The sequence below is a fragment of the Lactuca sativa genome, chromosome 4, assembly GCF_002870075.4.
Source record: "Lactuca sativa cultivar Salinas chromosome 4, Lsat_Salinas_v11, whole genome shotgun sequence".
Lineage (NCBI taxonomy): Eukaryota > Viridiplantae > Streptophyta > Magnoliopsida > Asterales > Asteraceae > Lactuca > Lactuca sativa.
This window is the reverse complement of record NC_056626.2, coordinates 352,749,242-352,821,330: the sequence shown is the minus strand read 5'-3', so window position 1 is coordinate 352,821,330 and position 72,089 is coordinate 352,749,242.

Genomic DNA, 72,089 nt, shown 5'->3' with positions numbered 1-72,089 from the left:
TTGGGTACTTAAAGGGTCGATGTGCTATTCTGTTATCATTCGAGTCATTTTTCCTTCACATACAACTCAGTTGCTCTCTTGTTCACTCATTTTCTCATTCTTAGGGTTTCATTGTTGCTCTTTGTTGTTTATGTGTAAATTGCTATAGATTAGGGTTAAGTGCTTTGTTATGGAGTAAATTAGGTTCTTGTGTAATGAGGGTTGCATTGTAAGTATATGAAAACCTTCTGTTTCTTAATCCTCAAATGATATAAGAAGCATTGATGTTGGGAATGATTGTTTTTCACTTTTTCACATTGTATCAGAGTGATAGGGCTCCAATCGTGTTCTCCGACTATCATTACTATTCTAATTCCTTGTCTGACTCGCAAAGTATTTTCTCTCTCTTTCTCTCTTGTTAAAGTCCTTGTAGATCCTCATAGATCGGTTAACCAAGATGTTTCTATTAAAATCTCTAGTTTATTAATATAATCTGTGGAAATCGTGGTTCTTGTTTTCGGTCTAGGGTTTCCTGTGGAATTCCTTCTTAAATCAAAAACAATACTTTTGTTTTGTTATCCGTTAAGATCCTGGTACTGTGTATTTCTTGTTTGATCTTGCAAATCTGCCATCTCGTCTTGTTTTTTGGTTAATGAACTGCATCACAGTTAAGTCATCGATCGGCTAATTCCTAAACTCTAAAATAACTCGCTTGATAATGGGTTTCATCACTGTTAACTCTTGTAGGGAACATAGCAATGGGAGTCAATCTGTGTTTTTCTTCAGCTATATTGATCTGTGAGAACTTTCTTGTTCCTTTCTACTTCTTTTCTAGTTGTAGTTATGAGAGATCTAGGTTGTTTTTAGTACAACAGTTATTGTTAATAATTTTTTGTGATGTCTTTGTCAAATCTATGGTTCACGTCTTGGGCCCCGACTTACCATGCTGAACACCTTTGCAACGCCCGTGTTTCTGGGCTAGGCATTAATGACGATGTAATAGTCTAGGTTAACCTTTGTAACTCATTTTGAAATAATAAGAATGTATTATTTAAGTGTTATGTGTTTTATGCTTAATAGTGTGGCCTAATTGAATTAAGAATAAAAATATGCGTAAAAATAAAATTTTAGAAAAAACTGATATCGATACATGAAGACGTAGTGGTCATGACAAGGATTTTGTATATATAAAGAATGCCGAAATTCGAGTTATAATGAAGAAGTTATGACATGTCGATGTTTCGCGACAGAACCGACGTGACACTACATTACGTAAATAGTGAAGTTACGATAGAGCGATATTTAGCCATAGTGATCTAAACGGAAGTGGTAGAATATGTTAAACCGAGAGCGTGCATAAGAAGAACGTCTAAATCTGACTTAGTATGAGGAAGCTATAGTTTTTCAAAGTTTCGACTTAGCAGTATACCACCCAAATCTCGAAATAGAGATCGAGTGATATTTAGCCGAAACAATCTAAACGAGAATCGAAGATCTCATCAATAGTAGTCCAACGGGAAAAAGTCAGACGAAAAAGGACGTTGGATGAAGAAGTTATGAATCTCTAACGGAGTTTTCCTGTGTCGGCCTACTAAAAATAATATAATAAAAATAAATATCAAAATTAGCCGATAGAGTCTAAATGAAAGTTGTAGAGCATAATCTCACCTACGTGTGGATATAAAGAACCTCAAAAACGGAGATCCTATGCGAAAGTTATGTATTTCTAAAGTTCGAGGCATGCATCCCAAAGTGGGAACGCCCTGCGTTCCTTTGGGGAACACCCTGCGTCCAGTGCTTGGCTCCGGATTGGCCACGTCGATGTATACTCGACAGATAAGGGATAGGATCGGAACTCTACTCCTACGCACCACGTTCGAAGGGAACGCCCTGTGTTCGCGGCAGGCTTCACCCTATAAATAGATCACAAAGGGCACCTATTTGTGGTTGCCAAATCTCTTCTCTCTCACCCTTATTTCATCGATCTACGTGCAAATTATACCCCCGAAGCCCCGGTATCATTCCAGAGACCCAAAGCAAGTCCTGAAGCCCCAAAGATCCCTAGAAGTAAAGTTTCTGAGTCGAACCTCTGCCCGCGAGAAGCCCGATTTTTTTTGAAGATCTCCCACTTTCACCGAAGAATACTACTCTTAGATCCGTAGTGATGTCCGATCATCTTCTGATCAAGTGAGCGTATATTCCCTTTCTTCTAACACATAGATATGAAGTATCTACTTTAGAATATGTGTTAAGTGTGTATAAATATATATGTATATATATGTTATCTGTTTATTTGGAATGAGTATCTTATCAGTTTTTAAGTTGCATATGAATGCATATCTATGTTGTTATCTACAAAATGTTGGGGAGAACTTGGGTAGATAGTTGATGTGTGATAAAATGATAAGAGGCCTCGATGTGATTGTAATCTAGTCATTCAGTAGAATATGGGTGACGACCACGGACTCTTTCTGGACTGTCATGTGGAATGCTGGCAGGCTCATAACCTGTAGGTGTTGGTGAACTTGGGTGTTCATTTGCTATATTTTATCCCCCTTATGGTCGCCTTAGGACATTTATTGCTGAGGAAACCCCTTTGTAGTATTGTCCGTCACGATGAAAATCCTAGATTAGGTCCCTTGTGATAGTTGTTGTTTTAAGGACGTAAAGTGAGGATAACAGGAATGTTTAATCGGGTTATTGTTGGTTGGTGAAATTAAATATAATTATTTATTGTGGGTTGAAAACCCTATATGCTCACCAGACTCCCAAGTCTGACCCACTCAATTTCTTTGTATTACAGGTAGTGGCGCGAGAGTATAAGTTCGAGAACTTGTGAAGATGTTTTTGTTTATAGACCAGTATTTATATATAAGTGTGTAAGGTCTATGTTTTATTGTTTATGCTTTTGTGTCTATATCAGAACATGACATCCCGAGTTTTGATATATAATGAAAATACATTTCGTTAAGAAATGTTTTGATAAACTTTATTTTATCATGTATTGTTTTGGGGACAAATTCCGCAACTCTTTTAAATCAATGGATTTACTCTAAAATTATTTTAAAAGCATAAATGAAACCGGTCTTTTCTGGCCATGATTTTGGGGATGTCACAGTTGGTATCAAAGCATTAGTTTAAGCGAACTAGGAGTTTACATGATTTCTAAACTTAAACTTAGAATGCTAAGTGAAATTGTGAGATGTGTGTTTGTTATATTTTAGACACGAGCACTAGTTTATTGTAGGAAAGTTGCCTAAAATGCTTTTATGTGCTAAATGTTATATGTTTTCCATATATGATATTATTTGTTCACATATATGGTCTGTTGCCGACCAGATTTGGAGACCATATGTATGTAGGATTCTAAGCGTATGACTACAGTATTAGAACTAGTATGTAAACGTTTCGGAGTGTTAAGGATGATTTGTTTATCTATCGTGAATGAGGATTTAAATTCACCTTATTTGGTGTGTAGATCAAAAATGGTAAGAACCAGAAGTGGCGTTGGAAACATAGATGAAAACAGGAATCAACAACCTGTGGTTGAGTGAGTACCTGTTGTAGCAGCATCACCTAAGCCAATAACGATGGATGGGGTACAATTGATGATTTAAACAATGTTGGATCTTCAAATGGATGAAACTAGACGTCTGCTTCGATAGAATCGTGAAGAACTTTCAATACCGATTGAACAACCCGAGTTGAATGTAGGGCATTTGGAAGGATGTAACTTTAGTGGGACTGTTGGTTAAGCCAACCCACCGTTAGTTAGACAAAATGACTAGGAGGGAGGAATTGATGGACTTGGATGCAAGTACAGAGACTTTTTGACTTACAAACCATCGACCTTCACTGGGAAGGAGGATCCAATTGGAGTCATTGATTGGATCTCAGAAATGGAGCTAGCCTTCATGACGTGTGGCTGCAGAGGCAAGTTGCAGACCACTTTCGCAGTATGTCAGTTCTCTTGGATTAGTGTCTAAGTCCATAACTATTTTGGTATGTACTTGACCCGATTATGAGCATGGTCCTTTTGGGTTGCCTTCACCATAGCAATATGTAGGATGATTTAAGGAGAGAAAAGTTTAAATATGATTTATTAATATATTATGAGAATAATATATTAAAGGAGAAATCATATTGTTTAATTAATATTGGTCAAGAATTAATTAAGAATTAATTTTGTGGCTAAAAGAGATTAATTAAACTTAGGGGACTGAAGTTGTAATTATAAGATAATTATAATTGGGCTATGGATCACCTAATAATATATAGGTTGGACAAATTCTATGGGAAGCCCATTAGAAATCGTCCAAGGGATATGTTTAAGGAGTCCATGGGCTGCTTAGGGCCTAAACAGTCAAATTAGGGTTTCCTAGTTGTAAACCCTAATAGCCTACATGTATATAAAGGACCCTTAAGCTCCAAAAACGTCGACAACTGATTCTCTAGGGTTTCCAGCCGTTTTTGGTGCCTCCCCTCTCTTCTCCTCTTCATCCAAGTTGCATAAGGTGTTTGTGACTCCATTAGAGGTGCAGCACTTGAGGCACTAAGCTTTCTAAGGCCAATCCAAGCAAGGAATTGATTGTTATTGCTATATAACAATCAAAGGTAATTCTATAAACCCTAATTCAGTTTATAATATGTTAGATCTAAGTTTATTAGTCTTGGATTCAAAGCATGTACAATAGAGAAACCTAGATCCAAGCATTAGGGTTTGTATGAGCACATAGGATTGTTCTTATGCCTAAAACCCATCAGTGGTATCAGAGCCTTGATTGGCTTCAGTTGTATGTGATGCTTAACTGTTTTATTTACTGAAAAATCAATTTTTGGCCTCTGCCCGACCTGACTCGGCGAGTTAGTGGATGAACTCGGCGAGTCTGTCCCTGACTCGGCGAGTCCAGTCCCTGACTCGGCGAGTCCAGGGGTCAGACAGAGGGAATTCCGGGTTTTTGCTGCTGTTTTGACTTGGATTTGATACCTAATTCATTTTTGAAGTAAAAATCCGATTTTTATCATAAATTAGTGATTATCCTTGCCATAACAATAGATAATTTCAAATCTTTTAAATATTGGTTGTTTATATGATAAATATGGATTATTTCAAATTATTTGGTAATTATCTAATGACTATAATAAGATTAGGTCAAATATAGATAATTATAAAATTAATTGTTTAATTTGAATTATTTGTTGTTTGATCCCTAATGTTTTGAAATGTTTCAAAAACTTGCCCTCAAGTTTTTTGGAATTTAAAAGTTAATTAAAAGTTTAATTTTGAAATGTTAAATTCTAAAACCCTAGTATTTTGAAAAGTTCAAATCACACCCTTATGGTTTTATTAATTAATTAAAGTGTATAATTAAAAGTGATTTAATAAACCCATAAAGTTTTGGTTTATATTTAATTAAATTAAAAGCATAATTTTACTAAATTAAACCACCTAGTATTTTAAAAGTGTAAAATACACCCTATACTATATATAACATTAAAAGTCTAATATTATATATATATATGTATGAGTAAACAGTCAGTCTTATCGTTAGTAGGCCTCATTCACGAAGCTGGTCTATAAGGGGTGTTTAAGGAAATTGCCTATAAAATGGTGATTGAATGGGTATCCACTCTTACCCACCGCACTCTTGACTAGTGGAGGGTCGTTAGCCGAACGGGTAGGATAGGACAAAAACCTTCCATTATAAGTATAATGAAGTACAAAGTAACTAAATGCTTTTTCAAATTCCCAAATCATAGTTACTTTAGGCAAAATGTGAAATTGTATGCTAACCCATGGAATTACACTTCGTACCCTTGTCAAACGTTAGTGGAGCGTGTGTGGTTAACCGGCACACTAATTTGGGGATGACATTGGTAGGGAAGGGTGACTCGATGTTTGTCATAGATCAATGGAGCGTGTGTGGCTAACCGGCACATTGATTAGGTGATTGTAGCATTGGGTGCACCACATGATTCGTATGGTTATTCACACCTTGTTTGTGATCCTCGGCATCCCAGTCACAAATAGTAGGACATAATCGAGATTAAACATGCCATTGAAAAGTTCAATGAATCTCAAAAGATCTAGGAGTTTCAATTCATTTAAAACTTAAACTTTCTTTTCGCTTTTTATGGTGGAAATTGGTAAATCATCATTTACCTACCTTCAAATATTTTGCAACTAGATTACGGCATCCCTTTTCTAGGTTGTAGAATATTGTGTTGGATCCTAGCCTTAATAACTCATTTGGGTGTTTTATTAAGGACTCAATCAACTTAACTTGAATTTCTCCCGTTTTGTAGATGTCTAACCGTGGTATTCCCGAATCCCAAGGAAAAAGTGTTCCTAATGAAAGTGAAAGCTTGATTTTAAGTGAGAGATCAATGTGGACTAGCTTAATTTCACTTCCTCCTCTTCCTCCCGTTGTTCTCCCTAGCCCTAATGATCGAAGACTTGAAAGGTTCAAGATCACCGAATCCCTATTGGAAATGGAACATCAAGATGGCAAACCCGTGTGTGCTCACATCCTAGGGATGAAATCACACATTGATAGGATGATCATGTTGGGTGCGTCTATCTCAGATAAGTTGGTTGTGGACTGGGTTCTTCAGTCACTCCCTGAATCATATGATAAGGTCATTAGAGAGTATCATATGATGAAACTTGACGCAACCCTCATTGACTTGACTTATATGCTTATTGCTGCTGAATCAGAAATGATTTGGCAAAGTAATGGAGCATATTTGTCCAATAAGTTAACCAACCATGCCTCCGTGGACAATCTAGGAGAATCCACCTGTTCCTGCTGCCAAAGAAAGGGGAAATGGATATGAAGCTGCCCGAAGGACCTGAAGAATCTAAGAGATGGGAGAGTCGATAAGTATGGCTCTACTTCAGGTATAAAATCCACTATCTAACTCCATTTAAATTCCTATTCTTTATTCGTAATGTGATAAGATTACATTTGCATGTTTTGCAGGATTAGAGAAAAGAGAGGAAGTTTGATGGAAGAGCAAGATGAGTCTGATCACGAACAAATGGATTTCGATCGCATGAATTCGAAGATCAGATTTTGAGCTTAGGAAGTTATGATAGATTTGTTAGGAGTATATGATTACATAGTTTTTCATTTGAATTTTGCATTGTAAGGACATGTTTTCCGCTGTTTTATGAATAAAATAAATTTTGGTTTTTGTCTTATTTGTTTATCCTTGCAATGAAATATATGAAAAATTGATGTTTGTGTACTTCTATTATTAGCAAAATGGATTTGATTCTTAATTATGTTATTTGTGGAAATGTCAAAAGTTTACCAAATAGGGAGAGTCTCTCATTGCCCAAGTTTCAAGTGGACAGAAACTTGGAATCATGCAATGTGTATTGCATGATGAATGAAAAACTTTCACATTTGGGAAACTTAGACTAATTCTTTGGGAAAGTGTCAATTGAAGGACTAGGAGATCGATTACACTAGGTCGTACGTTGATCAAGTCTACCACAAGAGTGACAAAGATATTCGTCATGATTTACTAAAGTTTAGTAAATATGGTTATACTTATAAGATTAAGTATAATTCTGAGTTAACTGAAATAGTTTCAATCAATAGCAGAACGAATAAGAAGAATCAAGAAGGCAGAAAGATAAAAGTTCCTCCATTCTAAGAAGAAGGGAGAGTACCTTTTATTGTGTTTTATGATGAAGTCTTAATGATTAAGAACCATATCTCAATTGATCCTCTAAGTGAGTCTTAGTGCATTTGCATGTCTAAGAAGAAGAATCAAGAATTATAGAAATGGTTAAATCAATAAGTCAATCATACTTCGTTCCAATATCAAGTCTTAAAGTCAAGATTGTGACATTGAGTGAAAAGTCTTAAGTAGGTTTATAACACTCATCAAATGTGGAACTTGGAAAAGTTTTCTTATTCTTGCACATTTGAAACTGGTAAGTTGTGTTGGATAAGACAAAGGCCAACTAGGACCAATTATGTGAAGTGATTTGTCTTGATAAGAACTACACTAACTCTTGAATATTTGCTTTGTCAAGAAATGTCTCTTGACAAGAGAATCTTATATGTCAAGGAGTCAGTGGGAGTCTTAATGGTCTTGAAAGGTTTCAAGAACAAATCAAGAATAAACCTTATTGATCATCACTAGCACACGACTTGAGGTTTACAACCTATCGTGCTGACATTATTTTGTTTCTATGCCATTCCAATTGAGTTAATTGTGTATGTGAGTTCTATGAGTTCTCATTTGAATGCATACTAGAGCCTTAGTCGATGGAAAGTACATTGATATGTAAGGACAAATTACTAAACTACTTGGAAGACATGGTGGGCACTCGTGTTACCATAAGGCAAGAAATCAAGATTAAAAAAAAAGTTCAGTCCATATGAGCTTGGATTTGTCACAAACTTTGGTTTTGACAAATTCACATGGATAGGAACTCATACACCATAAAATCTAAGTGTCATAAGATTCCCTCCTTCATGAAAATGACTGTGAGGAAATACTTCCACTAAGAGAGGTTTTAAGAAGATAGCGATTGTGAAAATTGTATTCTCACATTCGATTATGGTTACGGCATCCCTTTCCATAGTTCGAAGTGTGAGATCTGGCAATTAGTTTGAACATTTGGAACTTAGTAACATAAGTTCTAGATTGTTTAAACACACATATGAGCTATCTAAGGCAAAGGTGTATAAGTTTAAGAAGCTTAGATAAAGGCTTATCGAAGCATCTGGTATTAGAAATATGAATTTCAGAAATTCAATACGCATTGTTTTCTGGAAGTTCATTTGTTTTCTGAATACATGTCAAGGCTAGTGGGAGCATAAGTGTTATGTTTATATGATAATAATCATCATGATAGTGGGAGCATAAGTGTTATGATTGTATGATTATTACGGCAAGTATTGCAAGTTAGCAATATTAATTATAGAAAAAACAAAGGTTCCATTTGCAGAGATGCATGGGTTGAAAAGTTGGTTTGCTATAATTAAGGGAGAGAATATTATACTTCGTTTCAAAATCTAAAGCTTAGATTGAGAAATTTTAATAGTTTCAGTCAAAGGATACATTGTGAGTTCTTAAAATTCGATTATGATTACGGCATCCCTCTTCATAGTTCGAATTATGAGAACATGACACATAAAATATTATGGCAAAAGATTGGTAAAGTATCATATCTTTATGTGAGACATTATGCATCGTGTCCCATACACTTCGGGTATAGGATCGATTGCAAATGCTATAATGATTTACCATTCTAAAATTTTCCAAATGCCTAGCGCACTAAGAGGGAAAAAGGACTAGAATTGGTTTTAACTAAAATAATTAAACAACTATCAAAGGACGATCCAAAGTTCGCTGAGGATTGGTTGCTTGTGAGTAGTTGGAAGTATGGTATTGGATGGACCATATCAACATTATTATGAATAGATAAGATTCTATTAAGAATGAGCTGTCATATGGCAAATGTGGAAATGTTTCCATATTGGGAATTGGATATTGAGAGTCTATGCCTAGATAGAAACTTTTATGCAAGAAGGATGTTCAAATGAATGTACTTTGAATGTGAGACTTCACGTCTATGGAATTGTCTTGTAACAATTTCCAATAGAGTACCTTGTAATTTCATTAGCCAAGTCTTGGTGACTTTTGTGCTGTGACTTTACGAAAGGATCGTTGCGTAAAATGTTAGAATCTAGCATGTTCTAATAGTAGCAAAGAACCTTGTGTTCTTACACTAACCATGGGGATTGAGGAATTGTGAAATAAGAATCATTGGAAAAGTTTACAATTGTTCTATTTCACAAAGCATGGACCATAGGAAACAAAGTGTGCATGCTTAGAGTATGGGACAATTGTTGTTGTAATTCAAGTAATGAGTTGATTATCCGAAACATTAAATAATAAATAATGAGTAATCAATATGGTGGATAAATAGAAGTGTTTTATTTACTCTCACAAGTATGGGGCCATATAGGATTAAGTTTTATTGTTATGTTTAAATTTGCATGTTTTGACTTCCAGAATAACTAGGTTATTCAAACATCCACAGTCGGTCATACGTTGGGAGTAGGTATGAATAAAGACTGTCATGAATCTGTCTGTAGATTGTCTGAAGTGTTTAGACATGGCACAAGTTTGCTGCAGAATTCATGAGTGCTTTGATAAGATTAGAGTATTGGATTAAACCCACGCTCACTTGGATCACTTCATGGTTTTATCACGAGTGATTAGTGAGACGATAATATTGTATATTCTTGAAACCGAGACGTGTGAGTTGTTATTTGTTGGTCGGTTACACATTGATAATAAGTAAACGCACCAGTAACTTGGTGTTATAAAACTTATTGTTGTGTGTGATTCGATTAGTAAATGCAAGCGAGCATATGAGTCGAAGTTTATCCATTCCTTTTACCCAAAGTAGGATAAAAGCGATATATGTGGGCCTCTCGATGATTTAGTGATGACACCTAAGCGCTTGGCCAAGCCGGGACAAAGTTGATGCGTTCAATTGTAGTCTGTTATCAGTCGTCATAAATCGGAAATCGGGAAACAATATAGAGAGAATGATTGAAATTCATGTCTTTTGTCTATATGATATCTTGAGAATGGATGAATATATAATCCCTTATCTAGAGGACATGCTATATGATAAGATCAGAGTTGACAGCGGCTTTTGAAAGCTACGATTGCTGATCAGGTTCTGAAGTCATACGGAAAATAGTTATTAGACTTATCCAACTGGGAGACTGTTGGATTAGTGTCTAAGTCCATAACTATTTTGGTATGTACTTGACCCGATTATGAGCATGGTCCTTTTGGGTTGCCTTCACCATAGCAATATGTAGGATGATTTAAGGAGAGAAAGGTTTAAATATGATTTATTAATATATTATGAGAATAATATATTAAAGGAGAAATCATATTGTTTAATTAATATTGGTCAAGAATTAATTAAGAATTAATTTTGTGGCTAAAAGAGATTAATTAAACTTAGGGGACTGAAGTTGTAATTATAAGATAATTATAATTGGGCTATGGATCACCTAATAATATATAGGTTGGACAAATTCTATGGGAAGCCCATTAGAAATCGTCCAAGGGATATGTTTAAGGAGTCCATGGGCTGCTTAGGGCCTAAGCAGTCAAATTAGGGTTTCCTAGTTGTAAACCCTAAGCCTACATATATATAAAGGACCCTTAAGCTCCAAAAACGTCGACAACTGATTCTCTAGGGTTTCCAGCCATTTTTGGTGCCTCCCCTCTCTTCTCCTGTTCATCCAAGTTGCATAAGGTGTTTGTGACTCCATTAGAGGTGCAACACTTGAGGCACTAAGCTTTCTAAGGCCAATCCAAGCAAGGAATTGATTGTTATTGCTATATAACAATCAAAGGTAATTCTATAAACCCTAATTCAGTTTATAATATGTTAGATCTAAGTTTATTAGTCTTGGATTCAAAGCATGTACAATAGAGAAACCTAGATCCAAGCATTAGGGTTTGTATGAGCACATAGGATTGTTCTTATGCCTAAAACCCATCAAGTTCAGGGGTGGAGCAGTTCGATGGTGGAACACTCTAGGGAAGAACCTAAGCCCATTGCAACTGACATGGGCAGAGTTCTTGGTGCAGTTCAAGCACAAGTTCTGCTCGGCCCAAAATCAAATGGAGTTGGAGAACCAGTTTCTGACATTGACAAAAGGGAGCGTGTCAGTCGAGGATCACACTAATGCCTTCACCGATAAAATGGAGTTTGCTTTGTGCATCGTTCCAAACAAGTTGACGAAAGTTGATCGATATGCAAAGGGACTCCCATGGGAGTATGCGGTGCCAATACGTCAGGCACATACTCTAGAGGCAGCTATCTGGGCTGCCAAGTCTGTTGAAGATATGATAAAGGGAAGAACTGCCATCAAAGTTGAAGTTTGTGAAAAGAGAAAGTTTGAAGGAACTTCAGGTTCCAGAAAGAAAAGCAAATTTTCGAAGTCTGATTTGAAAAATTCTGGAGGAGTAAAAGGAGGCGAATCGAAATGGTGTGAAAAGTGCAAGAAAAAGCACTCTGGGAAATGTAGTGAGGAAGTGACTTGCTATAAGTGTGGAAAGATGGGGCATTATGCCAACGAGTGTCTGTCCAATAAGAGAGTGTGTTTTGGATGTAACGAAGAGGGTCACATTCTGAAAGACTGTCCGAAGAAGAAGGAGGCAGCTAGACCCAATATTCCCCCAAAGCCGAAAGCAAGAGCCTTCCAGATGACATTGGAAGCTGCTTAAGAAGAAGCTAATGCCGCTTCAGGTACCTTTCTCATAAACGAATTGCCTGCCAAAATATTATTTGATTATGGAGCCAACTACTCCTTTATTTCGCATGAATTTGGTAGGAAACTAGCTTTGCATGTTGATAGACTAGAAAATCCTTTATTAGTCGAGGTTGCTAGTGGCAAGTTTGTACCTGTTAGCCGTCTTATGAAAAACATCTTCATCGATCTGAATGGGTATAAGTTCCACGAGGAATTATTGTCTATCGAACTAGACGGTTTCGACATTGTGCTGGGAATGGATTGGCTTAGCGCCCACAGAGATATTATGCAAGAAGAAGATAGTAAAAGTAAACCTACCAGGGAAATAGTCATTTATGGTGTACGGGGACAAAAATAGAGTAAATTCTAGAATCATTACGCTAATGAAAGCCAGAAAGTGTTTGGCCAAAGGATGTACATCATATTTGGCATTCGTGATCGATGCTAAGAAGGAGAAAAAGCAGATGCAGAACATTTCGGTCATGTGTGATTATCCGGAAGTAGTTCCCGAAGATCTTCCTGGATTACCGCCTGATAGTGTCACACCCCAAAACCGAGAATGGCGGAATACATTCTGGGGTGGAGGACATCATGTACAGTATCATAACAACGCATAATAGTAAAGACAAGCAACAACATCCATTGCATTAATATAATAATTGTAAAACAAGCGTGTTTTGTACAGTTTATTAGACACCAAAAGTTTAATCAAAATAAAAGATGAGTCTTGTATGTGCTCCATCTTCTCAAAATCTACATCTGTACCTATCTACTGATGACTTGAGAATACAAGTTATTTTGAAAACGAGTATCAACATGAAGCTGGTGAGTTCATAAGTATTTAGTGTCATTTCTTGTATAAAAGTATTTACAATCATGTAATATAATAGCTGTTATCAAGGTTTTAAAATAGTATGCTCCCTAGAAAATCCCATGTTTTCCAGCAAAAGTAGTCTTTTACCAAGACTTCGTTATTTGTATGTTTAATTCTTTTAAAGTGTAAAAGTCTTCCCAGTGAGACTATCAGTGTGAAAATATAGTTTTAAATTTTGTTCATATAAAGTAATTGGGAAAATAATGTTTTACCCCAGCAATGTAATTGCCGACTTAATGTAATAAAGATGCAAACTCCAGGTAGTATTAAATGTAAAATACACCTCGGGGAGCCTGTTTTGCCTTTAATTCTTAATATGTTAATTAGAAGTCTGAATGTGAACTCGTATATAACCATGTTGATTGACGATCGATTAACAGATGACCCTCCAGGTCACACGTAGTATGGTGAGATTTTGTCACCCATGGACCTAATCGGCCCGGGCTGTAGCTAGCAGTTGGGATGTGGGAGTGTCTGTCCCGTATAGATCTATACACATAATGCTAGCTCTCCCTCCAGGAGACTCTAGTTACACGGTGATCGCATAGTGAAGTGTCGTATCGTGAAGAAGTATATCACATTCCATTTTAGTATATTCTCTTGTATTAGAGTAAAATGCATTTCTTAGTATAATGTATTGAGTGTTCTCTTGTATAGTTTATAGTATTCTCTTCGTATAGTATTTAGCATGTATAGACTCATAATTGTACTAACTATAGTAAGTGTCATGGTAATAATAGTAATGAGTGGTAATCCTTAACTATACCCATTATAGTTAAATAGAGATGTTAGCTGCATGCAATTGATACACAAAGGTATTGAACTGAAGTAAAGACTCTTATATCTAACACGAATATATATAATATATAACTAAGAATTCAACGACAGTCAGATAGATAACAGAATACCCTAAGTCCACAATCAAACAAGAACAGGAAGTAGGGTGAGCTATCAGTTCTAAGTCCTTCAAGTCTTACTTATATAAATATATTAGTGTAGATATGATTTGGAAACAAAAGATGTTTAAAAGCATTGGAAATAGTTTTATAACAAATTAACATGAAAATGAGTTTGATAAACATTTAAAACAGTTTTTTTTGTAAAGTAGTAAAAGTATAGAAAATCCTTTTAGTTGCAAGTTATAAATTATATGTGATTGATACTATAACTTGTTTGATTTAACTAGTATTCCCCCGCCCCCCCATAAAAGCATTTAAAAACATTTAAAAGGTTAATTAAGGGGTATGAAATCACCTGTAGTGAGTGGATTGGATGGAAGTGCCGGGTGTCAAGTGATTAGGATGCTAGGTGTCAAGTAAGGACTTGGACGCACACACGGATCCTATGTAACATGTAGTGATACATAATTGTATCCAATTAGTTATTTAATAATTAATTTAGTAAGTAAAGACACTCTAATGCATGAAAACACTTTGCTTCAAGTGCTAGGAGTGCTACGGGTTGCATCTAAGGAGTGGATGGCCTCGCTATGGAGTTTACACTTCAAATGGTAGCCCTTAGGGGTGTTTACGGTTTTTGAACCATTTCCCCCATGATTTTACGACTATAGACTCATGGGAATGGTGTGTTTGAGAGCTTCAAGGTCTTATGCTTCAAAAAGAAGGGTCTTAGGGTTGAATCAAAGGCTTAGGAAGTGGTTAGAGCTCGAAATGGCACACTTCTTGGAGTTTACGGTCCTTGGACCATGTTTGGGAGTTTACTACTATAAACCCATGAGTGTACTGCTGTAAACTCATGGTTACCCCATCTATTTCGTGTTTTGTAGTTCTTAGATCATTCATGCAAGTTCCTAGTTCATTAGCCAAGCATTGAGAGGAGTTTAGGGCATCAAAACCCCTTTTAGGGGTGTTTACGGTTTTGGGAGATTCCCAAACCATAAACCCATGTTCTTGGGGGTTTTGGTGTTCATTCCAAGGATTTGCAAGCACACTAAGTAGATAACTAGCTAGGAAGAGTATACTTACTTATAGAAAGCTTGCAAGAGTGTTTTAGGACCCAAACACACTAGTGTTTTCTTGGTGTTTTGAAGATGCTTGAAGATCTAAGTAAAAATAAAAAATCCATGGATGAAATGATGTATTAACACTAGATTTAGTGTTGTATCAACGAATTTAGGGAAGAAAACTTACATTCTTGGTGGATTTTGAAGGATGAACTTATGATAGTTGAGAGAAAACTTTGGTGTTCTTAAGTGGGAAGTGTAAAAATGAGGACAAGAGTGGAAACTCATGCCATATGCATGAGCCTTGGGAGGAATGGTGTTTACGGCCCAATCACCCCTTTTTTGGCTATAAACACCTAGCTAAGGTGTTGGAATGTTTTGATCGATACACTTCACTAGCAACAACACTTCTTTTTATTTATTCGCTCGACGAAAAATAAAAAAAAAATGCCAAACGGACTTAAACCTGGCCAAAAATGTATTGAAATATTTTTGACTAATATTTGGAGTGTTTCAATGTGGAAATTATACAAACAAAAATTTCGGGTTGTCACATCATTCCCCCGTTAGAGGGAATTTCGTCCCGAAATTAGAGTTCAAACAACTAAGTTATTACACAATAACTAAGCAAAAAGATGAGGATATTTAAGTTTCATTTGATCCTCGCGCTCCCAAGTGAACTCCGGTCCTCGCTTGGCGTTCCAGCGAACCTTCACAATTGGGATGCGACTTTTTTTCGTTCGTTTGACTTCTCGATCCATAATCTCCACAGGTTCTTCCACGAAGATGAGGCTCTCGTTGATCTCGATCACGTCGAATTGGATTACAAGGGTCTCGTCGGATAGGCACTTTTTCAGGTTCGAGACGTGGAAGGTAGGATGTATGTTACTGAGCTCGCGGGGTAGATTGAGTTTGTAAGCTACAGGGCCGATTCTAGCGAGAATCTCGAAAGGCCCTATGTATCTTGGATTTAGCTTTCCACGCTTCCCAAAGCGTATCAAGCCTTTCCAGGGTGAGACTTTCAAAAGGACTCGGTCCCCACCTGGAACTCCAAGGGTTTTCTTCATTTGTCTGCGTAGCTTTTCTGTCGGTCTCTAGCGGCCTTCAATCGTTCACAAATCTGAACGATTTTCTCGGTCGTTTCTCGAATGATCTCCGGACCCATGAGGGCACTGTCGGGAACTCATCCTTTAGCCAACTGAGTGTCACCCACCTCAGCCCAGCACAGAGGGGATCTGCACTTCCGGTCGTAGAGGGCTTCAAATGTAGTAGCCTTGATGCTCGTGTGATAATTATTGTTGTAAGAGAATTCGACGAGGGGTAAGTGGGTATCCCATGCCTTACCAGAGTCGATCACACAGGCTCGCAGCATATCTTCCAAAGTTTGGATAGTTCTTTCACTTTGTCCATCGGTCTGCAGATGGTAGGGTATACTCGTGTCCAGCCTCGTTCCTAAGGAGCTTTGCAGTGACTGCCAGAATCTCAAAGTGAATCTGCTATCCCTATCGGAGATAATAGATATGGGAACACCATGCAGTCGTACGGTCTCCCTAATGTATGTTCTTGTGAGTTTCTCCATTTTGTGTGTTACCTTGATGGGTAGGAAGTGCGCAGACTTGGTCAATCTGTCGACAATGACCCAAATGGTATCCGGCCCACCCGTTGTCTTGGGTAGCTTGGTTATGAAGTCCATAGTGATCCGCTCCCACTTCCATTTAGGTATCTCCGGTTGCTGTAGTAGACCTGATGGTTTCTATTATTCGACCTTGACTTTAGCGCAAGTAAGGCATTTACTCACGAAGGTAGCAATCTCTGCTTTCATGTTAGGCCACCAGTATGACTTTTTAAGATCCAGATACATCTTATCTGAACCTGGGTGAACGGAGTATCGAGTGTTGTGGGCTTCCTTCATGACCAAGTCTCTGAAGCCACCATGTCGCGGTGTCGAGATTCGGTCCATGAAATATAAGGCTCCGTCACCCTTGACTTCCAAGTTCTTATCCATTCCTCGTAGGGATTCTCCCGCCACATTTTCAGGTTTCAAGGCTTCGAGTTGAGCCTCGTTAATCTGTGCGGTTAGATGTGAATGGATTGTCATTGTTAATGACTTGGCCCTTCGGCTATAATATTCCTTCCGACTTAGGGCGTCTGCTACTACATTGGCTTTACCCAGGTGATAACGAATTTTGCATTCGTAGTCATTGAGTAGCTCGACCCACCGTCGTTGTCTCCTATTGAGCTCGTTCTGGTTGAATATGTGTTGGAGGCTTTTGTGGTCGGTTTATATCGTGCTCTTCGTACCGTACAGGTAGTGTCTCCAGATCTTTATGGAGAACACAACCGCTCCTAGTTCGAGGTCATGTGTATTGTAGTTGACCTTGTGTGTCTTCAGCTGCCTTGAGGCGTAGGCGATGACCTTACCTAATTGCATCAGAACACAAACGAGCCCTTGATTGGATGCATCGCAGTATACCACGAAATCTTCTGTCCCTTCGGGGAGGGATAGTATCGGTGTGGTGCATAAGTCTCATTTTAGGGTTCGGAATGCCTTCTCTTGTTTCTCTCCCCAGTCAAAGGCCACGCCTTTTTGGTTCAATGTTGTAAGAGGCTTCGCGATTCGAGAGAAGTTCTATATGAATCTGCGGTAGTAACCAGCGAGGCCTAGAAATTGGCGAAATTCTGTAGTCGTCTTCGGTGCTGACCAGTTCGCAATAGCTTTAATCTTGGATAGGTCCACGTGGATTCCTTCTTCACTAACCACGTGTCCTAAGAATTCGACTCTTCGGATCCAAAATTCGCACTTAGAGAACTTTGTGTATAGCTTCTCCGATCGTAGGGTTTCCAGGACTTGTCGTAGATGATCGCTATGCTCCTCCTTACTTCGAGAGTAGATAAGTATGTCATCCATGAAGACGATCATGAACCAATCCAAGTAAGGACGACACACCCTATTCATTATGTCCATGAATACTGAGGGCTCGTTGGTTAGTACGAAGGGCATTACTACGAACTCGTAGTGCCCATAACGAGTTCGGAAGGTTGTTTTCGGGACATCCTCCTCAAGCACTCATAACTGGTGATACTCGGACCTCATATCAATCTTTGAAAAGTAACTCGCCCCTTGCAGTTGGTCGAATAAATCGTCAATACGAGGAAGAGGGTAACGATTTTGACCGTCAGCTTGTGAGTTCTTTGTAATCGATGTACATACGTAACGATCCGTCCTTCTTCTTTATGAACAAGACTGGTGCTCCCCAGGGTGAGAAGCTTGGTCTTATAAAGCCCTTGCTGAGCAGCTCATTAAGTTTACCGGACAGTTCTTGCATCTCAGCAGGCGCTAAACGATAGGGCAATTTTGCTACTGGGGTGGCTCCTGGAATTAAGTCGATCCTGAACTTGACCTAACGTTGGAGAGGTAAACCTGGTAGCTCTTCCGGAAAGACGTCGGGGAAGTCGCGTACTACTGGGAAGTCTTTTAGGTCTTTTGTTTTCCGGCTCGTATCGACGACGTGTGCATGGAATGCACGATATTCCTTACGCAAGTACTTATGGGCTTGATACTTGAGATAATACGAAGGCTCGTACTGCGTTTGTCTCCGTAGATCAGGAAGGTTTAATTACTCGGTATGTTTAGGCAGATGGCCTTGTCGAAACACAGGATATCAGTACGCTGGAGACTCAACCAATCCATGCCCACAATGACATCGAAACTCTTGATCGATACTGGTATGAGGTCGATTGGGAATGAGTGATTATCTAGCGTGAGGGTACAACCCATGTAGATCTCGTTAGAACTCTCTGTCTTTCCGTTAGCCATTTCTATGACGAAGGTTTCTTTTAATGGTTGCGGGGATTGTTTAAGTAAGTGTTTAAAGTTTTGGTTTACTAAGCTTATTTCTCCCCCACTATCGAATAGGATACAAGCATAAGAGTTGTCAAGACAGAACGTACCCGTGACTACTGTGGGGTCGGCTACCGCTTCAATGTGGCCAATAGCAAGTAGTCTTCGTGTTCCTCCCATATTTCCAGCTTTCAGACAGTTTCTTTTGAAGTGCCCTATCTCGCCACAACCATAGTAGGCTTGGCTCACTTCGGTGCTGGGAAGTTGATTGATGGGTTTCGGCTGAGATCTGCAAAAACCGGGCGGTATGGCCTCTCCGGTCGCAGTTAGTGCATTGCATTTCACGGCAGGGGCCGTGATGATGGAAGGAGCACTTGGTGCACTTGGGTACGTTTCCAGCGTATGTTTTGGCTGGCACAGGGGCAACAAGAGTAGTGGCAGCATGGACAGCCACAACATGTTGGTTCTTGGAAGAGGATTGAGTTGACTTGCCCTTCTTTCCGTCCCACCGCGTCCTCTTGTTGTCGGATGTCTTGGTTAGTGTAGTGGCAACCGTCGTGGTTGTTGATGGAGTGGAAGGAACTGCATGATCAATCAACCTCTGGGCCAATTCCTTGGCACTGTCAAAGGTCGTAAGGTGTGATGCTAAAACGTTCCCTCGATACGGGGGCACTAGACCCCATATGTATCGTTCGATTTTCTTGCCCTCAGTAGGGACCATGTTAGGAAATAGAGTTACCAGGTCGCAGAACCTGGCTATATAAGCCATTATGTCGGTCCCCTTCATTTTGAGGTTCCAGAGTTCCTCCTCAAGTTTCTGGATTTTGCCTCCGAGACAGTACTCCCTTGTCAGAAGGTCTTTCAGCGTGTCCAAGCCCATGGCATTGGTTGTCACAAAGCATAGTGATTTGACATGGCCATTCCACCATGTCAGGGCCCTTTCAGTGAAGGTGCAAGCAGCGAACTTAATCTTGCTTTCCTCGGGGCACGAGCACATCTCGAAGATAGCTTAAGTTCTTTCGATCCATTGGGACAGTGCAATGATCCCTCCGGTTCCATTGAAGAATGTGGGTTTGCCGCTCATGAAATCCTTGTAGGCACACCCTTGTGTACGTTGGTGGATTTCAGCATGTCTGGAGTTGGTGCCCATTCCAGCTCCACTTGCATCACAGGAATTTATTTGGGCCATAGTTGCGGTTACAGCTGTCTGAAACATCACCGCATCGAACTGCGGAGGAGGAGGAGGAGGTGGTGGTGGAGCTTAAGTTGCAGACGTTTTCTAGATTGGACGCTTGCGGGGCGACATCTTTTATTGAAAGTTTATGAGAATGTTGATAATAGTAAGAATCGATTGTAAGTATGATAAGAGTGCTTCATGGACTAAATCGCCATAGTCCGACTATCAGATAGAGTTATAGCAACAAAGTAGGGAAACATAAAAGTATAGAGTTTCCAACAGTAGGGAAAACTCCTCTCCTCACAACAAAGACAACATTGTCCTTCGGTCTATAGAAGAGATATCCAAAGGATTTCTGCGGGTAGCTGCTGAAAATACATCGCTCACTTCGAGGTTCGAGCTTGTCGTGAGTATCTCGTCTTACGAAAGCCTCGCAACCCCAAACCTTGATATGTGCCAACTAGGGAGCTTTCCCTATCCACATCTCGTGAGGTGTTTTGGCAACCTTCTTAGTAAGGACTCGGTTAAGGATATAGGTGGCAGTCTCTAAGGCATACCCCCACATCTCGTGAGATTGATAGTGAAGCACGACTCATCATAGAGCGAACCATATCCAATAGGGTTCGATTAAGCCTTTCTGCCACACCATTCAACTGCGGTGTCCTAGGAGGCGTCAATTGTGAAACTATTCCACACTCCTTGAGATAATCGTGGAATTCAAGACTTAGGTACTCTCCTCCTCGATCGGATCGAAGCATCTTGATTTTCCTGCCCAATTGATTCTCCACTTCATTCTTGAACTCTTTGAACTTTTCAAAGGTTTATGACTTTTGCTTGATTAAATAGATATACCCATATCTACTATAATCATCGGTAAAGGTCACGTAGAAGCGGTTCCCATCCTTCATGGTTGATCTAAATGGTCCACATACATCGGTATGTATTAGGTCCAATAGACCCTCACCCCTTTCACACGTACTCGTGAAGGGTGATTTAGTCATCTTTCCAAGTAAACAAGACTCCCATGTGTCATCTTCCCTAAGGTCGAATGACTCCAACACTCCATCCTTTTGGAGTTGGGGTATGCGTTTCTTGTTAACATGTCCAAGACAACAATGCCACAAGGATGCTTTATCCATACTAGTGGAATAATCTATATTCAAAACATCGTTTCCTAAGTTATCAACAATCATAACAGTTTCATAAATTCCATTACATGGTATAGCTTCAAAGTAAAAGACACCATTTAGATAAGCCAAAATAGAACCATTCTCATTATTAAAAGAAAATCTAAAACCTTGTCTATATAAACCATGAAATGAAATGATGTTTCTAGCCATTTCTGGAGAATAGCAACAATTGTTCAAATCTAAACATAAATTATTCCTAAGCACTAAAGAATACACTCCAATCTTGGTCACAGGCGACGATATTCTGTTCCCCATGATTAGATTGATTATTCCTTGCTCCACATCCCTACTTCTTCTTAGTCCCTACACATTAGAACAAATGTGGTAACCACAACCGGTATCAATAACCCAAGAAATAACATTATTAGAATCGTTAGATTTAATTGTGTATATACCTGCGAAAGATGGTTTGATCTTTCCTTCCTTGATGGCTTGCAGGTACTCTGGGTAGCTTCTCTTCCAACGTCCTATCTTGTGGCAGTGGTGGCACTCTGCCTCCTTAGGGTTAGGGCAGGGCTTTGCGGGATCAAATTTGGTCCCACTAGAAGAGGCACCATCCCGGGCTTTAACCTTGCGATAGTTCTTAGACGCAGCCTTCCTCTTCTTTCCCTTTCCTTGACCAATAGCCAAGAAAGGAGCAGCAGGTGGATTGGGAGTTGGTGCAACAGACTTGTCTTTGAAGTCGCTCTCAGCGACCCTCAAGAGACATTGGAGTTTGCTTAGGGTGACCTCTTCTTTGTTCATGTGGTAGGTCATCCTAAATTGATTGTACATCGGAGGCAAAGAGTGAAGCACCATGTCGATCGCCAAGTCTTCCCCAAAGTCAACATTTAACTTGCGAAGGCGGTCGACATACCTTTGCATCTTTTGCAGGTGCACGGTAAGAGATTCACCATGACCCATCTTAGCGGAAATCATGTTAGTGAAAATCTCATAACGCCCTTGTCTCGCGTTCTGGTGGTATCTCTCCAATAAGTGTTGATGCATCTCGTACGGGTACATGTCCTCATAGGACTTTTGGAATTCGGAGTTCATGGTGGCTATCATGATCCAATGTACCTTTGTTGCGTCTCACTCATGAGTTTCAAAAGCGGTAATTTCAGCCGGAGTAGCGATTTCAGGGTTGATCTTCTCAAGCTTCTCATTGAGGACATACTCCTTATCCTCATAGCGAGCAATGGTGTGAATGTATCTTATCCATTCGCTAAAGTTCGTTCCATCGAAGGTGACCTTTTGGCAAAGGCTCATCAATGTGAAAGAACTAGCAACAGCGTTGTTTGCGTTCGACATCTACAAAAAGAAAAGGACAAAGATAGATTAGAATAAGAATCCCTAATTATCACCCAATAAGAAAAATTAGGGCTAGGATCCAACAATAACATTTAAATATTAGAAAATGGATGCCGTAATCCAACATGCAAATAAATTGAAGGTAAGTGAATGACGATTCACTAATTCTCCATTTCAAAAACTTAACCATTAGTCCTAAATGTATTGAGAATTCCTACGTTCAGATGAGATTCATTGAAACTATTCAATGGCATGTTTAAATCTCGATATGCCCCTCTTGTTTGTGACTAGGATACCGATGATCACAAAGCGGGTGTGAACTACCATGCAAATTCACATGGTGCCTTCATTGTAACGATCACTTATTCGATGTGCCGATAAACCACACACGCTCCATCGAACTATGATAAACAATGAATCACCCTTTGCCACCTTTGCTTAGAACCAATTATTGTGCCGGTAAACCACACACGCTCCACTAACTTCTTAGCAAGGGTGCAAAGTGTAATTTCATGGGATTGCATCAATTCACTTTTCCTAAAGTAACTAAGATTGGGAAAATTTTTTAAAAATGTGTAGTTATTTTGTATTACTTATTATACTTTTAATGAGAGGATGAGGTTGCCCTATCCTACTCGTTCGGCTAACGACTCTCCACCGATCAAGCAAGCGGTGGGTGTGAGTGTACACCCATTAAGCGTCATTTTATAGGCCGCAACCTTATACCCACCTTATAGATCGGCTTCGTGAATGAGGCCTACTAACGGTAAGACTAGCATTTTAGTTATACATACATACATACATATATATATATATATATATATATATATATATATATATATATATATATATATATATATATATATATATATATATCTATATATATAAATTATTCTTGTAATATTATATTAGTATACGGTTGCATTTTAAACTTTTTAAAATCTAGGGTTTGAAATATAAATTGTCTAAATTAAAACTTTTAATCACAAAATATAAATTTCAAAACTACAGGACAAGTTTTAAACATTTAAAACATGGAGGATCAAATAACAAATAATTTCAATTAACAATTAATTTCCTAATTATCTATATTTGATTTATTCAAGATTTCTTTCAAGATAATTACCAAAAATAATAAAAATAATTAATTAATAATCATATAAGGAAATTAAATATTTTATTAGTTGATAAATATCTTTAATTAGATCAAGATTATAGTTATATATATCAAAAAATCGGATTAGGGTTGATCTAATATGATTAAGGTAAGTTTCCATAAGATAATGATGAAGAAATCCCGAATCGGGCCATTCCTGACGCTTGGACTCGCCGAGTGCACCAATGGACTCGCCGAGTCAGGCCAACTCGCCGAGTCCACTTTGGAACTCGCCGAGTCCATGACTCGATAACATAAAAATCGAATTTTGTAGTTTAGTTTCAGACAATTAAGCAACAATTTAATGAAAACCAAGCTAGGCTCTGATACCACTGATGGGTTTTAGCCATAAGAACTTTCCTATGTGCGCATGCAAAACCCTAATGCTTGGATATAGGCTTTCTAATTAAACATGCTTTGAATCCAAGACTTCTAATGACTATTTAGGAATAAGAACAATGTTGAAACAGATCTAGAATCATACCTTTGAATTCCTTGTTGATCTTGGTGTCTTGGAGCTTCTAGAGTCACAATTGTCACTCCTCTAATGGCTTACAAACACCAAATAGGAAGGAGGATGATTTGGGAGAGAGGAGAGGGGAGGAATTCGGCCTGGGCTTCTCTACTTTTTGTGAAGTACTGATTTCCCTTAGCCATGGGGTCTATTTATACTTGTAGACTCCTTAAGGGTTACAACCTAAACCATAATTGGATAACCTTCTCTTAAAGCTATCCAAATCCATTCCTTAGATAACACTTGGACGATTTGAAGCAATCCTTAGCTTCTAGAATCCGTCCAATACATATCTATATGGATTTACAGTCTAAAGTTTAACTATCAAACAATTGACAGTTTATACCCTCTTATTTAATTAATCTCTTTATGTCACCAAATTAATTCCAATTAATTCTATGACTTATATTAATTAAATAACAATATTATTATTCTTTATATTATTCTCATAATATATTAATAATATTTACTCTCTTTTAATAAATCATCCTATCAAGTTGCTATGGTGAAGGCAACCCAAAAGGACCATGCACAACCGGGTCAAATAATTGCCTAATATAGTTGCAGCCTTAGACACTATTCCAACAATTCGGCCTAAACAATCTAAACGAGAATCAAAGATCTCATCAATAGTAGTCCAACGGTAAAAAGACAGACGAAAACGGACGTCCGATGAAGAAGTTATGAAATTGTAACGGAGTTTTCCTGTACCGGCCTACTAAAAATAATATAATAAAAATAAATTTCAAAATTAGCCAACAGAGTCTAAACGAAAGTTGTAGAGCATAATCTCGCCTACGTGTGGATATAAATAATGTCAAAGATGGAGATTGTATGCGAAAGTTATGAATTTCTGAAGTTCGAGGCACGCATCCCAAAGTGGGAACGCCCTGCGTTCCTTTTTGGAACGTCGTGCGTTCAGTGCGTGGATCCAGATTGGCAACATCGATGCTGACTCAATGGATAAGGGATAGGATCGGAACCCCGCTCTTACGCACCACATTCGAAGGGAGCACCCTACATTCGGCGAACGCCCAGCGTTCCTTTGGGGAACGCCCTATGTTCACGGTAGACTTCACCCTATAAATAGATCACAATGGGCAGCCATTTGTGGTTGCCAAATCTATTCTCTCTCACCCTTATTTCATCGATCGTGTAAATTATACCCGCGAATCCCCGATATCATTCTCGAGACCTGAAGCAAGTCCCGAAGTCCTGAAGATCCTGAGAAGTAAAGTTTCCGAGTCGAATGTCTGCCCACGATAAGCTCGGTTTTTGTGACGATCTCCCAGTTTCACCGATGAATACTACTCTTAGAGCCGTAGTGCTGTCAGATGATCTTCTGATCAAGTAAGTGTATATTCCCTTTCTTCTAACACATAGATATGAAGTATCTACTTTGGAATACGTGTTACATGTGTATAAATATACATGTATATATATGTTACCTGTATATTGGGAATGAGTATCTTATCAGATTTTTAGTTGCATATGAATGCATATGTATGTTATTATCAACAAAATTTTGGGTAGAACCTGGGTAAATAGTTGATATGTAATAAACTGATGAGAGGCCTCAATGTGATTGTGATTTAGTCATTCAACAAAATATGGGTGACGACCACAGACTCTTTCTAGATTGTCCTGTGGAATGCTCGCGGGCTCATAACCTGTAGATGTTGGTGAACTTGGGTGTTCATTTTTTATATTCTATCCCCCTCATGGTTGCCTTAGGACATTCATTGCTGAGGAAACCCCTTTGCAGTATTTTCCATCCCGATGAAAATCGTTGATTAGGTCTCTTGTGATAGTTGTTATTTTAGGGACGTAAATTGAGGGTAACGAGAATGGGTAATTAGGTTATTGTTGGTTGGTGAAATTACATATAATTATTTATTGTGGGTAGAAAACCCTATATGCTCACCAGGCTCCTAAGCTTGACCCACTCAGTTTCTTTGTATTACAGGTAGTGGCGCGAGAGCATAAGTTGGAGAACTTGTGAAGATCTTTTTGTTTATAGACTAGTAGTTATATATAACTGTGTAAGGTCTGAGTTTTATTGTTTATGCTTTTGTGTCTGTATCGGAACATGACATTTTGAGTTTTGATATATAATGAAAATACATTTCTTTAAGAAATGCTTTGGTAAACTTTATTTTATCATGTATTGGTTTGGGGACAAATTCCGCAACTCTTTTAAATCTATGGATTTACTCTAAAACTATTTTAAAATCATAAATGAAAACGGTCTTTTTTGGCCGTGATTTTGGGGATGTCACAATCTTGACATATAAGGGTCACAATTGTCTGTGTTTTTGTGTGCACTCTCTACTTATTTACTTTCTATTTGTTAAATTTTTGCGTGCAATTGTTGGATTAGTGTCTAAGGCTGTAACTATATTTAGTAAGTACTTGACCCGGTTATGCATGGTCCTTTTGGGTTGCCTTCACCATAGCATCTTAACAGGATGATTTGTTAAGAGTGAAGAAATATTATTGTTAATATATTATGAGAATAATATATTAGAGGAATAATATTGTTATTTGATTAATATAAGTCATATATTAATTAAAAATTAATTTGGTGACTTAAAGAGGTTAATTGAATAAAGGGGCATAAATTGTCAAATGTGTGATGATTATGTTTTGGGCTATGTAGTCTTATAGATAATGGGGTGGACGAAATTTAGGGTTTAGGAACCTTAAATTCGTCCAAGCCTAGTATCTAGGAGGATCTTGGATTGCTTAGGGCCTAAGTTATTCAATTAGGGTTAAAGGTGAAACCCTAGTATCCCATCGTATAAATAGACCCCTAGGGTAAGGGAAATCGGCACTCATGCAAGGCAAGAAACCCTAGGGCCAATTTCTCACCCTCCTCCCTCTCTCAAATCATCTTCTTGCTAGTTGGTGTTTGTAAGCCATTAGAGGAGTGACAATTGTGACTCCAAGCTCCAAAAAGAAGAAGTATCCTGCAAGTAATCCAAGGTATTGTTCTAGATCAAATTTCATGTGATTAGAATCACTTGTTTACATTAGATCTAGTATTGTAAGTCTTGGATTCAATGCATGTTCAATTAGAGAAACCTAGATCCAAGCAATTAGTGTTTGCATGTGCACATAGGAAAGTTCTTGTTGCTCAAACCCATCAGTGGTATCAGAGCTTTAATTGATTTCTATTGAATTAATGCAGTGATTGATTGCTTGTTAGTTGAAAATTTTGAATTTTGGTCCTCTGCCTGATGAACTCGGCGAGTTCCACTGTGGACTCGGCGAGTAGTTCCAACTCGGCGAGTCCATAGTGGGAACTCGGCATGTTCGAGTGTCAGAAAGAGGGAGTTTTGGGATTTCTTGGTGTTTTACTTGAGAAAACTTGCCTTAACTGTTTTGGGTCATTAAAATCCAATTTTAACCATATGTATGAGTATATTCTTGACCAAACAAAAGATAATTATCAATTAGTTGAATAATAATTTCCTTATGTGATAATAATTGATTATTTGAATTGAATTGGTGAATTTTTTTGCAAGTAATATTGAATAACATCAAATTGAGATAATCTAATTGTTGATTTACATTATTTGCTATTTGATCCTTATGTTTTGAAAAGTTTAAAACTTGTCCTCAAGTTTTGAAATTTAGATTTGTGATTACAAGTTTAAATGATTTAAATTTCAAACCCTAGAATTTTACAGGTTTAAAATTCAACCTATACTAATATATTATTACAAGATTATATATATATATATATATATATATATATATATATATATATATATATGATTAAAGATGCTAGTCTTACTGTTAGTAGGCCTCATTCACGAAGCCAGTCTATAAGGTGGGTATAAGGTTGCTGCCTATAAAATGGCGCTTAATGGGTGTACACTCACACCCACCGCTTGCTTGACTGGTGGAGGGTCGTTAGCCGAACGGCTAGGATAGGGCAAACCTCTTCTCATTAATATGTATAATGAAACTATAAAGTAACTAAACTATTTTATAAATTCCCAATCTTAGTTACTTTTAGGAAAAGTGAATTGATGCAATCCCATGAAATTACACTTTGCACCCTTGTTTGGATATTAGTGGAGCGTGTGTGGTTAACGGCACACTAATTGGTTCTAAGCAAAGGTGCCAAAGGGTGATTCATTGTTTGTCATAGTTCGATGGAGCGTGTGTGGTTTATCGGCACATCGAATAGGAGATTCTAACAATGAAGGCACCATGTAGATTTGCATGGTTATTCACACTCGCTATGTGATCCTCGGTATCCCAATCACAAACTAGAGGGGCATATCGATATTTAAACATGCCGTTGAAAAAGTTCAATGAATCTCAAAATCTAGGAATTCTCAATACATTTAAAACTTAAAGATTATGTTCTTCGTTGTGAAGAATTAGTGAATCGTCATTCACTTACCTCCAAATTATTTGCATGTTAGATTACGGTATCCATTTTCTAATGTGTAAATAATGTTGTTGGGTCCTAGCCCTAAATTTCCATTTTGGGTGTTATTTAGCGACTTAACTCTAATCAACTTTGTTCCTTTCTATTTGTAGATGTCTAACGCAAACAATGTTGCAGCGAGCTCATTCACGCTAATGAGCCTTTGTCAAAAAGTGACTTTCGATGGATCGAACTTTAGCAAATGGATAAGATACATTCTCACGATCGCTCGTTACGAGGACTAGGAGTATGTTCTCGATGAGAAGCTCGAAAAGATCAATCCAGAAACTGCTACTCCCAAAGAAATGGTTGTGTTTGAAACACATGAGCGTGATGCAACGAAAGTCCATTGCATCATGATAGCCACTATGAACTCCGAATTCCAAAAGACCTATGAGGACATGTATCCTTATGAGATGCATCTAGACTTGATGGAGCGATACCACCAAAGCGCGAGGCAAGAGCGCTATGAGATCATAACGAATATGATCACTGCTAGAATGGGAAGTGGAGAATCTCTTACCGTGCACTTGCAAAAGATTGAAAGGGATGTCGATCGTCTTCGCAAGTTGAATGTAAACTTTAGGGAAGATTTGGCTAACGACATTGTTCGTCACTCCTTGCCCTCATGCTACAATCAATTTAGGATGACCTACTACATGAACAAGGAAGAGGTCACCATAAGCAAACTTCAAGGTCTCCTAAGGACTACTGAGAGCAACCTAAAGGACAAGTCTGTTGCATCGACTCCTAATTTGTCTGCTGCTCGTGTTTTGGCTATTGGGCTTGGAAGGGGCAAGAAGAGGAAGGCTTCTTCAAAGAACCACCGCAAGGGAAAGTCCCAAGATGGTTCCTCTTCTTGTGGGACCAAGGTTGATCCTGCTAAGCCCAACCCTAACCCAAAAGAGGCAGAGTGCCATCATTGCCACAAAATAGGGCATTGGAAGAGAAGCTGCCCGGAATATCTGCAAGCCATTAAGGATGGAAAGATCAAACCGTCTTTTGCAGGTATATACACAATTAAATCTAATGATTCATCCCATGCTATTTCTGGGGTTCTTGATACAGGGTGTGGTTACCACATTTGTTCTCATTTGCAGGGACTAGGAAGAAATAGGGATGTGGAGCTTGGAAGAATAAATCTAATCATGGGGAACAGAAGATCGTCGCCTGTTTCCAAGATTGGAGTATATTCTTTAGTGCTTAGTAATGGATTGAGTTTAGATTTAAATAACTGTTGCTACTCGCCAGATATGGAAAGAAACATCATTTCTTTTCATGGTTTGTTTAAACAAGGATTTAGATATTCGTTTAATAATGAGAATGGTTCAATTTATGCTTATCTAAATGGTGTTTTATAATTTGAAGCAATGCCTTGTAATGGAATTTATGAAACTGTTATGGTTTTAGATAACCTAGGAAATGATGTGTTATGTATGGATTCTTCCAATAGTATGGATAGAGCCTCCTTGAGGCATTGTCGTCTTGGACATGTCAACAAGAAGCGCATAGCCAAACTCCAAAAGGATGGAGTGTTGGAGTCATTCGACCTTAGGGAAGATGACACGTGCGAATCTTGTTTACATGGAAAGATGACCAAGTCACCCTTCACTGGCACTTGTGAGAGGGGTGAAGGTTTATTGGATCTCATACATACCGATGTATGTGGGCCCTTTAGATCCACCATAAAGGATGGGAACCGCTTCTATGTGACTTTCACCGATGATTATAGTAGATATGGGTATATTTACTTAATCAAGCACAAGTCAGAAACGTTTGAAAAGTTCAAAGAATTCAAACATGAAGTGGAGAATCAATTGGGAAGGAAAATCAAGATGCTTCGATCCGATGGAGGAGGAGAGTACCTAAGTCTTGAATTCCACGACTATCTCAATGAATGCGGAATACTTTCGCAATTGCCGCCACCTATGACACCGCAGTTGAAAGGTGAGGCAGAAAGGTGTAATCGAACTCTATTAGACATGATTCATTCTATGATGAGTCGTGCTTCACTACCTATCTCATTCTGGGGGTATGCCTTAGAGACTGCCGTCCATATCCTCAACCGAGTCCCTACAAAGAAGGTTGCCAAAACTCCTCACGAGATGTGGAAAAGGAAAGCTCCCTCATTGGCACATATCAAGGTTTGGGGGTGTGAGGTTTTCGTAAGACGAGAAACTCACGACAAGCTCGAACCTCGTAGTGAGCGATGTATTTTCATCGGCTACCCGCAGAAATCCTTGGATATCTCTTCTATAGACTGAGTGACAATGTTGTCTTCGTTGCGAGGAGAGGGGTTTTCCGAGAGCGAGAACTCATAAGCTAAGGAGACAGTGGGAGGCAAATTGATCTTGAAGAGATTCAAGAATCGAGCGATGAAGGAACCTCTAATGCTGGCGCTCAACCTGAGGAGGAAACTCTGGTTGAACCAATTGACGAGTCCTTACCTCTTAGACGTTCCGAAAGAGTTAGAGTTCAACCCCAGTTTTATGGTTTTCATATTACTACCGAAGGGGATAAGTATATTAGTGATGGTACACTAATAAATCTAGATGAACCTAATAGCTATAAGCAATCCATGGAAGGCCCAGAGTCTGTAAAATGGAAAAAGGCAATGGACAGCGAGATTCAGTCCATGTATGACAAACAAGTTTGGAATTTGGTTGACAATGTACCCGGACATAAGACGGTTGGGTGCAAATGGATCTTCAAGAAGAAGACCGACGTGGATGCGAAAGTGCACACGTATAAAGCACGACTAGTGGTGAAGGGCTTTACTCAAACTCCCGGAGTTGACTATGATGAGACCTTCTCACCAGTTGCTAAGATAAAATCTATTAGGGTGACGCTAGCCATTGTTGCATTTCATGATTATGAGATATGGAAGATGGATGTCAAGACCGCTTTCCTTAATAGGAAGTTGTCTGAGGATGTTTACATGGCTCAGCCAGAGGGTTTCTTCGATCCGAAGCATCCTAATAGAGTGTGCAAGCTTGAGAAGTACATTTATGGACTTAAGCAAGCGTCTCGCAGATGGAATCTTTGCTTAGATGAGAAAGTCAAAGAGTTTAGATTTGTACGAAGTGAATATGAATCATGTGTATATCTCAAGGCCAGTGGGAGTATAGTTAGCTTCCTCGTTTTGTATGTCGATGACATACTGCTCATAGGAAACGACATCCCGACTTTGCAGGAGGTTAAGTCCTGGCTCGGGAAGTGCTTCGCTATGAAGGACCTCGGAGAGGCTTCCTGTATTTTGGGAATAAGGATAGTGAGAGAAAGAAGTAAGAGACTAATAGGACTTAGTTAGAATACTTACATTGATAAGGTACTAAAACGCTTTAGTATGGAAAAATCGAAGAAGGGAGAACTACCGATACAAAGTAATGCCAAGTTGAGTAAGACTCAAAGTCCGAGTACCGAAGCCGAGATAGTTGAGATGAGCCGAGTACCCTATGCTTCCGCAGTTGGCTCAGTCATGTATGCTATGACTTGTACTCGCCCTGATGTGGCCTTTGCCTTGAGCATGGTCAGTAGATATCAACGGAACCCGGGCAAAACTCATTGGATTGTGGTCAAGAATATACTTAAGTACCTTTGGAGGACCAAAGAATGGTTCATAGTCCTCGGAGGGAGTGATGACTTAAAGGTGCGAGGGTATAGTGACGCCAGCTTCCAGACCGACAGAGACAACTATCGTTCGCAATCGGGCTGGGTCTTTTCCCTTAATGGAGGAGCAGTGACTTGGAAAAGTTCCAAACAAGAAACCGTAGCTGATTCAAAGTGCAAATCAGAGTACATTGCAGCGAGCGAAGCGTCAAAGGAGGCGATGTGGTTGAAGAACTTCATTGGTGATCTTGGAGTTGTGCCTGCCATAAAGGAGCCTATGGAAATTTTCTGTGATAATGAGGGAGCGGTTGCCTTGACCAAGGAACCGAGGGATCATGGTAGATCTCGGCATATTGACAGAAAATATCATTTTATTAGACATCGAGTAGAAGAAGGACACCTCATAGTGAAGAGGGTATCGTCAGAAGATAACCCAGCAGATTCGCTTACGAAGGGACTGAGTAGGGTTAAGCATTTGCAGCACGCTAGCAGCATTGGGCTGAAAGACGATACTAGTTTAGATTAGATAGTTTTGAAACATATAATAGATAAATGTAATTGACATTTGATGATTAAATAGAAGAGCATTGTTTATGAGTAAAGATACTGTCTTATGTTAATAGTTTAACTATTGTTTCACTTTGCATGTTTTGACTTCCTGAATAATTAAGTTATTAAGAATAATTGAATTATTCGAATGATCCACAATCGTTCATATGTTGGAAGTAGGTATGAATGAAGATTGTCATGAATTGGTGTGTAGATTGTCTAAAAGGGTATTAGACATAGCAAAGGTTTGCTACAACGTTCGTGAGTGCTTACGAACACGTTTTGAGCACTGGAAAACCCGCGCTTGCTGGAATCACTTTATGGAATGTGACACAAGTGATCGCAAGACGATAAATATCATATGGTCTTAAAACCAAGATATATGGTTTGTTGTTTATTAATTGGTTGTGCATTGATAATGCGAAACCACATCAGTAAATTGATGTTATAAAACACATTGTTGTGTATAGTTGATTAGTAGATAGTAAATGCATATAAGTCGAAGTTTATCTGTTACTTTTATCCTAAGAGAATAAAAGCGATATCACGGCCGCTCGATGATTTGATTTGACTTATGTGCCGGGCCCAGTCAGGATTGAATTGATGTGTTCAATTAAATTCTATGTCAAATGAATCTGAGATTGAGAAACCAAAATGCTAGACAATAAGTTCCATAAGATTGTCCACATAATATCTAAAAAGAGGACTGTGCGATCCCTTATCTAAAGAACAAAAGATTGATAAGATCAGAGTTGACAGCGTCTTTGAAAGCTACAATTGCTAATCGGTTTGTATTTGCATATATAGTTACTAGACTTATCCAAGTGGGAGACTGTTAGATTAGTGTCTAAGGTTGTAATTATATTTGGTAAGTACTTGACCCAGTTATGCATGGTCCTTTTGGGTTGCCTGCACCATACCAACTTGACAAGATGATTTGTTAAGGGAGAAGAAATATTATTATTAAGATATTATGAGAATAATATATTAGAGGAATAATATTGTTATTTGATTAATATAAGTCATATATTAATTAAGAATTAATTTGGTGACTTAAAGAGGTTAATTGAATAAAGGGGCATAAACTGTCAAATGTGTGATAGTTGTGTTTTGGGCTATGTATCCATATAGATAATGGGGTGGACGAAATTTAGGGTTTAGGAACCTTAAATTCATCCAAGCCTAGTATCTAGGAGGATCTTGGATTGCTTAGGGCCTAAGTTATTCAATTAGGGTTAAAGGTGAAACCCTAGTATCCCATAGTATAAATAGACCCCAAGGGTGAGGGAAATCCGCACTCATGCTAGGCAAGAAACCCTAGGGCCGATTTCTCACCCTCCTCCCTCTCTCAAATCATCTTCTTGCTAGTTGGTGTTTGTAAGCCATTAGAGGAGTGACAATTGTGACTCTAAGCTCCATGGAGAAGAAGTATCAAGCAACTAATCCAAGGTATTGTTCTAGATCAAATTTCATATGATTAGAATCACTTGTTTACATTAGATCTAGTATTGTAAGTTTTGGATTCAATGCATGTTCAATTAGAGAAACCTAGATCCAAGCAATTAGGGTTTGCATGTGCACATAGGAAAGTTCTTGTTGCTCAAACCCATCAGCAATATGGTTTGACAGACTCCAACTAGTGAGTATATTAGTGGAACTAAACCTGATTTTGTAAATTATGACGATCTTTTATATATAGATCCATCTGATAACACTGTAACTACAATTGTAACTTTTAAACTAATTGGGACCGAACTGAATAACATTATTAGTGGATGTTCTTTGTCTGAGTACTTTAATAAATTGGAAGAAATCAAAATTTTCAACGTAAGAACTGTGATCTTAAGGGGCATCTCATTGAAAATTGCTATAAATTAATTGGTTATCTAAAAGATTTTTAGCCTAGAAGCGGATTTAATAATGATAATAATTCTAGAAATCAAAATAATTCTTTTTCCATGAATTCCTCATTTGTTCCTTCTAGTGTTTCTTCTTCTAGTGTCACTTTTGATTCCACTAGAAATGGTAATGTTTACTATCACACAAGTGAACAATACTATAATTTCTTAAGGCTTATCAATGAAAAGTCATCATCTTGTGTAATCGAGGATACCTCTACCAGTGCAAACATGGCATGTATTTTTTTTACTCCTTTAACTCTACCATTAACTAACCATCAGAAGTGGGTTGTTGACTTAGGTGAAATCAACATATGACTTCATCTGAGTCACTTCTTCATGAGACTATAAATATTTCTAAATGAAACCTTCTTGTTAATCACCCTAACGGCTCACCTTTTAAAATAGAAAAGATTGGTAGTTTACAATTTTCAGAAAATCTAACACTTTTTGATATCTTTGTTTTTCTTAATTTTAATGTGAACCAAGTTTCTATACATAAACTTTGCAAAGACATAAACTGTGAGGTTGATTTTAATGAAAATAATTGTAAAATTTGGGCTTTACAATAAAAGGAGATGAGGGAGAATGCTAGAGAGTCTACGGGATTATATTACCTTGATTTTTCCCTCGTGTATTAGTTCTTGCAAGGTTAATTTTGCAAAATGTTGTGTTTCTAAAATTGCATGGCATAGAAGGTTAGGGCACCCAGCTAATCAAGCTCGAAATTCATAAAAAGATAAGCATCTTTTTGATAATTCATCTCTTCCTCCTTGTGATGTGTGTAATAAGGCTAAACAGACACGTGAATCTTTCCTCTTAGTGCTCATAGTTCTTCCAAACATGGATAATTAATTCATTTAGATGTGTGGGGACCTTATAGAGTGACTACTAGAGAAGGTTATAGGTTTTCCATGACTATTGTGGATGATTTATCAAGGACTACTTGGGTTTACCTGTAACACTCATGTTGCGGATTGGTTAAGATTGCTTTTATCAGGGACAAGAGATGACGTTTTGGAGGAAATCATGTGCCATGACGTTGCCAAGGAGGGAGACGACCTGGAAATTGTTTAATGGATCGCGTGCGCTTTTGAGCTGCCACAGCTTGGTTAAGGATTTCCACGGTGTGGCAGCTATTATGGCCTAAGCCCATGATTTGTTTAGGGTTCCCATTGTATTTAAACCCCTGTAAATCATTTTTAAGGTTCCTTATCAGCCTCATCACCCATAAGTTTTAGAAACCCTATCCCTAATTCCTCTTTCAGAGCTGTGAGTCCATTTTTGGTGACCTTGGTTGCTTGTAAAAAAAGAAGACACATTGGAAAGGATTATGGTGCTTCCCTGCTAAAGTGAAGATCTCTTTTGGGCATCTATGGACCATTCTAAGTTTCCAAGTTCCTTGATTTATGGATTAAAGTGGATAGATCTTGAATATTTTCCCATGTTCTTCATGTTAGATCAAGTTTGAAAGTAATGAACTCATAAAGTTGGCTACTTTATGACTTTCCTAAGTCCTAGGAGCATCATATGTTGTTGACCTAGTCTTTAGTGGATGTTCTCATCATTTTTTTGAGTTTTGGTGTTTAGCGTTCATTTTAACCTAAAATGGATTCTAGACATGTATTGGACATACAAGTCTATAAAGCTTACATCTTTATGATAGATTCGATTTTATAAAACCCTTCTAGTGTGGTTGGGTTAAGGTCTTTCTAGATTAAGGATTTAATGATGAAGACATGGTGGTATTTAGCTTATTTTGGACCTAGAGTTTGAGATCTTGATCTCTTTGGGTGTCTTAATGGATAAAGTTGGATACTTTATCCAGTTAGACTATAAAATGGACCAGATCCGAAATTCGGGAGCTCTTGGAATTGAGGAAAACAGCTTAATCTATTAAGTTGTTGGAAACCCAGTACTCATAGCATGGCCATAGGTCGCCATGCCGTGCAGACTAGGAAATGCCCATCTGTTTGATCGAAGGAGGGACACGACGTGGCAATGGAAGGCCATGAAGTGGCGGTTAACTGAAATCAACATTGACTGTTGACTATGACCGTTAACTTTTTGCATAAGTTAACTTTTTGTAAAATTTTTGTTTTTAGAAGGTAGCCTTGAGGTTTTCCTTGTGTGGATTGATAGGAGGTGTTTAACACCCATTTTTGGTGGTGAGAGCTGTTACCTATGGTTGAAACGACATTGAGCTGGCTTTAGTCGGTTTTTTGATTCAGGTGTGTTTGTCTATTGTGCTCGTTGGTCGATGGCACCATTGTCGGCCTCTTGGATTATGTTTGTAGGATGATAGTTTTTTGTGTGATACTTGGATGCTTTGTATGTTGGGTGGGGCCTATTATGTGAGTTAGGGTGAGGCCTGTTATATTAATTATGCAAGACCTATTATGCGAGTTAGGGCGAGGCTCGTTACACTCATTCCGCAGGACCCACCATGTGAGTTATGGTGGGGCCTGTTATACTCATTAGGCAGGGCCTATTGTGCTAGTTAGGGCAAGGCCCGTTATACTCATTCGACGAGGCCCGTTTCCTATATGTTATGTGGTATTTTGGGTAACTTACTAAGCGTTGTGCTTACGGTATTATGTTTATTGTTTCAGGTACTTCCGGTTCTAAAGGCAAGAGCTCAGCGTGACTGCACTACATCCCCTAGAGTTTCTGCATTGATTACATATGATTTTTACTCTGATTTTTATATTATGTAAGCACTTGATTGGTTTTGGAGCGACTTATTTGTATGGCTTATCGATTTTAAAATGAAAATTTTACTCTGAATTTTTGGGATGTTACAAGTTGGTATCAGAGCCTTGGTTTGAGGGATTTGGGTACACTTTCAGGTGTGAATGAAATCAAATGAGGAATTGGTAATCTTTTTGAAAGAAATTAAATTTCTAAAAATATGTTTATAAAGAAAGGGGTGTGATTTGTGTAATCAGCCGAGCTCAAGTAAGTGATTCCCAAAATACCCATACGTAATGTTATGTTATATGTGATGAGAATTGCATGATAGATTAGGGATAAGGATCTACTCATGATTACATGATAGAATGCTAGGAGAGATGCCTTTATATGTTTATTGGTTGAGCTTTTAGAACTAAATGCTAGTATGGATTTTAGATGATTGGATAGTGTGACATGATTAGGTGGTGTAATGGTTATATTTTTTGATGCTTGAATGTTTATTTCTTTGTGCTTTGTGGGAGTCACATTAATGTGAACTAATTATTACTTGAATATGTTAAGTTACATGATGCAAAGGTTAAATAATTTCAGAGTGATTGGTTTAGCTCTCATCTGATTCTAACCATTGTAGGGTTGATTATTTTTATGGAAGGATTATCTAACCTTTGTTGCATGTGATTTTATTCATGAAATAGTAAGATGACATTAGTGAGGGACATTCAACAGCTGATGGCATGGTAAGGTGAGGTACCTAGGAGAGCTTAGGAAGTGTTTGGTGGGATTAGATGTGCTATTTAGCTAGTATTCAAAGTACCAATTAGAGAAGGTAAATTAGAGGATTAATGATGATTCTTGAGGAAATTATGGATATGTGTGGAAGGTAGTATTGGGCACATACTACTAAAAGCATAGGATCTATACCTGAATCAAAGAAAGTCACATAGAATCTAGGAAGCTTGTAGGTTGAGGATTCTTTGGGTATGTTTTGATCATTTTTAGATTTTTTCAGTATGGTGATGGGCGCTGGTGGTGAGGGTTCTGGTTTAGGCTCTAGTGTTGAGCCTATTGTCGAAAGGATACGTGAATTTGTTATCTCAGAGATCACTCACTGTATCTTGCAAGAGACTCCTGTGATGTTTGGTACTATCAAGGAAGGGATCATGGAGATTATGGATGAGTGTCTTGGGGCTTCTCGGGATGAGATTGTAGCATCTCAGTTGGGTTCTTGAACTCTCTCATCAAGAATTCAAGGCTTGTGGATCCCCAAAGTTCTTCGGGGAGGAGGATCCGATTGTTAGTTCCTGCCTTGAGGGATCGAGTGTGGGGTATGCATCATGTCTTCATGGGGATCGACTCCATTATTGGATTGTCGCTGAGGTTTCATAGATCTTACAATAGAAGTTGCCTACAATTATTGATTATATCACTGATAGGTTGATCGCATAGTTCGATGATCAGATATCGTCCATTCTGGAAACTGATGGGATTATTGAGGTGAATTGGGAGTGGGAGCTTGGTTTGGAGATGCAACTAGTAAAGAAGAAGCAGATTCATGACTCGACTCTAATAACGTCATCTAAGCAGCTTGATGTTGCCATGCCTATTATTGGGAGCTAGAAGGGCCACAACATTTTCACTAAGTGTTGAGGAATCCAAAAGCCTATATGCTTTAATTTTAAATGCAGTAGGTGGGGACGAAAGGGTCATGTTCATCAAGATTACACCTTGGATGTAGAATTGTGTCATCATTGCCATCAGCCTGGTCATATTAGGGCATGTTGCCCATGTTTTTCGATTGAGGTTGTAACACCGTGAATTTTCAAAATAATTTTTCGCAAATATAAAGACATTTCTCATTTAATTTCATAAAACGTTAAGTTTAAAATTCCAATTCGTATCATACAAATCCCAAGATCACATAAATATATATCAAAAATCCCCTGAATGTGTACGGATCAAGCCGGCGCCTTCCCACGGTCATCGTTAGTACCTGAAACAACAACACTACACTGTAAGCACGAAGCTTAGTGAGTTCCCCAAAATACCACACATAAAACACATATTAGCCACTCGAGGCTATAACTGTATGGGTCCGTGCACCCAAACTCTGTGAACCCTCAGGTTCTAACTCTAGGAACCTTCCGGTTCCAACTCTGTAAACATGCACAGCATAAATCACATAGAAATAATGCAGTACAACACATAGCATACACATAACATACATACACTAACACATAGCTCTGATTACCTACTCAAGGTAAGGTATAGTGAGAAGACTCACCTCGCGTATCTCGGTATCTCACGAATCCTGGAAACCCCTCGTGCTCGATCCTCGGAGCTCTAATCCTCCTATAACACCACATGACTCTAATTAACACTTTTTATCTCTAAGGTTGACTATCCCTAAGAAGTCAACACAGGTCAACTCTGGTCAACGGTCAACGGTCAACTTTGACCGGACTCGGCGAGTGCACAAGGGCAACTCGGCGAGTCTAGACGTTTTCACCAACTCTCTAGGATTCCCTTTTTACACGTCGAGTACTTCCCCCGACTCGACGAGTTCCACCTGGCAGAATCGCGGGGTCACCCCGACTCAACTCGCCGAGTCTCAAGAACAACTCGGCGAGTCCCAGCTCGACTCAGTCCACCTGTCAACCCTCTCTAACTCGCCCTGACTCACTGAGTCAACCCATGACTCGACTAAACCACTCACTGGCCGGTCCAAGGCAATCTTCAAGCTACTCGCCGAGTCTGCTCATCGGACTCGGCGAGTCCATGCCATGCAATCACTCAAACTCGCTTCTAAGGTCAGATCTGTTCCAACAATTCATAGATCTGGCCTTTCTAGACTGATTCACCAAAAATCAAAACAATAAAGGATACCTGGAAATCTGGGCTGTTACAACTCTCCCCCACTAGAACTAGACTTCGCCCTCGAAGTCTCGCTCTGAAAATAGCTCCGGATGCTGCTCCCGCATCTCGCGCTCCGGCTCCCAGGTCATCTCCGATCCCTTCCGGTGTTGCCACTGAACCAACACCAAAGGTACCTCCTTGTTCCTCAGAACCTTGATCGTCCGATCCCTGATGGCCACTGGCCTCTCGGCATAATTCAGGCTCGCATCCACCTGAATATCCTCTAATGGAACCACTGCCGACTCATCGGCTATACACTTCCTCAATTGCGACACATGAAAAGTGTCGTGGATCTGCCCCAACTCTGCTGGCAATTCCAAACGATAGGCTACCCGGCCTACCCTCGCAATCACATGAAATGGCCCAATATACTGGGGCCCCAACTTGCCCCTCTTCCTGAATCGAATCACTCCTTTCCAAGGAGAGACCTTCAGGAGAACGAAGTCGCCGACCTGAAACTCAAGCTCGGACCGGCGTCTGTCTGCATAACTCTTCTGTCGGCTCTAGGCGGTCAATAACCTCTGTCTGACCTGCTGAATCTGCTCTGTCGTCTGAAGCACGATCTATGTACTGCCCATCACTCTCTGCCCAACCTCTCCCCAGCAAATGGGGGTCCGACACCTCCTACCATACAACAGCTCAAAGGGTGGCATACCAATGCTCGAATGATGGCTGTTGTTGTAGGAAAACTCTGCCAAGGGTAAATACGCATCCCAGCTACCCCCGAAATCCAACACACATGCTCGAAGCATGTCCTCAAGCGTCTGAATCGTCCGCTCACTCTGACCGTCTGTCTGGGGATGATATGCGGTACTAAAATGCAATCTAGTACCCAACTCCTCATGAAATTTCTTCCAGAATCTGGAAGTGAAACACACATCACGGTCCGAAACAATCGAGATCGGCACCCCATGCCGAGATACCACTTCTCTCACATATATCTCCGCCAACTTCTCCGCTGAAGATCTCTCACTGATGGCAAGGAAGTGAGCGCTCTTCGTCAACCTATCCACAATCACCCAAATTGCATCAACTCCTCTGGCAGTTCTCGGCAATTTGGTGATGAAATCCATAGTGATCTGTTCCCACTTCCACTCGGGAACCTCCAATGGCTGTAACTTGCCATTCGGTCTCTGGTGCTCGGCCTTAACCCTGCGGCAGGTCAAGCACCTCTCAACAAACCAGGCGACGTCCCTCTTCATACAGGGCCACCAATACTCTTTCCTCAAATCCAAATACATCTTCGTAGCCCCCGGATGGATCGAAAATTTCGACCGATGAGCCTCTTCCATCAAAGTAGTACGCGTACCGCCCACAAACAGTACCCAAATCCGACCCTGAAAAGTCATAAGCCCTCGACCATCTGTAACAAACTCTGAAACCAAACCAACGACCCGTTCTCCTCTTTTGCATCTCCGGTTGCACAGCCTCGGCCTGTGCCCCACGAATGGCATCCAATACCGGAGCTATCACGGTCAATCTCAAACATACATCTCGCAGTGGAGTGCTCTCCACCCTGCGGCTCAACGCATCGGCCACCACATTGGCCTTGCCCGGGTGGTACAGGATCTCACAATCATAATCCTTGACCACATCTAACCACCTCCTCTGCCGCATATTTAGGTTGGGCTGATCCATCAAATACTTCAAACTCTTATGGTACGTGTATATCGTACACCGAACCCCATATAAGTAGTGACGCCAAATCTTGAGGGCGAACACTACTGCCCCCAACTCTAGATCATGCGTGGGATATCTAGTCTCATGAGGCTTCAGCTGCCTTGATGCATATGCTATCACATGTCTCCTCTGCATCAACACCGCACCCAGCCCCAAAATCGATGCATCACAATATACAACAAAATCCTCCATCCCTTCCGGGAGAGCTAACACCGGGGCTTCGCACTGCCTCTGGCGAAGTGTCTCAAAGGAGGTCTGCTGCTCGGGACCCCATGAGAATGCAACACCCTTTCGGGTCAATCTGGTGAGTGGCACTGCGATTTTGGAGAAATCCTTGATAAATCTCCGATAATACCCCGCCAATCCAAGGAAACTCCTGATCTCAGAGGGTGACTTTGGCACCTCCCAACTCATCACTGCCTCAACCTTGGCCGGATCAACCAATATCCCTTCCTGATTAACGAGATGTCCAAGGAACTGAACCTCCCGCAACCAGAAATCACACTTGGAGAACTTTGCATAAAGCTTCTCCGATCTCAAAACCCCAAGGACCTCCCTCAAATGCTCCACATGCTGCTCTCTAGATCTCGAATATACCAGAATATCATCGATAAATACAATCACCGACCGATCCAACATCGGCCTGCATACCCTGTTCATGAGATCCATGAACACAGTCGGGGCATTGGTGAGCCCAAAAGGCATCACTACAAACTCATAATGCCCATAACGCGTCCTGAACGTTGTCTTCTGGACGTCCTCATCCCGCACTCTCACCTGATGATATCCCGACCTCAAATCGATCTTGGAGAACCAAGATGCTCCCTGCAACTGATCGAATAAATCCTCGATCCTCGGCAACGGGTAACGGTTCTTGACCGTCAGCTTGTTCAACTCCCGGTAGTCAATGCACATCCGGTGTGAACCATCCTTCTTCTTGACGAACAGAATAGGTGCTCCCCACGGCGAGCTGCTCGGCCGAATAAATCCCTTCCCCAGCAACTCCTGAAGCTGCGAGGATAACTCTTGCATCTCTGGCGGTGCAAGACGATAATGCACCTTAGCAATAGGCGCGGCCCCCGGAACCAAATCAATACCAAACTCCACTTCCCTCACAGGAGGCACACCCGACAACTCCTCGGGAAAAACATCTGGAAACTCGCGCACCACCGGTACCTCCTCAACTGAACTCGGTCTCTCGGAAGTCGCTTGCGTATCCATCACATACGCCACAAAAACCTTACAGCCCTGCTGTAGACACTGTCTCGCCCTAGCGGCCGAACAAAAAGCTGATCCTGAACGTGTACCCTCACCGTACACTGAAAGAACTCCTCCACTAGGGTTTCGTATGGTCACCAGCTGACGCTCGCAATCGATAACCGCGTCGAATCGGCTCAACCAGTCCATGCCCACAATGACACAAACATTACCCATCGCAATAGGAATCAGATCAATCGGAAACTCAACCCCGAAAATCTCTAACACACATCCCCGGAGAACCTCCGTGGCACAAATCACTCTATCGTCAGCTATGGAAACTCTCAGAGGTCGACTCAATACCTCACGACTAACACTGATATGCTGACTAAAGGCCAAAGATACAAAAGACCGACTCGCACCCGAGTCAAATAATACTAAAGCAGGTACAGAGCTCACAAGAAAAGTACCTACGCATAACATAATATAAGCATAATATCTCAACATCAAATAAATACATGAAAGGAAACATACCAGCCACAACATCGGGCGCAGCGCGGACCTCCTCCGCAGTCAGCTGGAAGGCTCTCCCTCGAGCTCTCGGCGCCTCGACCTTCACAGGCCGACTCTCTGTAGCTCTGGTGGTGGCAGGAGCAGATCCCTGAGATGCTCCGTGCAACTGCGGACACTCGGCCTTCCGGTGTCCAGTCTGGTTGCAGTGAAAACACACTACAAACCCCTTGGGGCAGTCCTTGGCCATGTGCCCCTCCTTGCCACATTTGTAGCAAGACCCCGCTCGGCAAACTCCGTCATGACCCTTGCCGCACTTCCCGCAAGTGCGGCCCTTCTGGCTCCCTGGTTTGGGATCAGCGGGCTTGGCCCGCTTGGCTGCCGGCTGAGACTGTGTCGGTCGCCGATCCCTCCCCTGAGACTCTGCCTCCTCCCTGGCCTGAGTCTCAAGCTCAATCTCCCTCTTCCGGGCATTTGCCTGAAGCTCAGCAAATGTCCGGTACGAGGAGTTTGCAACGAACTCCCGAATATCCCGCCTCAGAATGCTCAAGTAGCGGCTCATACGTGCCTACTCATTGGACACGTGCTCAGGGCAGAACATCACCCTCTCATGGAACATCCTCATGATCGTTGTAACTGACTCACTACCCTGCTTGAGGGTCAGAAACTCCTGTGCCAAACGCTCCCTCTCCACCTAGGGAACGTACTCATCCCGAAACATGGTAGTGAACCTCTCCCAGGTCACTGCCGAAAGCTCAGCAGGCGTATAATGCGCCGTAACAAACTTCCACCAGTCCTTCGCTCCCAAGCGAAGCTGGTTCAGCGCGAACCGAACCTTCAAATGCTCAGGAGACGAGCAAGTGAAGAAACACCCCTCAATATCAGATATCCACCTCATAGCTGCCACCGGATCCTGAGTCCCATCAAACTCTGGTGGTTTTGTGTTGCTGAACTCGCGGAACAGCAACGCATCACCACCCTGCGGCCTCGCAGCAGCAATCGCTGCGGTAGCCGCTGTAGCAGCAGCCTCATAAAGAGCGGCATAACGCTCATCAAACGTCTCAATCAATGTGGTCTTTATAGACCCAAACATCTCTGGTATCTCTGCCCTGATGGCCGCAACCACCTCCTCCTGAATGATCCGGCGGATCTCCTCCTCACTGGTACCACTGCTCTCGGGCATCAAACGTGTCCTCACCATGATATACCGCTGAAATACAACATACGATAAATTATAATCCACACGAGCATACTCACACTCGTCAACTCTTCCCTCCTTGATTCTTGGCATTCCAAAGATTCTTACTTGGGCTGCACACCGCTCCGGTGCTTCCAGTAGTACGGGCCCAATACTACTGTCCGCACCGCACCAGAATACACTCCAAGTCCTCCTCTTCGGATCCTAAGTCCCAAGTACTCTATCATGCGTAAACCACTCTCTAATAGGTCTCTCATAAGCCCCTCACTGCTACCTACTCACTCTCAAGCATCTCGTAGCAGCTCACCTCTCCCTAGGCTAAGGCATCACAAATTAGGCCACTCTAATCCTAATAGTAATACCTCGCCTACTCTAGCATCAGATACATCATATCAATATCAATATCACATAATATAAAGGTATTTTGGGAAATCACCGTTCGGGCGCTGACTGATCGTACACACATCTCTTGCTCTGCGTTTTTCAAAAATCTTTTACTCTTTTCGAAAATACATCTCAAATCCTCAGTTTGAGTTCAAATACGCCCGAAGGTGTACTCGAATCCCTCAAACCAAGGCTCTGATACCAACTTGTAACACCGTGAATTTTCAAAATAATTTTTCACAAATATAAAAACATTTCTCATTTAATTTCATAAAACGTTAAGTTTAAAATTCCAATTCGTATCATACAAATCCCAAGATCACATAAATATATATCAAAAATCCCCTGAATGTGTACGGATCAAGCTGGCGCCTTCCCACGGTCATCGCTAGTACCTGAAACAACAACACTACACTGTAAGCACGAAGCTTAGTGAGTTCCCCAAAATACCACACATAAAACACATATTAGCCACTCGAGGCTATAACTCTATGGGTCCGTGCACCCAAACTCTGTGAACCCTCAGGTTCTAACTCTAGGAACCTTTCGGTTCCAACTCTGTACACATGAACAGCATAAATCACATAGAAATAATGCAGTACCACACATAGCATACACATAACATACATACACTAACACATAGCTCTGATTACCTACTCAGGGTAAGGTATAGTGAGAAGACTCACCTCGCGTATCTCGGTATCTCACAAATCCTGGAAATCCCTCGTGCTCGATCCTCCGAGCTCTAATCCTCCTATAACATCACATGACTCTAATTAACATTTTTTATCTCTAAGGTTGACTATCCCTAAGAAGTCAACACAGGTCGACTCTAGTCAACGGTCAACGGTCAACGGTCAACTTTAACCGGACTCGGCGAGTGCACAAGGGCAACTCGGCGAGTCTAGACGTTTTCACCAACTCTCTAGGATTCCCTTTTTACACATCGAGTACTTCCCCCGACTCGACGAGTTCCACCTGGAAGAATTGTGGGGCCACCCCAACTCAACTCGCCGAGTCTCAAGAACAACTCGGCGAGTCCCAGCTCGACTCAGTCCACCTGTCAACCCTCTCTAACTCGCCCTAACTCACTCAGTCAACGCATGACTCGACTGGACCACTCACTGGCCGGTCCAAGGCAATCTTCAAGCTACTCGTCGAGTCTGCTCATCGGACTCGGCGATTCCATGCCATGCAATCACTCAAACTCGCTTCTAAGGTCAGATCTGTTCCAACAATTCATAGATCTGGCCTTTCTAGACTGATTCACCACGTAAAGCCCCAAACTTGGTGCACATACAACCTCTATATGACCATATATGAGGGAATATCAACAAATATCACTACCCAAGGTCATAACCTCCATTACTCTTCATAAAGCTTGATGAATGAGGCTCTCTGGACCTCTATGGATCCAGATCCAAAGCCTCATCACCATCAGGGACTATTTGGCCATCAAATCAACTCAACAAAGGCCACAAGAAACCCTAAAACCCAACATACTTCACAAAACAGAAGATGAGCCAAAATCATACCTCTAGATCGATGATCTAAGCTTCAAATCCACAGAATTGCAACCTCCTTTGCCTCCTCTTGGCTAGAACCTCCTTCTTCTTTGCTAACAACACACACAAAGGTCAAGAAATGCTTCCTCTCTCTCCCAAATCGCCAAAGCACTCTAGGGTTTCTCTCTATGGACTGTTGGGTACAAATGATGGCCATAAGGCCCTTTAAATAGGTCCCAAACCCGAGAAATTGGGGTTTCATTAAACAGCGCGGACTCGCCGAGTCCATATCCTAGACTTGCCGAGTCCAGACGAATCCTTCGTCCAGAATCGTGATCCTACTCGGCGAGTCTGAGCTCCAACTCGCCGAGTCCCCTCTCAAAACACCAAAAATCAAAACAATAAAGGATACCTGGAAATCCGGGCTGTTACAGAGGTAACTCAGACCCCATCATCCTCGATCATTCAAAAAGCAGAGCCTAAACTTGGAGACCTCGTGGGTATGTATTCCTTCATGTTCTTTCTGAATCTTTTTTAGTTATGTGATTGTGTGGTTGAGGCGTAAAGTTTCATCTAGTTAAGCCCAAAGGATCATAGTACTTTATGGTTCCCTTGTTATTATTATTGAAGGATCATCATATGGCATCTTTCATACCGAGAATCGTGATTGGAATGTATATGGATGAGTTGGTCTGAAGATGCTAGCCATTGTTAATTCGAGCCTTGGGTAGGAGTGAACAGAGTGTCCGGTCGGAAGAATAGTAGCCAAATTGATATGTTAGATTCAACATCGTGGGCCAAAGCGAGTTTCAGTGTAAAATTTTTTATTATTGGTATTCGAGGTGGTTGGGTTCTTTCATGGTTGAGGAATGTTAGGGGTTGGTCAGAATGCGAACAAAACGGAGTTGTTGCCAGGTTCATGTTTTGAGGATTGTGAGTGTGGTCCTTGCATCAAAAGCTTTTAGGAAATATCTCATGCACGCTGGTTATCCCCTTGTGGGACAAGAAAGTCAAAGTTTAGACGTGTTTGTGTCGCTTAAGATGGATGTCATCTAATTGTTGATAGGCTCTTTTGAAATGATCACTACCACATGAGTAAAAACGGTAGCGAATGGCTGATGATTTTGTTGCATGGGTTTGTTTAAATATTACAATTTTCAAGAGAATTTAAATTGTATTTATTGGAGATGTTTTGAGTACATGGACCTTTTGGAAAGTAGGTTGTTGGATTGGTGATCTGTGTGTTCCGATCCAGGATTTATTGTTTTTTTTTCATTAGTTGAGGTGTCCCAAAGGTTTGGTATTGAATCTCTGGAAAATACTTTATATGCAGCAATGTTTTCTTACCCGGATTGTGAATTATTTAATATGTTAAGGGGTGTGGGTACCTTAGCTTGTAGAGTCTTGGAATCCTAGTTATAGTAAGCTTAGGAGAATAGTAGTGGAGTAGTGAGGTTGTGAGATGGTTCTGAAATCCATCGATTATGAGGTTGGTAGAGTCTAGTTGAATCCATGTGGGAGAAAACTATTTGGATTAATGAGAATAACTCCAGGTGCAGAACGACGATGAGTTCCATACCCTTGTCAAGTGGCGAGCCATTTCTAATGATGTTTAGGATTGAGGTTTTCACAAGAAATGGGGATTCGGGGCATTTCTCTTGAATGTTTGGCACATCGGTAGAGGCACATGACTATTGTGTGATTAGGTTTAGGCTGAGGGTGTATTCGACCCTCTCTTCTTGTTCATTTCTGATTAATTCTTTAGGGTTCGAATCATGACCCGAAAACCTGATTGACATATAGTCAGATGAGGTGTCCGCTCATGGTTGATTATACTATGATATGGTAGTGATAGAATTGTTGTATGACTGCGGGGTGGCCATAGCATTCACTGGGTTCGAAAGTAGTGGTAGAAGTGTTGTAAGGCTACAGGGTGGTCCGTAGCATTCACCAGGTCAATAAGCAGTTGTAAGGGTGTTGTGAATCTACGATTTCGCTTGTACCTTCTCTAGGAAGGATTAAACCATGGCAGGAAGGGTTGTGAGACTATAGAAGGACCATGGCTTCCATGGGTTTGAGGAAGGTTCTTAGCCGATTTAGGGCCTGTTGTGACGTAAGTGGGCTATATTTCATATGTGTGATGGTTAGTTATGTTATCCCTAGTTGTAATAGGAGGGTTGTTAGGGCTTATGTGCAAGTAGGCTAGGGTAGCTTTTGCCTCATAGACTCTTGTGGTATAGACATGTGAAAGGATGTCGGTTTCATCAACCGGTTGGGAATTCAGCGCTTCAGATAATTGGTAGAGTAGTTTGAAACACAAGAGATCTCGGGTAGATCGAAAATGCGAATGTTTGGTTAGTAGGATGTGTTTGTGCGTTGCTTTCACACCAATGATTTAGAATCGTGTACTGAGTCGCCTCGTTTTTGGGTGCGAGGTTGTAGGCCTCGACGAATTCTCAAGGTTCTTTTCTCTGGTATCAGTGGGATAATTTAGGGTTGGAGGTTTGTTCAGTTTGGGTTGTAGAATGGAATCATTTTAGTTGTGATGGAATGGTTTTTCCTCTTTGGGAATCAGACAAGGTATTGGATTTCAGATTTCGGGCAAAGTAGTGATGGTTATTATTCATAGGTTAAAGTTAGTGAGTCAAGGATTCATTATTCGTCAGGGTATATGAGTTCCACTAAGAATAGATTTTGATTGTAGTATGGGAAGGCAATCGTATGTATTAGTTGAATCCTTAGATCGATTCGGGATTTTAGAGGGATTATCCGAAGAGTCTGGGAAGTAGTAGGGAGCCATTTTGAGGGTGGAATTTAATTTAAGTAGGGGATAATTATAACACCCCTGTTCCAGAATGGTTAAGCTTACTTTTATTAAGGACCTGAGACGAAGTTTTGTATGAAATCCTATGCCACAGCGTGGAAATTCTTTAATGGATCGCGTGTGCTTTTAGGCCGCGATGGCGTGGCCGCTGGTCTAGCCCAATCCGATGACTCTTTTAGGGTTCCCTTTGTATTGAAACCCCTTTATGTCATTTTTAAGGTTCCTTATTAGCCTCCGTTATCCTCAAGTTTTAGAAAGCCTAACCTTAATTCCTCCTTAAGAGTTGTGAGTCCAATTTTGGTAACCTTGGTTGCTTATGAAGAAAGAAGATGCATTGGAAAGGATTGTGGTGCTTCTTGGTTGAAGTGAAAATATCTTTTGGGCATCTCTGGACCTTCACGTTTGAGCAAGTTTGGATGGAAGAAACTCTTAATGTTGGCAACTTTATGACTCTCTTGAGTCCCAAGAGCATCATACTTTATTGATCTAGTCTATAGTAAAAGTTCATGTCATTTGTTTGAATTAAGGTCTTTCCAGATTATGGGCTTAATGCTTAAGAAATGGTTGTATTTAGCTTATTTTGGACCTAAGGTTGGAGATCATGATATCTTTGGGTGTCTTAATGGATAAAGTTGGAAACTTTATCCATTCAGACCATAGAATGGACCAGATCAGAGTTGTAGGAGCTCTTGGAATCAAAGAAAGATGCTTAATCTATTAAGTTGCTAGAAACCTAGTGCCCACGACATGGCCATAGGTCCCCACAACATGGTGACTGGGAAATGCTCGTTTGTTCGATCGAAAGAGGGCCACGATGTGGTGAAGAAGGTCCACGACATGGTGATTGACTGAAGGCAACATTGACCATTGACTTTGACTGTTAACTTTTGGCATGAGTGGACTTTTGGTCAAATTTCTATTTTTTAGAAGGTAGACTTAGGGTTTGACTTGTATGGATTGATAGGAGGTGTTTAACACCCATTTTTGGCGGTGAGAGTTGTTAGCTGTGGTTGGTGCGACATTGAGCTGGGTTTTAGTCGGCTTTATGATTCAAATGAATCTCTTCACTGTACTCTTGGTTCAAAGGCACCAATGTTGGCCTACTGGATTATGTTTGTAGGATGCTAGTTATTTGTGTAATACTTGCATCTTTTGTAGGTTAGGCGGGGCCCGTTATTTGAGTTAAAAGGATTCTTGTGTTTGAACATTTAAAAGTGTTTGGTTGTCTATATGCTTTGCTACAAAACTTAACAATTTAGATAAACTTTTTGAAAGACAAAAAAATGTATTTTATTGTGTTATTTTTCTAAAAATAAAGGTTATAAATTACTTAGTTTGACACAAATTCTATTTTTGTTTCCTAGGAAGTAAAATTTTATGAGTTTCTGTTACCTTTTAATTTAAATTTAACAACTATTGATAAAAGTTTCAATTCCTTTAATCCAATGGACCCATTTTCATATGATAACTTGAACAATCATAAATATTTAGATGATACTATTAATCTAGATGACTTGAGTTTTAAACACTAGATGGATGGTTCTAGTGCATCTCAGTTGGATGAAATTGTTCCTGATACTACACCAGTCAACAACCATACTAGTGAGGCACGTGTGTCATCATCTGGTAGGACTATGCCAAGTCCATCTAGTTCAACTGAGGAAAGTAATCAAGTAAGTTCTTTTCCTTCTTTAGGACAATCACTAGGTGCTTCTAGATCTAGGAGAGAGTCTCGCATGCCTATCAAGATTAATGATTATGTTATTGAAGGTAGATATACCTACGGTGTTGAACATACTCTTAATTACTCATGTTTGAATGGCCTGAATGAATGTTTTGTTTTAAATATAAATAAAAGACAAAATTACAAAAAATGGACCCTATGGTTTACTAAAATTAACAAAGTCAGTCCCTGCTAATTTTTTTTGATGCAAATGGTCCCTGTGGTTTGCAAAACTTGCATAGATGGCCATTTTTACTAACGTCGTTACTATTCTGCCGTTAGGGACTGAATTTGTAAGGGCATTTTCGTCTTTTCAAGTATAAAGGGACTAAATTCGTGACATTTAATAAACCAGAGGGACCATTTGTGAAATTTCTTTGAAAAAAACAATTAAATTGCTAGGGGCCGGGCTTGAACTCATGACCTCGACCCCTTAAATTACTAAAGCCTTAACCAATTGAGCTGAATGCTCTCTTGGCTTATTCATTCCTAAAACAAATTTATATATTAACAAAATAGTTAAAACATAAACAATAAATAAATTATAAAAAACATTTTTTTACATAATTTTTTTTAAATAAAACAAAATGTATTATAGTCGTACTATAAAAAAATAGTTTTTTACAAAAAAATTGTATGTATTTTTATGTGATTATTTTATGTAAAAAATATATTTTTTGTCTTTAAAAAATATGTTTCGTATAAAAAATACATTTTTGTAAAAAATATTTTTTTATGTCTTTGAAATAGTAATAATTAATACTACTCATGACATAAAAAATGTATAAATTATTTTGGGTCGCTAGTTCTAACCGTTTTTCGGTTATATGTATTAAAAACAAATTAACAACGATTTTATTATGTATCTAACCAATTTGTACGTTTTTTTTTTTATATCAAGAGTAGTGTTAATAATTGTTACTTCAAAAAGATATATCGTTATGTTTTTCCATCATTATTTTAACCATACGATTTAGAACTTGCGATTAAGATGAAATGTGTATTTAAAAAAAACATAAAAAACCATATAAATTGTTTAGATATATATAACCAGATACGTATATATCTTATCTAAAATACGTATCGTTCTAAATTGTTTTTAAAAATACATAAAATACCGTATAAATTGCTTAGATACATATAACCGAATACATATATATCTTATTTAAAATACGTATGGTTCTAAATCGTATTTAAAAAAACATAAAAAACCGTATAAATTGTTTAGATACATAACAAACTTATTCGGTTAAAATACATATAACCGAATATCTATATATCTTATTTAAGATACACATGGTTTTTATATGTATTTAAAAAAACATATTGGTTATATATCTTATTTAAAATATGTATTTCATCTTAATCACAAATTCTAAATCGTATGGTTAGAATGAAGATTGAAAGACACAATGATATATCTTTTTGAAATAACAATTATTAACACTATTCTTGACATAAAAAAAACCGTATAAATTGTTTAGATACATAACAAAATCGTTGTTAATTTGTTTTTAATACATATAACCGAATAAACGGTTTTAGAACTAGCAACCCAAAAGAATTTATACATTTTTTTATGTCATGAATAGTGTTAATAATTATTATTTCAAAGACATAAAAAAACATTTTTTACAAAAAATGTATTTTGTTATACGAAAACGTATTTTCTAAAGACAAAAAATATATATTTTACGTAAAATAAATACATAAAAATACATACAATTTGTTTGTAAAAAACTATTTTTTTATAGTACGACTAAAATACATTTTGTTTTATTTAAAAAAATTATGTAAAAATTTTTTTTTATAATTTATTTTTGTTTATGTTTTAACGATTTTGTTAATATATAAATTAGTTTTAAGAAAGAATAGACCAAGAGAGAATTCAACTCAATTGGTTAAGGCTTTAATGATTTAAGGGGTGGAGGTCATGAGTTCAAGCCCAGCCCCTGGCAATTTAATTATTTTTTTCAAAGAAATTTCACAAATGGCCCCTGCGGTTTATTAAATGTCACGAATTCAGTCTGTTTATAGCCCCTAGCAATTTAATTATTTTTTTCAAAGAAATTTCACAAATGGTCCCTGTGGTTTATTAAATGTCACGAATTCAGTCTCTTTATACTTGAAAAGACGAAAATGCTCTTACAAATTCAGTCCCTAACGGCAGAATAGTAACGGTGTTAGTAAAAAGGGCCATCTATGCAAGTTTTGCAAACCATAGGGGCCATTTGCATCAAAAAAATAAGCAGGGACAAACTTTGTTATTTTTGGCAAACTACAGGGACCATTTTTGTAATTTTTTCTAAATAAAATTTTTGAACCTAAGGGTTATGAGGAAGTCTCTCATGATTCTAATCGGATAAAGGCCATCAATGAAGAGATGGAACTTCGCCATCGAAATCATACGTGGGATATAACTGATTTAACCAAAAATAGACCTAGTGGGTAAATAGAACGCCATAAATCTAGACTGGTAGCTAAAGGTTATATTCAACGAGAGGGAATCATTTATCGTAAGGCTTTTTCACCAGTTGCAAAAATTATAACTACTCGCCTTGTTATTTCCATTTTTTACATTTCATGGAAATGTAAAAAACAGTCCGCTGTTTCTCGCTCTCCTACTAAATCTAAATATAGAGCTTTAGGATCTATAACTTGTGAAATTTTTTGGATTTTGAAAGTTTTGTATGATTTTTGTTTTAAGAAATTAACTCCTTTTAATATATATATATATATATATATATATATATATATATATATATATATATATATATATATATATATATATATATATATATATATATATATATATTGTGATAACAATTATACAATCAAGGTAGCACATATTCCTATTTTTTATGAAAAAACAAACCATTTTAAGGTAGATTACATTTTATTCGTGCAAAGATTTTGAATGGTGTTATAAAAGTTCTTAAGATTGGTTCTTCTAATCAAAAGGATGATATCTTAACTAAATTTTTGGTTAGTTCACAGCCTAAGTTCCTTTTGAAAAAATTGGTTTAACTGATCATTTCAGTAAAAGTCAAGTTGAATAAATCGTTAAGTTTAAGAGGGGGTGTTGAAATCTCTTAATGTTATATATTTCAAACTGAACATTTTATAGGTCGAGGGTTTTTTTTAATAACTGTTTTGAAGGGGTTATTTTTTTAGATTTCTAATGATCAGTTCCATAAAAGTTTTTTGGTTCAAGGTCATTTTATGTTAAGTTGTTATTTCTATGGCTTTGGAGCATTTTCTCTTCCTGTTGCTGCAAGCAAACACGTGGATCTATTCTTTATTGGGTCGGGTATTCACCCGGGTACTTAAAGAGTCGAAGAGCTATTTTGTTATCATTCGCGTCATTTTCCTTTACATAAAACTCAACTGCTCTCATGTTCAATCCCTTTTCTCATTTTTAGGGTTTCACAATGGTTCTCTGTTTTTATGTATAAATCATTATAGACTAGGGTGGAGTGCTTTGTTGTGAGAGTAGATTAGATTTTTTTTGTAGTGAGGATTATGTTGTAAATATATGAAAACCTTTTGTTTATTAATCCTCAAATGATATAAGAAACTTTAATGTCAGAAATGGTTCTTTCTTAAGTTTTTCACAAACATCTCCCGTCATCAACGCCTAGCTACATCTCATGGAGAAGGCATTGTAGCTCAGCGTGAATGGGAGAAGGTTTGGACCACTCATTAGTCAGATTGTGTATTTTTTTTCCTCTCAAACATGGTGTTGTTGTATAGTGGGTATTTCCTAATAAATGTGGAATTGTGTGGAGGTGACATGAAATATGATGTGGCAAACAAAATGGTGTGGAGTTGTAACACCTATGTTCCATATTGGTTTAACTTAACATTTATCAGGGACCAAAGATGGATTCCTTGGAAAAACTCTGTGCCATGATGTGGTGCAAGGATGCCCACGATGTAGCATGGAATAAATTGAACATGTGTTTTAATGAGTGGCATGACGTGGCAAAGGGTTGGCAACGGCTTGACAGCTATTCTGGCCCAAGCCCGTAATTTTAGGGTTTCCTACCATATTTAAGCAGCATTTCCAGAGGATTAGGGCATCCGATTTAGCCTCCAACCTTCTACCTCAAAAACCTAGCCTCCTTTAAAGTGTTTTGGTTCATTTTGGTATTCTTGGGGCATTAAAGAAGCAGTAGTAGTAGTAAAAGAAGAAGAAGAAGAAGAGGGTATTTTGGTGCATTAATCTAGTAAGTTACTTCATTATCACCATCTTGAGCATATTATGGACCCTTGTGAGTATTCAAGTTCCAAGCTTTCTAGTTTGTGCTTTTAGATCAAGGGTTCTTGTCTATTTTCTTCATTTTGTGAGAGTTTTATGGAATGGATTCCATAAATTTGGCAACTTTGTGGATCTCCATTTGAAGTTATGTGTTCCAGATCTAGTGATCCTTGGTGCATTCGGCCTCATTCTCAAATTTAAGCCCTTTCTCTTCCCTAGTTTGGGCCTATTTTGGATGATACATGCATTGGACATGCATGTCCATAAAGCATATATTTTTTGGTATATTTTTGGGTATGAAAATCTTTTGGAAAGTTTGGTTGGATGACTTGGTTATTTAAGAGCTTAATGGGTTAACTCTTATCTTAAGATGTCATTAAGAACTTAGAGTTAGAAGTTTTGGCTTATTGGGATGACTTAAGTGATAAAGCTGGAAATTTTATCCATTAAGACCTTGGGATGTGCCAGACCTGAGCTTTAGAGCTCTTGGACCTGATGGAAAACAAATTAATATGTTAAGCTGTTCATACTAGTCCCCACGATGTGATCTCAGGCTGCCACATCCAGGCGACTGGTTAAGGAATTGACTATTTTTTATTCACGCTACCACAACATAGCCAATGGAAAGCCATGACATGGCGATTCGATTGGGTGATTTTTTTGGATGTTGGCATTGGACCACTAACTTGCTAACTTGGGTTGCCTTTAGGTCAATGTTTCTTGATTTAGTATAGACTAAGGTTGGACCGTGTATGTTTTGATAGGAGTATTGTAGCATCTGTTGCAGAACATTAAGTTGTGGTTTAGCTGATCTTGTGAGTCTTCTCACTATACTGTGTACGATTCTAGTTGTTATTGTGATACTTGCACGAAAGAGCCATGGGGCAGCCCGTAGCATTTATATGAAAGACCATGGGGGCAACCCATGACAATTCTATGAAATACCATGGGGGTAGTCCATGACATTTTCATGAAAGACCATGGGGGTAGCACATGGTACTTGTATGCAAGACCGTGGGGATAACCTATGACAATGTGTGTATGATAAGTGGTATTTTTGGGAAATCACTAAAATTTGCGTTTACGGTTTGTGGTGTAACATTTATAATTTACTTCAAGCTCTAGAGGGAAGGGCCCGACTTAACTGCACAACATCCCTAATGGCTTTTCTACACTGATTACTAATATTTACTCTGATGTTTTAGAAAGATACACTTTACTATGATTGGTTTTGGAACAAATGATTGTATGGGTCTAATGATTTAAAAATAAAAATTTTACTACCATTTTCGGACACTACTGGAGGTGTGACTTATACCCACCAACCTCAACAGCCAATCATACTTTATTACGCACGATGTTTCATCGTTGGTTGAGTTTTGTGTTGAAGATCAACTTCTATTCAATAATCATAACACCTGTTGAAAATTCAACAAGTTTTCAAACATCATATTTACTCTAAGAATAAAACTCATCAATCATAACTTCATTTTAGTGAGATGATTGGTCAACTTTATGGTACTGTTGTAGGATATATATGATCATTATATTTACCTAAATCAACACCTTCCTTAAATAACTATCCTAAATCTATACGATATTTGTAGAAAATTAATTTTATGTTATTAATTCATATATTATTATTTCTAATTATTGTGTGATATTTCATTAAATTCATTGATGTTTGTTTCACTTTCATTAGGAGGCATATATTAATAAATTAAGACTTTAAAAAGTTTACTTTTTGTTTGGTCATGCATAAAATTGGATCCTCTCCATGTGCATCCTAAAGATATCATGCATGTAATATATATATATATATATATATATATATATATATGTGTGTGTGTGTGTGTGTGTGTGTGTGTGCGTATATCTACTGTTAGATACAAAGTTATCCATTAGATGACTAGTGAAGGTTTGGCTTGAGAAGACCCACTTGCAAACATGTAGACTTGGAGCCTTGTGACATCTACAATAGAGAGAGAGAGAGAGAGAGAGAGAGAGAGAAATAGAGACTTGTTAGCACCTCTATAAATAGTGGGTTTCATACCACTAATATAGTGTGCTCAAGAGATGTAACATTTAGAGTGTTAGTGTGACCTATTTATTTGTCTAGATATAGGTTATTATTTTTTTAATACCTTTCGTAATCAAATACATCTCTTAGACTAACACTCTAAATGTTACATCTCTTGAGCACACTATATTAGTGGTATGAAACCCACTATTTATAGAGGTGCCCTATTTATTTGTCTAGATATAGGTTATTATTTTTTTAATACCTTTCGTAATCAAATACATCTCTTAGACACCCAAATAACCATGTTCATTATGTTCTTTACAATTCTGCATGACAAATCAAAACCTCATAATTCTACAATTAGTATTAGAGCGGGACTGAACTTCACAATTTAAATTTCTTTTCCTCTGGCCGCTAAAGGGTCTACTAATGGTTTCATGTTGTTAGCATCTCACCCACATTGATCAATGTACTTCACTCACCAACGTGCTTTTTTCTTTTGCAGTTAAATAAAAAAATAGAACTCATAAGCATTTCCAACTCAACTATAAGTGCACAGAAATAAAAATATGTTAACAAAACACGATAGGTTATCAACCTCAAGATGCATGCTAGTGATAACTAAAAGGTTTATTGTCAGCTGACTCTCGAAACTCTCTAGATGAATAAGACTCCAAATGACTTCTTGACATATGAGTTTCCTCTCAAGGAACATTCCTTGACGAGCTAAAATAAATATTCAAAAGTTCGTGTGCATTCTCGTCAAGAAAACACTTCATAGAATAGGTCTTAGTTTATCCTTTGCTTCTTGATTAACGTAAACATCACAACTCCAATTCTATATATGCTAGAGTAAGAAAACATTTTTACTCCACACATTTTGAGGTATTTTCAAACTTCTATCTAGTTAGCAATGTAACTAACACTTTCATAAATGATATTGCAAGGAAATATATAAAATGAGGCAACCAGATAAACCAAAATTTCACTTTTATTGAAAATAAATGAAAAATTGGAACTTGTCCTTACAACGCATAAAATGAAAAAAATATATTTCTAGAGATCTCCTAAGATTAATAACAATCTATTAAATTATCCCAACTCCTAAGTAGTAGCTCCAAACTCTGATCTTCGAACCATGTGACTAAAATCTATTTTTCATGATCTAATTTAGCTCACCTTACTTAAGCTTCTTTCTTTCTCGTAGCTTCTTTAATATTATCAAAATGTGATTATCACATCATGTATTAAGAGTCTATAAATAGGAACCTATAAAACAATGGACTCAGATAATGTATGTACCTGAAGTAGAGTCACACAACTTGACTTTACTATGTCTAAGATCTTTTAGGTATTTTGTACAACTTTATTTCCAATGTTGCTTCAATTGATAGTAAAACAAATGGACTCTTTAGGTTCCACCTCAAACAATCCTAGTACTAATCATTTGTCTTTACCATATGATCAAACTGTTTAATCTTGGACGACCGATTTCCATTTAGGAGGAGAAATCTTTTCTAGACCACCATTGTCACCATCGTCAATGTCCATAGAAACCATCTAATTAAACCCAATAAGCATCTCTGATTTTGATGTGCTCTTGAGCATTTCTGCTTTAATAAAAATCAACACTTAGGTCAGATCAATTAGGGTCACATTAATACTTCTCATATAAAATTTCTTAATGAACTGATCATATGACTTTGGAAGCGAGATAAGAACCAAAAGATTGGCTTGCTTCCTTGGGAAAACAACATCCAATCTATCGAAATTATCAATGTACGATATCATTTTTAGAACATGCGCACACACAAAGTTTCCATCTTGATGTTTACATACCAATATGTATTAAGTAGTCTCATATCATTCAACTTAAGGAAAATGTGACGTTGGAAGAGTCATAGGAGGAGGTGGTGGTAGAAGGATGATGTCTAGTTCTAGTATATCATTTGGAGGGGAAAAAAATTTCACCTTGACTTGAAATTAGAAGACCATCTTTAGAATATTGATGAAAAATATTTCCTTAAAAATGAAGAGGACCATTTCTATCTTCATATGATACATTTAAGAATACAGGGAAAAGGAGAATTCAAGTTAGTTGTTTTTAATCTTTAATTATTAACCCATAAATTTAAATTAAGGCTAGGATCCATATTTTGTATTCAAACATTGAAGAGGGATGCTGTAATCAAATTCAAATCTATATTAGGTATGTAAGGCTTTAACCAATTCCAATATTATGAAATTCCTAGATCTTTTGAGATTCATTGATCTTATCAATGGTATGTTTAATCTCAGATTATGCTCTCACTTTTGTGACTGGGATGCCGAGGATCACTAACGAGATGTGAATAACCATGCAAACTCGCTTGACAACCTTGATGTCATTTACCATCTCATATTGATGTGTTGGTCAACCACATACACTCTATCAACAATGATAGTTTTCAAGATTTCCATGGTATCTCTTTATAGTCCTTATTAGTGTGACGGTTAACCACACATGATCCACTAAACACATATACAACATGATGTGTTTTCATGGATTAGCATACATTTCACATTTTTCCTAAAGTAACTAAGAATGGGATTTTAAAAATAGTTCTAGTACATTAGTATCATTATACTTTTAATGAAGTTTATGTCCTATCAGATCCGTTCTGCTAACGACTCTCCAGCAAACAAGGAAGTGGTGAGTGAGAGTGGACAACTATTCAACTACCAATTTTTAGGAAGTTTCCTTATACCCCCACCCCCTTAGAGTTTGGCTTTCTGAATGAGGCATACTAGCGATCTGAATGACTTGTCTTATACATATATTATACTTATCTTTTAATAATAGAGTATAATGTTTAATTTAAAATTTTCTAAAATATTAGGTTTGAATTTGAATTTTCAAAATTAATATAAAAAATAATTTAATATAAAATTAAACCAATTAAGATTTAATCTTTATCCGTTAATTAACAATTAATTAAATTAATTTAAATCTCATGAGGATTAAATAATTATTTAATATTAACTATTAATCAAATAATTTAAATTTAATCCTAATCAAATCCCTACTAAATTTTCAAAAAATAAGGATATTGAGGCTATCCAATTTTAATTATTCTATTTTAACTAATTAAAACAACAATTATCAAATAAGGAAAACATAACTTGCTCTCTAAGTAATAAAAAATAAGTGTGAGGCTAGGGTTTCTAAAACACTAGTAAAAAAAACTAAGGGTGGAGGCTTGGGTTTCAAGAATCCTAGCAATTTTCGAAAATGCATCCATTAGGGTTTAGTTTCTATAAACGCTAATTTTGATATATTCAACTTTGTGTAAGACCAATGAGAACCAGGCTCTGATACCACTGACGGGCTTTATATGTTTCAAAAAAATATTTTTGGTGAAAAAACATAAACCCTAAGTTCACATGCACCATAAAGGATTTATGTTCTTATTATGATTTGCAAGCAACTATTGAATATTAAGAACCCTAAAAGTACATTTCTATTTTCAAAAATACTAAAGGGTTATTAGAAATTACATACCTTAGGTTATTATTGTCTATAAACTAGTGATCCTTCCATGTATGTCTTCAGAAATCAAGCACCCGAAATCTCGTGTCTCTAATGGCACACACTCAAACCATAACAAATTGGAGGCTAAAGAGGAGAGAGGAGGAGTAAGGGAATTTTCAAAATTATCTTTGGAATGAGATGAATTTCGAAATCCATAACTCAAGGGGGTTTATATAGGTGATACGGAGGCTAAAAGATAAGTCATGTTTCCTTTTAGATAACTCTTTCCCATTGCTTCCTCCCTAAGACATTTCAAGCTTCCTTAGAGCCCAAGAACACCTCTAGAAACCCTATAACCATAGAGAAATTCATCCACCCATCATGGGAGGTTCTAGAATTGGTCAATGCTCATAATTCAAACATTGTCACCTTTAGTCCTTCTACTTTTAATTAATCAAATTAATCCCAAAATTAATTCCAATTAATTTCTCTTAATTATTAATTAAATAATACTATTTATAATTAATATATTATTCTCATAATATATTAATAAATTATTTATTTTGATTACTAATTAACGTATTAATCCTATAATGAATTAATAAATTAGTCTCCCCCCCCCCGCATAAAGCAATCCAGTCAATTACTAGGCTTGAGGGCAACCCAAAAGGACTTTGCCAATAATTCAAGGTTATACTAATTTAGTTATTAGCTTATACAACTAATCCAACACATGTATATCTCGATTGATTACTTCTTTTAATTTTCTTATACTTCACATCACGTCATTCATACTCTTTTTTTCTTATCATCGATCTTACATTAACAAAATCAATCTACCACAGCGCCTAATCCTACTAGACAAACCTTCCCCTCCACCTCTCCACCCCACTTGAGGGAATCAGAAAAGATCATTGGTGAATTCAATAAGAATTCAAAAGTCAACACCGATTGGGAAAGTCAAACTAATCACCATAGCACTGTGGCTTTTTTATTGGTACATATTTTTTTTTATAATAGACCTTCTTTATAGATCGGGGCCTTGTCGAGCTGAGGGGTGTAGCTTTCCATTTTGTTGCCACGAACCGACACCAATGAAGAAGAGATGTCTAAATGGACAAAGGTCATCATGGGCCAACAAACAAGCCCAACATCATTGGGCAGTCATAGTTGCCTAGGCCGAGGCTAGTCCACTACTCTGGGCATCTATGGAAAGAAGCTGGTCGAAATTTTCTCTCCTATTGATGTCACTTTAGGCAAAGTGAAATATGGGAATCAGCCTACTTGGTTGCTAATGTCTAGATAGTACCCAAAATTTACAATTTCTGAAAGTAGAGGAAAATACAACCAAGGTACAAGCTTTGTTGTTTATTAAAAACACTATTAATATCTACAATATTACAAACCAAAACACATAACTTTTATGAATGAAATACAAATAGTGAAGAATCACAACCATAACAAATAGATTTAATTTGGAAAGGACAACACATTAATATTATTGAAAAATAATTTGAGGAAAACATTAATTTTATGCATGTAAAAATAAATTATATTAATACTTTCATATAAGTAAAAAAATTTAAATCATTAGTAGTCTTAAAATAGTTAAATTTTTTTCAACGTTTCAAAGAACATGAAGAACATATATATGTAAGAACAATATTAAATAAAAAAAACTTTGTAATTTAAAGTTCTAAAAGTGTCCCTAATACCACTATTGGGATTGGTGTTCAAAACAACAAGTTTAAACAAACAAGGGGGAAAATAACATATAAGAAAATTTTAATCCCCAATCCATGGATACATTTAGAACCTACTAAATCAATATTATTCAACCATATGATATTTTTGAATACCCCCTCAAGTAATGGACACTAATTATGAAGTTACATAATCTTAACGGTTTATCCATATAGATTAGGAAACAATAGTTGTTAAACTTACAACTTTATCAACCATACCTTATTTTTTCCCTTGATAGAGTTGACAAAAACCAATAAAAGAACATGTGACAATGGAAATGGTTACTTCGAATGGAATAGTAATACATTGAGTAGTTTTCTTGTCTTATACTCAAATGACCACATAAGTCACCTTTTAGTTATGAAAATCATAGGCTTTTCCGAAAATCTTTCCTTGTTAATGAAAAAGTATTAGTGCCATTTTTAATCCTAATTAAAACTAATCATAAGCCTTTAAATACTAAAAACTTTAATAATTAGAAATAAATAACTACTTATTTATTTTATTTTATTTGATAAAATAACAAATAACATTTAACTATTATTTATTTATACATGTAAGTAAAAAAATTTATAAACCAAAATTATTATTATTTCTTTTTTATTTAATTTTATGTTATTAAGTGTGTAACCCCATTGATTCGCATACGAACGACAATTATTATAACTTTGTTCCATGGACATTATTCCTAATAAAAAGGAATTTATGACATAATCTTTGAAGCTCACCTAATCAAGGAAGTAGATGTGGTGCACCAAACCAAAATGCTTTTAAATGTAAGTATCTTATTATAATGTACAACCTTCACATGAAGCCATCATCTAGAAGCATAATTATTTGTTAATGTGAAGATCAAAAGAGTTTGCTCTTTATATAGTAAAGATAGGCTCTATGTTCTCTTTACATATTTACAGATAGTAGGAGAGCATTAGAATCGTGTATGTTTTTTACTCTACATTTGGACTCTAACTCAACATATTAAGTGTATAAGAAGGAATCTTGGTCATTATGGCAATAACTAACTATTGAAAACTGGATCCTAATCATCTTGATACCTATGAAATCAGTGCCTACCCTCTCCTTTGCAACCCATGGTCGACTAACAAGGTAAGATAAGAAGAAAGAAAGATCAATTCTTGATTATTGTCTCATATATCAAAGGATCCCAATAAAGAAATATATGACTCGTTAACATCTTATGGTTGTGATTTAGATTAATCATAATGTGTTCTAACTATATCCAACTTTTGGGAATTCATATAATAATTAAAATTGTTATTTCTTCTTTTATGAATATTTCTCTAATTATATTTTAATCATACAATCCTCAACACTTTGATCTCTTGAAATGGACTTGTATAATTATTCCATGGAATCCCAACCATCCTTTATTTTTTTCTTCTGGACTATCTGGAAAATATTTTCCATAGCCATATGAGGGTTTGACGGGATAATCGATACATCATATGGAGGCGTTTGTAGCAATCGACTTATCGTCTCAATATCCTTACAATTAATCAAATAGGCTATCATATGACATTTAACATAGGTCTTTAATTATGACATAGTTCCATTGAAATGCTCGAATGAATAAATGATTAATAATTTTCAAGAATGCATCCACAAGAACTCCCAGATATTATATGTTTTGGCTTCGTTACACATGGAATCAATCAACTCGTAAGGTGGTAACTTTAATTATGTTGATTGTCGTTCATTGAATGATCATATATCAATGATTATCCCCTTCATATAATCTTTCTTAAGTTGTTTGCATTATAATGTTTTAGAAACAAATTATACATGTAACATAGTTTAGCTAGGATATGAATAATGCTTGTATATGAAATTTTTATCCTTGGTACACAACCTTAGAACATATATCAAAATTTCAAGTAGTAGAATATTGACATCATATAACCCTAATTTGTTTGATTTATATTTTCCATCTTAGGAAATAATGATTAGGGTATTCTTTCGCTTATTGAGATAAGTATTATATAATGATGTATGTAATACTTAATTTAGTGGCTGAGAGTCATCATTGATATTTTTATTTTCTAAAGGCCCTTATCGAGATTGTCATTTATGGAATTATCATTGAGATATATTAAGGAAATCATATTGAGGTTGTTAACCTAAGATTTTAAGGCAACTTTAAGGAGGATATGAGGACAACTTAGGTTTATGGTTGATTTTTAGTTGAGATTTGAGGTGCATAAGTGATAGGCGGATCATCAGATGTAGAAGGTGTATATTGTAGTAAAATTTTGAAAGTATCTACAACTTTTATCAATTTTTAAAATCACAAAGGTTGTCTCTATTAGTGTTTCATGTTATATCTTGAGAAGACAAGCAAGCACCTTGAACATTATGCTCAAAGGCTAAAGGCTCCATCGATAGATTATAATTTTTATAATTTATATAGTAGAAGGGAGAGGTTAAGAGTTTTGTGTTTTTACATTCTTTCCATGTGTTAGTTTATCTCCTCGGTGATGATCGGGAGAATGCATTTTTTAGATGATATTATTTGTCCGATTTTTTATATTGTAATATTTCGTTCTCTAGTATTATTTTTTAATGATTCAACTTTTAGGAAAGTGTATTTGCATATATATTAGAAACACAGTAATATGAAGTAAAACAAAATAATATAAGCATATGGAAAAGTGGAGTAAAATTATTGTTTCACAATAAGGAAGTAGCAATGTTATACACTTCTAAGTTATCTTTTGTGATAATCTTTGAGTTTCTTTTTGTAACAAATGTTACATTAATCCATCAAAAGAAAATCATGCACCTATAAGATCAAGCCCTTATAAGTTGATAGATATTGAATAATTATATCATCGAGTTCATTAGTACTCTTTTTTTATTTTATCTCAAGGGTGATAAACATTAATGGATGGAGAGAGTTGCTTTATCCCATACAAAAATTAGGATATAAGGTCATTGAAAGTTGTATGTTTGTATTCTAATACATTAGTTTTTGATAACATTACCATAGGATTATGATAGAGAGAAATTACAAGGTTCTCAATGAAAAACATAAAGGCTACAAAGAATAAAGCGGAGAATAAATACTAGCTAGACAAAACCCTAGTGGGATATATACTAAAGGGCCCATAAACATGTAGGATAATAATATATAGGCTAACATCCGTTCTCAAAATCACAATGCCATAGCAATAAGCATTGAGAGTTTGCCACACAAGAACCGAAACCGAGAAGTCAATAGAGCCTTCGTAAAAATATCTACAAGCTGCAAGGTTGATGAAACAAACGGAAGCAATATGGTCCCAAGTTGTAAGTGATGACGGGTTAAGTGACAATGAATCTCAATGTGCCTCGTTTGCTCATGGAAAACAAAATTCTTTGCAATTTTTATCACACTTTCATTATCACAATGTAGGGAGTAAGTGAAGAAATGTGAACTCCCATATCCACAAGCCGCCACCATAACCAGATAATCTCACATGTAGTCACAACCATAACACGATATTCAGCCTCCGTGGAAGATCTAGACACAACGTCGTGTTTCTTTATCTTCCACGAAATGAGAGACTCTCCAAGAAATACACAGAATTTGGTGGTGGATTTACGATCATGACGATTGCCATCCCAATCAGCATCACTATAGCCATGTAACTCAAGAGAAGACGTCGGGGGAAACAAGAGGATTTGAAACTAAGTGCCACAAAGATGTCTTAGAATGCAGATTACAATTCCTAATCAACAGAGGTAGGATTAGTAACAAACTAACTGACAACATGAACATCATGAGCAATATTCGGATGAGTAATCGTGAGATAAACCGAACTTCCCATAACAGTGTGATAAATATTTAGATCGGACAAAGGAACACCATTCGTAGGAGAATGTCGTGCGTTGGTTTCAAAAGGAGTATCAACAATCCGATTTTTAGAGAGGCCTGCCCGTGTAAACAAGTCAGATATATATTTAGTTTGAGAAAGAAGATACCCTTTCTTAGACTAAGCTACCTTAATACCAAAGAAATAACACAGCAAGCCCAAATCCTTCATAGCAAATTGATGAGATAGATCATGCTTCAAAGAATCAATACCACAATGGTCATCACCAATAATAATCATGTCATCCACATATAAGGACAACATAATATTTCCCGCAATTGAGCATATAACAAACAAAGCCGAATCATGATTACTCTCGAAAAATCCAAGAGAGGTAATCACTATAGAGAATTTCCCAAACCAAGCACGAGGTACTTTCTTAAGAACATAAAAAGCTTTGTGAAGTTGATAAACCTCACCCGACTGGTGCTGAATTTCTGGGGGTGGAGTCGTATAAACCTATTCATGCAGGTCACCATTCAAAAATACATTCTTGACATCCATTTGAAAGATCTTCCAATGTCGAACGGATGCAACTGCAATCATAGTATAGACTGTCGTCCTCTTTTCCACTAAGGCAAATGTCTCCTCATAGTCAAAAACATACTATTAGGAATACCGTTTTCTTACAAGTATGGCCTTATACTGCTCAAAAAACCCATCAGCTTCTGTTTTAATCTTGTACACCCAACGACAGCCTATCATATGTTTCCTAGGAGGAAGGGAAACCAAATCCCATGTATGTGTTTGATGAAAAGCAGTCAGTTCCTCAACCATAGCATTATGCCAATGAGGATCTAAAACAACTCCTCTATATAATTTAGGTTTAGACAGATGATGGATGCTCGCTATAAATGTAGCAAATGGTCTTGAGTATGTAGAGTAAGAAAAATCTGGAAGCTCCGTGGACTTGATAGGACGAGTAGATCTCCTGAGGGGTGGTGGTGCAGGTGGATCTTCAATTTCAACTGTCGAAGGAGCAGGCTCAGGAGTAGGAGGAGTCACGAAACTCTCTAAAAAAGTGGGTGTGTCATGAGCTGAAGGATCAGCTGGCATAGATAGGTCTCGAGACTCTATCTCTTCATCAAAAGGATCAATTCCATAAGATTTGACTTCGTTACATTGTAAGATGTAGCGGGAATCGAGTAGAAAGTAATATGTTGCAAAAACATTACATGTCGGGAAACATATAAGTTCTTACTCACAAGATCATAGCAACGATATCGTTTCTGTCCAACACCATACCCCAAAAATACACAAATAGCAGATTTTGGCCCCAACTTTTTCCTTTCAACATGATGACGAAGATCAAAACAAGTACATCAAAAAACTCATAAGGAAGAGTAGTCTGGTAGGTGACCATATAGCTTCTCAAAAGGAGACATTCCTGAATTCAATGAACTAGGGATATGATTAATCACATAAACAACATTTAGGATTGCTTCTCCCCAAAATGCACTAAGGACATGCGTAGACAGGAGATTTGAGTGGGCTGTCTCAACAATATGACGGTGTTTTCGTTCTACCACACCGTTTTGCTGAGGTGTTTCAGTACATGATGATTGGTGCATGGTACCATTAGAAGCAAGTAACAGAGTAAAATAATTAGAGGTATATTCTAACGTCTGGTTCCTAGTAATGTATTTAACTTGTAATTATTCATTTTTATAGAGAAACTTGACGAGTTGGAGGCCCCAAACTCGTTGAGTAGAGATGTTTTGGACCGCACTTTTTGGTGACCAACTCGACGAGTTTGGAGGTCTCAACTCGACGAGTTGGCTGGGTAAAATGAAACCCTAATTTTAGGGTTTTGGACACTATTTAAACACCTTAACCCTAAGGTGTTGGCCTCACTTCCAGCCTCCACTATCCTAATCCTAGATCTCAAAACCCTAAAGCTACTTTGAGTGACTGTGAGCCATTTTGGCTATTTTCGGTGTGTGTTGAAGCCATTGGAAAAAGGAAAAGCTTGAAGACACAAGAAGGAGCTTATAGATCCAGAATCCTTGCCTCATCCACAACACTTTTCTGGTATAAAGCATGAACCTTGCCTTGTAGTTGATTAGATCTTCTTTTGGGGTTATTTTGCTTGGTTTTGTCCAAATATCATGGTCCTTGGCAGATGGACATCCCAAATGAGTTAACACTTCGGATCTAGGGTATTGGGGGGGGGGGGGTTCATGGCATAAAGGAGCCAAATTTAAGGTCATAGGAGTCCCATGCAACCTTTAGACCATCATTTTGGCCTTTTGGAGCCTTTAATGGCCATGCATATACAGAAAGATAGAACTTTACGTGATATTTTTGTCCTTCGAGTCCAGATATATGACCTCATGGTCTATCTTGTAGTGTTGGTGGTCTTTGGACTAAGACTTTGGCCTTCTTGGGTTAAGGTTTGAGCTTAATCTCTTTAGGAAGGGTATTAATGGGTAAAGTTGGAAACTTTACCCTCCTAGAGGCATTTCCAATCTATATCTGGGATATAAGGTGTAGATCGGAAGAATAATGGCTTAATACATTAAGAGGGGTTAACAGACTGAAGAACTCGATTAGTTCACGGAGGAACTTGACAAGTTGTATTGAGAAGTCCCGAGTCTGTTAAAAAGGAAGAACTCAGCGAGTTGGAGGAAAACTTGACGAGTTGGATAGCAATATAATGATTCTGTGATCATGCAAACTCAGCGAGTTGAAGGGCAACTCCACGAGTTAAGTCAACTCGTAGCATTGACTTTGACTTGACTTTGGCTTTGACTTTGACCAAAGTTGACCCTTAAAGGGTTATTAGTATGAAGTGGTAGTTAAGGAAATATTTTATGTTTAGGTATTGAGTTGGGTTGATATTCGGAGTCGGGGACTGTTCAGCTACTTTCCAGTATTCGAGGTGAGTTACCTTCCATGTAGCAGTGGGTCAAAGGCATGAATGTCGGTCCACTTATTGTTGTGTTATAGTACGATGATTGTCTTTGTGATAGTTGTTTGGTACGCCACTATCTGTTGTGATTTATGTGAATCTATGCTATGATATTATGTGATAGTCGTAGGGGTGAAATAGACCGCATAAGCGGTTTAAAGAGACCAAAAAGGGTAGGCTAGCACCCGGATATGCTAGGCAGTGTCTACTTGAAAGAGACTGCAGGGGTAGGTCAGCACCCAAATATTCTAGGCAGTATGTGATTAATGTGCTAATACGCTAGGATACTATGTGGTAGTGGTAGGGGTGAAATAGACCACGTAATCGGTTGAAAGAGACCGAAGGGGTAGGCCAACACCCGGATATGCTAGGCAGTATCCAGTTGATAGAGGCCGAATAGGTAGGCCAGCACCCAAATATAATCGGCAGTATCCGGTTGAAAGAGACTGAAGGGGTAGGCTAGAACCTGGATATGCTAGGCAATATGTTTATTGCATAGTATGTGATATGATGGATGAACTCACTAAGCTTCGTGCTTAGGGTTTACAATTTTGGTTTCAGGTACTTCTTCTTCGAAAGGAAAGGAGTCGGCATGATCGCAGCGCATCACACTATGATTTTCCGCACATGAGATCTTTCGGAGTTATACTCTGATATTACTCTTCTATGACATGTTTTGGTTATTTGACATACTGGTTTTGATTATGATGTGGGTTGGTACTATTGATGTTTTCAGACTACTAGTTTTTATAATTACGTAATTAAAAATGAAATTTTTGGTCATGAATTTTTGGATGTTACAAGTTGGTATCAGAGCCTTGGTTTGAGGGATTCGGGCATACTCTTGAGTGTGTCTGCACTCTAATCGAGGGTTTGAGAGATTTTTACAAGAAAATAATAATAATAATAATAATAATAATAATAATAATAATAATAATAATAATAATAATAATAATAATAATAACAACAACAACAACAACTAGAGGGTGTGCCCTTGCGTTGCTATGGGTCGGGAATTTTTTTATTGTCTTCTTGTTTGTTTCAGATTTTATAGTACATGTTTATTTATGGGACAATTTTTTAGAATATACATAAGGGACCAATGTTGAAAAAATATATAAACTATGGTGGTTAGATGTTGAAAAATGAAGATTAATATTAGAGAAGGGACCAAAACTATCAAGTTGTAGAAGATATTATGGCTTACTATAATTAATATTAAATAATGGACCAAAATTGCCAAGCCCTAGAAAGTGTTGTAGCCAAATGGTGTAACATAAAAGAATAAGGGGCCAAAAGTGTTAACATCACAAACAATTGTGGCCAAAGTTTGAAAGACAACACTTTACTATTATTAGAGGGACGAAATTTGCCAAAGCCATAAAGTATTGTGGCAAAATTGGAAAGTAAAAAAAATAGACACAATTGCGACATCACACATAATCAAAGGACCATTTCTGTCAAAAGGTGAGGAACTTTAGTGTTCCTAACTGTCATTTCCTTTATATATATATATATATATATATATATATATATATATATATATATATATATATATATAATAATGTTTCAAAGATTATAATTAAGGGTTTCTAATAAAGAACAAGGAGTGTGATGCGTGCAATCAACCGAGCTCAAGTAAGTTTTCCCCAAGATACATATACATGTTATCTTATGATATGAAGTGTGAATATGTGAACTGTATGCTAGAATAGGGCTAAGTATCTAGGAAGGATGCCTTGTATACCTACTGTATGTGCTTATTGAACTGCATGTTAGTGCTTATTAGTCAGTGATATGATGACCTGATTTGGATATGACTGGTTTTAGTTACTCAGTGCTCGAATGCTGCTTGCTTTATGCTTTTAGGAGTTCTAGTTATCTTTAATTAACTAGTAAACGAATACGTTAAGTTACATATTATGAGGAATAAATAATTTCAGAAGGTTAAGTCTAGCCCTATTTCACAACTCTTGTCTTAGTCCAACCGTTGTAGGGTAGGACCTCTCATTCAAAGAATTATCTGGTCTTAGTAATATATAATGCTATTCGCGAGCTAGTTAGGGAGAGATAACAGGGATTTATTATCCAGCTGATGGTAGAGAGTGGGTTAGATATTACCCTAAGGAAAGGATAAGATGAGATTAGTGACAACAATTATTTGATTGAGAATTGTATTCATGGATAGGAAGCGACTTTTGTAACCCAAGACGACCTAGTAGGAAAGTACGGATAGATATGGCAGGTAGTATGAGCTCGTACTACTGAAAGCAGAGGATCTATACTCGACTCTTGGAGAGCTACGGAGAACCAGGAGTGGCAGAGTGTGAGATCTCTTG